Genomic DNA, 72,089 nt, shown 5'->3' with positions numbered 1-72,089 from the left:
TTTCTTCAAGGAGCCTCTAGAGCACACAGCTGGACAAATTCACAGCCAGTGTAAAAGACTAGGCTCTATTTGCCTTCTAAAATCTTTTTAAATTCCTGTTTTAGTAATTCAACTACCCACCTCTTGTCATACATAAAAGTGTTTCTTTTATGATCTTTCATGTCCTTGTGTTTGTGTTATAGATGGTAAGAACTGCAATTTTCTATTCATGGATTTTTCATTTGATGAATATCCAAATTTCTCCTGACTTTAAAACACAACCATCTAATTGATGATCAGGATATGACAACTCCAACCTATAATGAATGGCGTGTGCCCTCTTCAGTGGGTGCATTTGTTCACACACATGATGAAGTGTTTGCATTTGAAATGCTCACATATTGTGAACGTATAACATTTTTTTTTTCTTGAGGACTAGTTGAGAATTAAAAATAATGCACAACTTAGCCATGGAGCCCTGAGAACCTGATTTGAGATTTGATCATTTTTTCAGACTTTTATCCTTGCTGCTGGGATCCATGCCTATTTTTAAGGACACATTATATATGAGATAATGTTTTCACATTTTTCCACATTACCAGAAAGCTAGTAGTCTATTAGATAGTGACATAATCTGGGACATTATACACCTGAAGTTAAGTGACTGGGCCAAAACTGATCTTCTTGTCCCTTCAGCTACTACATCATTTTCATTCAGTAGTAAGTTTTTTCAGTTTCCATGAGTTTGTAAGCTTTCTGTAGTTTCTGTTGTTGTAGATATCCAGCATTAGCCCATGGTGGTCTTATAAGATGCAGCATTTTATTTCAGTTTTCTTGTATCTGTTGAAACTTGTTTTGTGCCTGAGTATGTGGTCAGTTTTGGAGAAAGTTCCATCCAGTTTTGAGAATTAGGTATACTCTTTTGTGTTTGGGTGATTTTTTCTGTAAATATCTGTTAGGATCATTGGTTGATAATGTCAGTTAGCTACAACATTTATCTTTATAGTGTTTGTCTGGATGACCTGTCTGTAACCCAGAGTTGGATACTGAAGTCTCCCACTATCAATGTGTTAGCGTCAACATGTAATAAACGGGTTCCCTTGTGTTTGGGGCATAGATTGTAAGAATTGCAATTCCCTGTCCACAGATTTTTCCTTTGATGAATATGTAATATTCCTCCCTATGTCTTCTGATTAGTTTTGTTTGAAGTTTTTTTTTTTCTTCAGCTTTTAAAATGCTTACACCAAGTCCCTTCTTAGATCCATTTACTTGGGATATGTTAAAAAATGTTTATCTTTGGTGGTAAAGTTTGTTTCTTAGATGCAATAGAAGGATAATTTCTATTTCTGCATCTATTCTGTTAATCTGTGTCTTTTTATTGGGAAATAGAGACTATTGATGTTGAGAGTTATCAATGACCAATTATTGATTCCTACTATTTTGTTGCTGTTGTTTCTCCCTATCTATCTATCTATCTATCTATCTATCTATCTATCTATCTATCTACATCTCTCTTTGTGTCTCTTTCTCTGTATCTCTGTCTCTGTCTCTTTCTCTGTCTCTCTGTCTGTCTGTCTGTCTCTGTGTGTGTGTGTGTGTGTGTGTGTGTGTGTGTGTGTGTGTCTGTGTGTCTGTGTATCTGTGAGTTTCCCTTCTTTTGACTTTTATACTCTGGGATTTTTATTCCTTGTGTTTTATTGATTATAGCTAATCACTTTAGGTTTGAGTTTTTCTTCTAGAGTCTTCTGTAGGGCTGGATTTGTAGATCATTATTGCTTAAACTTTTTTTTTATCACAGACTGTCTTATTATCTCTATAGATAGTGATTGACTGTTTTGCTGGATATAGTAATATGGGGTGACATTTGCAGTCTGTAGCACATCTGTCTAGGCCCTCTTGACTTTTAGAGTCTACAGTCAGAAATTGGGTGTATTTCTAATATGTCTGCTTTTATCTGTTACTTGATCATTTTCCCTTGTTGCTTTTAACATTCTATCTCACTTCTGTACATTTAGTGCTTTGAGTATTATATACCAAGGAGACTTTATATTTTGGTCCTGTCTAGTTGGTGTTCTGTATATTTCCTGTGCCTTCATAGGCATCATCTTCTTTAGGTTAGGAAAATTTTTGTCTACGATTTTGTGTGTAATACTTTCTATGCCTTTAACCTGGGTTTCTTCTCCTTCCTCTATTTTTATTATTCTCAGATTTTGTCTTTTCATGGTGTCACAGATTTCCCGGATTTAACCTTTTTTAAAAGCTCCACCCATTCCTTTTATTGTCTTCAATGCATGAGATTCTCTCTCCCATCTCTTGTACTCTGTTGGTGAAGTTTGACATTGTGGTTCCTGTTCTAGTTTCTAAATTTTTATTTCCAGATTTCTGTCAGTTTGGATTTTCTTTACTGATTCTATTTCCGCTTTCAGGTCTTGAATGGCTTTATTCATTTACCGCTACTGTTTGTATTTTCTTAAATTTCTTTAAGGGATTTATTTGTTTCCTCATTAAAGACCTCTATCACAAAGCTGCAATGTACACAACATTAACACTTTTCACTGGTTATTCCTTTAGATGTTTTTTGGCATCTCATAGCTCTTGGTCTCATGTTCATACTCTCCAGTTTAAATCCCTCAGTATTCAGGAGTTGCTTCTTATAAAAACCTACATCTTTTTGTTGTCATTTTTTTCTTTTTATTCTTCTGTCATACAATACATTTTAAATCATGAAGTCTTTATAGATGTGATCTGACTGTGTTAGGGTAAAATAGAGCTACCATTTGCTTTATTCAAAACATTTTTATTTTAGTCACTGGGTTGACTCTGATATATGCCAATAGCTGGACACTTTGTGCAACAGCTGAAGCATTGGATGAGGAAATAATACTAAATGCAAATTAGGTTACAGCAGAGACAGACACAGTACATTTGTCCACCACTTTATTCTAGAAGCAATAATCCTCAGGGCTATAGAAGCAGAGATGGTCCTGGGAACTGGTGCTGATAAGCTAAGCCTAGCCCTGAGCAATGTTCCCTTGTAGCTGAAATCATCTAAAACCCTTCTTTTCTGCTTTCCAAGTACCCACGTGTGTTTGTGAGAAAGAATATGAAGAGTGACAGAGGGAAAGCTCATGATCTTGAAGAATTTCAGCCTCACTGGTTGGGGTGATTAATTGTCAAGTGAGTAAAACATGTTCCATATGGACAACTTTGCATGGGGTCATAGAGTTTCTTTTGAAAATATTACATTTTAACTAATTTTTCAAAACATAGTGAAGATGTTTAGCATCAGGCTCTGTGTGAATCTGTAAACTTAAGAGCTGGGCTGGGGATAAGTAGAAATCGGGAGGGATTGGCCCAGAGTGACTAGGAGTAATGGTGATGATGACTTAAGACAGAAATCAGAGTTCTGTGTCTGGCATGTCTCAGTAAGAATCCTTCAGAGTGTTTCTTAGTTGTCAATTTATAAAGCTGACTAACATTCAGTGGATGCAATAATAAGAATGTATTACTAGTCATATGTATGTAAATTGGCTATAATTCAACAGACCAAAGTAAGATTGCTTCAGTATGACTTTAAATTTATGATATAACATGGCTTCTTAGTCTTTTTTCCATTGGTTCATGTTATATTTACTGCTTTCCACTTATACAACATCTACTGATAATTATTTTCAAAAAGCATGTCACGTGGATGAGCCCATACGTATTTGGCAGGCAATAGCAATTTTGAACAATGTTAACAAAAAATAATGAGTACTTGCCAAAAGGTAAGATAGCTTACTATACTATGCAGCTTCTTTTATGAAGGTAATTCTGTATTATTTCATGGAATACAGATATTTATATTGAAACTATCACTGGAAAAATTTCTCCCCTCCAGAGGATCCCAGGGGACATCTTTGCCACTTAATTCATACCTTGATGACATTCCAACTTCCTATAATAGTTCATGGGCTGGCTAGAATCTCATCCCACAGTAACTACTATAGATTTTAAGTTTTCATTTAACAGTAGCCCAATAGATTGCACCAATTATTTGATTAGTAATCTATTGCTGCTGAACAAATAGTTGTCAATACTGTAACTACGCACAAAAATATGCAATGACTTCTCTCTCACATACAGGTAAGTTGTTTAATGTTTGGTTGACTTAGGATGAGATATGAAAGCCAAGGTAGCATGCTCCTCATTAACAACCATATAACTGTCTGGCCATACAAATATATATTCCTGTCAGGATAGATACAAAGAGCACAAAGGCCCGAAGTCACCATGCAAACACATTTCTCCTCCCTGCTTCTTTCATATCTGACACTGTGACTAGACTCATGTCAGACATATCTGACACCTAACTAGACTCATGCTCTAGTCGTAATGTGACTCAGAAAGGTTTTCAAAGTTTGAGCACTTCTACAAGTCTGTTGACTTTCACATTCTTCTAACACAACACCATCATATTCAAGAAAAAGATATCTCACGGTGGCCATCCAGTCTTCCCAAGGCATCTGTACAGCCTTACTGATCTGTTTAGCCTTCTAATCAATGAGAGTAAAGTGATTTCTTAAAAGTCCTCACTGCCTTTCCTACTTCCATTGACACTCTGATGACAGTATTTAGGGACTGCTGTTGAAAGCAAACATCAATAGGCTCAGGTGATGGTAAAAGTAAGAATAGTTAACTAAACTGAAAGTAAGTAGAAATTTTTTATTATTCATAGACAGGATCTCCATATGTACTCCTGGATGGCCTGGAACTCAGAGAGACCCACTTGTCTGTCTCTGAGTGCTGGGGTAAAAGACATATACCACCATACTTGGTTTGAGTTCCTTTTTTTTTTTTTTTTTTTTTTTTTTATTCAGTTCTGGCCCATCTGCCTAGAGTAGCATTGCCCACAGCTGGCCACTCTCTCCATAATTAGCAATGGAGAAAATGCTGCAAAGACATGCCCATGGTCCAACATGAAGCAGGAAACTGCTCAATTGAGGTGTCATTTTCACAACCATTATTAACCATTACACTCACTGAAAACCTCAGCAAACACTTCTTATATCTGGATTAGAGAGGAGAAGATTGGGTCTTGACGGTTTGCCTCTCTACTCTGTTCCTAGTCATCTATCTGTGGTTCAGTGAGGGCGCTTATCCTTTTACCCTCCCTGTTTCCTAACTGCACACAGTGGGAATTGAATTATTTTCTTTTTATCCGGAACCGACTCTGGACATCTGTTCTCCCTGACTGAAGAAACAGTCCGCACTGTTCCCTTCTCAGTATGATGTACTCTTCCATCCTCCACAAAGTATATGTTTATTGAAGTGCTCCCACTTGCTCTCTGGAAGACATTAGGGTGTTATGATACAATGCTCTGGAAAAGGCAACTTCAGAAAGCAAGGATTTATTTGGCTCCCATCTCCAACTTACTGTTCATCATTGCAGTAAATTCAAGGTGGTAAGAATTTGAAGCAGAGAGTGACATTATAGCCAAGACAAGTGTGGGTTGCATGTTAGTATTTAGCTTGCCCTCTCATTTTGTAGTGGAAGATCCCCTCCTCAAGAAATTATTTTGCCTAAAATTAAGATGTGTTTTCCCAACTTATTTAACTAAAGACAAGCCCTCACTGACAGTCTAAGAGGAATTCTAAATCTAAACAGTCTCTCACAAATGTCCCCAGAGGCCTGCTTCATCTGTGTCAAGTTGACAATTACTACAAACCAATAACAGACTCTACTTGGTTTGTGTAGGTGAACAGACTCTTTAGCTTCACTTGGACTACATCTACCAGGCTAGCAGTGGACTCACAAGGGGTCATTCGAAGACAAAAGCTGATTTACACCAGCACTGAGCTGTTGTTAGAAACATTATATGGGCTTAACTGAGAACTGTTGGATGGGGCTGGGAAAGGATAGGCTGTAAAGCAACAGTCTCTGGGGTCTGAAACTTAGGTGTGTTAGAAAACATGGTTTTGTCCTGGATTGCAATTGATGAGTTACTAAGATCAGCTGTCTTGAGACCAAGTGGATCTAGCATAGGTTCCAGAGAAAGAGAACAGATTATTTTTTCCTGTGCATATCTGAGTCCCTCTAAAATGCATGATAAATTACCTCTCCCTTGCAGCTGCCTGCAACACTGTGTCTCTATTTCAAAATAATCGGTATGTTTCCTGTTTCATCATATCACTGACATGTTCTTTAGGCAGGATAAGCCACAGCACTCATTTTCTCTGCAGATCAGATCCGGGGATCTCACCAGCACAGACACTGCACTGAGCAAGCTCCTTCAGTCTCACCATGCTTGACCTGGACGCTTGGCCCCACATTCTGCAGAGTAATCTACTGCTGACCCTACTGCTGGGACTCACAGGTGAGTGTCCTAGGAGTAGGAACATCTCCCTGCCACTGGCTACAGCTGCCAATGAAATTCAAGGACTCCAGGTAACCACTAAACTGCCACAGGAGAGAAGTTCCCAATATTGTTTGTTTTCTATAGGCAGATTCAGAAGTGCTGCTCTGTGAGTCCAGACGTTGACAAAATTCCTTTCAGTGGAATCACACTTAAGTCACTGTAACTCTGGGGCACATCGGAGCCAATGAGTCAGTTCCAAAGCAGCTGATGGCCTGGCTCCAAGCTCAACACTCTGCTCCCTACCTGAGACAGAGGCTGACATGCAGGCCAGTGACAGGGCCATGAGGGAAGTGTCTCTGGTGAGGCTCACTCACCATTCCTTCTCACTTTGTGTAGTGGGTAGCCATTCCAGCTTTGTTCTGGAAGTTCCAACCCCCATTGAGACTTCGGCAACTGTCACGCCTACAAGGCGGGGCCAAGGGAGGCGCCTGGGGACCCGAGATCCGGATCGGCGAACGCTCTCTTGGTTCCAGGACGCTGGATGGTGGAGGTAGACAGAGGAGAGCTCCAGAGAACACCGCTGGACTGTGATACACCTTCCCCAGACCCCGCGAACTACCTATCCCTTAATTTGTAAGTTACGCCATTAAATAAATCTCCTTTTAACTACGTGGAGTGGCCTAAATAATTTCACCAATATCTGGTTAGTCCTTAGGTTATTTCAGTAGATAAGACTTATAGATTTATAGTCACCTATGCTTGTTATCTCTATAGTTACGTTAGTCAGGTTATACAGATTTACAGATACATAGGTCAGATGGACAGGTAATCTTCAAACACTTCATAGACCTAGAGAATATGGCATTTAAATAACTTAGAATTCTGTTGATGCGAGACACAATTGCTCCTGGCTGCACCAATTTGATCCCGAGAGAATGTTGGGCTTCTAGACATTTCCATTTGGAAGTTTGTCTTCTTGGCACAAAATGGCCTACTGGGCAAAGAACTGCCCTTGCCTCGACAGCTGACAGTACAAATGCAATGCTATCCTTTCTGGACAAGCGGGTCACAAGGAAAGCGACCACTGTACTCTGCCAAGACAGGGTAAGATGGTCTTTCAGAATTCCTGCTTCTGAAAATGGTCTGTCAGATACTTTAGGCCTGTAGCCAATTTGAATGCACCAACAATGCTGAGAAACATTAGGTGATTGTCCAGGCTGCCAGCTGTCTCGGTCTACTCTCGCAAGATTCCCGAAAGTTGCTTGCATCCATCTACCATTTCTCAGGTACCATTATATTCCTTCTCAGGTCTTTGATGGGATTGAAGACTAGCAGTTATAGTTACAACTTAGTAGATAGAACATATTAAGTATTAGATTCAGGTTCTTTAGGGTAGGACACCTTTTGGAATGATCTTTGTAACATGCCATTTATCTATGCTCTATACTTCTCTGGATTTTAATATGTGTTTCTTGCTTGATATTGTTTGCATTGGAAGTAGTTCCATCTTATCTAGGTCATTATCCCTCATTATTCCTGGACAATATTTGATAACCATTCCTTTGTATATAGTCTTGTATTAGGTTAGAACTTTCTTATTTAGACAAAAAGGGGGAGATGTAGTGGGTAGCCATTCCAGCTTTGTTCTGGAAGTTCCAACCCCCATTGAGACTTCGGCAACTGTCACGCCTACAAGGCGGGGCCAAGGGAGGCGCCTGGGGACCCGAGATCCGGATCGGCGAACGCTCTCTTGGTTCCAGGACGCTGGATGGTGGAGGTAGACAGAGGAGAGCTCCAGAGAACACCGCTGGACTGTGATACACCTTCCCCAGACCCCGCGAACTACCTATCCCTTAATTTGTAAGTTACGCCATTAAATAAATCTCCTTTTAACTACGTGGAGTGGCCTAAATAATTTCACCAATACTTTGTTTCCTCATTCTGTCCCCCAGTTCCTTCCTCATCTGACCTCAGTCTTCTCACTGAGTGCTGCTTCTCTGAGAGGCTGTGCTATCATTTTCTCTTACCAGTGGCTGTGTTCTGTTGCTAGGGGTGACATGGCAATTCTGGAGACTGGAATTGAGTGATCAAGACATCTACTGAGCTACTTTCTTCTGTGATGTCTCTCCTGCTGTAAATTGTACCTTCTTGATCTGTCGTCATACACATGATCTTACCTCATCCTGTCTGTGTGGATCTTCTCATTTTCTTTAAATGAATCCAGTCACACTGGATTAAGATCCATCTGAGTGATCTTAATTGAATTTACCTCTTTAAAGATCCTGTTCCACATTATGAGGTACTGAGTTATGGCTTTGATATGGAGAGTATAAACAATTCATCTATAATGTTGTAGCCACATTGTGAGACTCCCGAGAAAGACCATCACAGAGCCAATATCTAATGCAAAACACAAAGGGATTTATTGATAACAAGCACACCTGGGCTTGGTCCACATCCAACATCCTACACAGTGGATGGAGAAGGACAGCCCTGAGTTCTCAGGGTGAGAGGTTTTTAAAGGGAAAAATCACAAGCAGGGTGGTACAAGCCTTGGAGTCATATGATTGGGTGAGGGTATGTAACCTTTGAATTTACTGGTTGGGGGTTACAATTATCATTTGGGGGCAGGCCTGGACAAGTCCCATGCTCTGTCTTTGAGCTGCCATGGATGCTAGCTGACCTTGCACGTTCACATTGCCCCATGCACATAGCTCTAAGTTGGTGAGGGTTCCCAGACAATAAACAACTGGCTGAACCTTGAGCAATCAGAGTACGTGCAGAAAGGGAGCTACTGCAAGGACTATGTCATAGTCCTCCCAGAAACTGCTTGCTCAAGTCTCAGGAAACGGAAATTGAGGTCTGATCTCTGAGAGAAGACTGAGCAGACTGTTATGGAGTCTGCTTGGTCCTTTCAATTACATGTAGCCACACATTCCTGGTCTTCTTGATCTTCTCTAGGGAGCTTTGTTTTCATTATTCTCTTGGTAAGCAGGAATATTGACATTCTGATTTATCCATTCTTGTGATTCCCCAAAGGTTGTTTATCCTCAGTCCCTTCTTTGTCCATGAGGAACATTTGATGGCCTCAGGTCAGGGTTTATCAGCCCTCAGACTCCATACTTTAATTAGGTGTTATATAAGCTAATATCATAGAAGGTGAAGTTTTAAAATGTCCTCATTACACTCTCCTTACACCTGATATTAGCATTAAGTTATGAGTTCTGATGATTTTACCACTTCCTGAAACTTTTTGTTTTTTTCTTAAATTAATACATAATTAAATCAATTGCATCTCTTTTCTCTGCTCTCTTTCTTTTAATTCATTGACTCTGTTTCTTTAAATGTCTTCACACACACACACACACACACACACACACACACACACTCCTAAATATATAAATAACAAATTGATAAGTCCATATAATGTTATCCAAACAAGGACAACATTGATAAACATCAATAACACGGTAATATTGAAGGGCAATATATCATTGTCAGAGATTTGTGTGTCTTTTCTTTGTCTTTTTCTTAGTATTTTATCCATGCTTTGCTATATTGCTGTCTTCCTACAGGCTCCAGTGCAACAGAGCAGCCAGAAGATTGAAATTTCTAAACTGCGGTGTTTAGTGCAACTTCTGTTTTTATTGGTTGATTTATCTCAGGAGTTTACTTCAGTGTTTGGAAGATGTCTAGCACAAATTCATGTGTTAAAGTTGTCATTCCCAGATAAAGGCACTATTGTGAGAGATGACTGAATATTTAGACAGTAAGGTGGAGATGAGCAACTCTAACCCACTACACTAGAAATATTTCTTCTTTTGAACTGCTAATCCCAGGTGTTTTTCAAATCAGTAGGAAGATAATTTAGCAAGCTATAATTATATCCAGATGCCCATCCATATCCATATCCAGATCCAGCTCCACAACACCATGCATATCATCCAGTGTCAGGGAAGGCTCCATGGCTCAGCAAATCAACTGAAAAATTACACTTCAAAGTCAGGAATACTCACCATGTCTCAGATACTGTGCAAAGCACTCCACAGTTCTGCCTCATGTGGATGATCTGCTCTTAACACATTGTCACACACACAGAAAAAGAGGCAGAAGCACAAACAGTCATAATGGCGATGTCTAGAGCTGTTGCTTGGATGCTGCCTGACTGAAGTCACAGGATTCTATTTCTAATAAATTACCAGTTTAAAATGTGTTTCAGTGATGTGGGAAGATGTCACACTGAGCGAATCATAAGCAGGGAGGAGATTGTTGGATACTGACTATGAGCTACATGCTGTTGTAGGAACATGTGCTGTACTGGGGAATACAAGTGGCAGAATGGTCACCCATGTGGAGCTTAGATTCTACTGGGGAAAATGACAACAATTAAGAAAAAAACATGAAACTGATATTTTAAAAAAATGATATATGAAAATATGCCCAATTATCCAAAGAAATAAGGCTATTTGGGGAGTTAGAGATTGAAAGCAGGGGTTGTGGTTGGACATCACTGAAAAGAGGAAATTTGAGTAAAGATAAAAAGAAAACTTGAGTGTGTGGCACATAGCCCAGTATTTTAGAAGATGGACTTTACTCAAAGCGGCACATGGCAAAGACCCTAAGTAGAGCCTACTGTGTTCATGGACCAAGCTTTCACTCCAGGTGAGTGGAAGGCAGTAGAAGTTTGAAACAGAGAAGCACCATGGCCTGACATGTGTTTTAAACTGAGTTTCTATGTAATGGTTGAACACCGACTCTTCCAGGACAGATAGGTTGTTGCATGTCAGCAAATGAGAGAGGGTGGCTTGCACAGGACAGTGACAGGAGAGAAAATGGGGAAAGACCATATTTGGATACAGGCTGAAGAGGAGCCTATACAATTTCCTGAAGGATCAGACTTGATGTGGGGGTGCAGACCCTTCTAGGCGTGGGGCACCTGTAGCTTGAGTTTTCTTGCCTGGCCCACAGTCAGGGCAAATCTCTTTCACCTGCCAGTCCCACAGCCTCTCAGACCCGACCAAGTAAACACAGAGACTTATGTTGCTTTCAAACTGTATGGCCGTGGCAGGCTTCTTGCTAACTGTTCTTATAGCTTAAATTAATCCATTTCCTTTAATCTATACCTTGCCACATGGCTCGTGGCTTACCGGTATCTTCACAAGCTGTTTCTCATCATGGCGGCTGGCAGTGTCTCTCTGACTCAGCCTTCCACTTCCCAGCTTTATTCTCCTCCTTGCCCTGCCTATACTTCCTGCCTAGCCAACGGCCAATCAGTGTTTTATTGATTAATTAGCAACACATTTGCCATACATCCCACAGCACTTCCCCCTTTTTTTTTTTTCAAAAAGGAAGGTTTTAACCTTAACAAAGTAAAATTACATATAATTTGGGAATTTGGGCGTAGCTTCTCTTACTACTTCCTGCTGGAGGGGGGCGCTGTATCTTATGGGGAAACAAAGAAAATTTTAGAATTATGGAATAGTCCATGAGGCTGTATCGTCTGAGCCAGATGCCTTCAAACCATTCTGGATGTTGGATCATCTGGGCCATGGTGTCATCGGAGATCTTTCAGGGTGTCTTGTCTGGTCAAACCTGATGTATCTTAATCTTGAACAAATCCATAGCCTCTGGCTTTCTGTGGAAACAAAAGAGACTCTTTTCCAAAGCAACATATCCTTATATCCAAATTTTGAAGTCAAGGTATCTTTAAAGTATACATATTGGTTTAGCTCAGCTTCCTTTACAATCAAATATTTCTCTGCAGTTAAGAATTCCAAAGACAACACAATCCAGATTCTCTGTGTAATATTCATCTTCACGTGGCTTATTTTTTACTACCTTTACTGTCTCTTTAATGACTTTATTTTTTAAAACTATGTATTTGTTTCTATAACTCTATATATCACCTTTTTTGTCTCTTTCAAGCCTACGTATCTTTTACACACACTGTAAACTATTACATCTGAATCTGTCTTATTGTGAATCTCTTGCCTTAAACTGCAGCAGCTGTGGCTGCTGGCTCCGCCCACCTCAGCTTCCCAACATGGCTACCTTTACCGCCAGCTCTGGGAGCTATCGTGGGTCTATGCTTTTATCCAAGCAGCGTGTAGCCCAAAAACCTCTTTTTTTGTTTTGTACCTGCAAAGGCTAAATCCACCACGCAGCTTAATGTGCCACTTGCAGAGAGGCCTGATTCCCGCCATACTGCAGGTTGAGCACGCACGCTAGGAACCCACCAGTAGCTCAAACCAGCAGCTGCCGCTCATTTGAGAGAGACAATTAGGAAGCTGTTTTTAGCTCCATTTTAGAATCTTTTTTCTCAGTTTTTAGGTGGAAACTCTTGCCACCACGTTGGATGCCATTTGTAGCTTGAGTTTTCTTGCCTGGCCCACAGTCAGGGCAAATCTCTTTCACCTGCCAGTCCCACAGCCTCTCAGACCCGACCAAGTAAACACAGAGACTTATGTTGCTTTCAAACTGTATGACCGTGGCAGGCTTCTTGCTAACTGTTCTTATAGCTTAAATTAATCCATTTCCTTTAATCTATACCTTGCCACATGGCTCGTGGCTTACCGGTATCTTCACAAGCTGTTTCTCATCATGGCGGCTGGCAGTGTCTCTCTGACTCAGCCTTCCACTTCCCAGCTTTATTCTCCTCCTTGCCCTGCCTATACTTCCTGCCTAGCCAACGGCCAATCAGTGTTTTATTGATTAATTAGCAACACATTTGCCATACATCCCACAGCAGGCACCAGCATCTGGAAGAGGAAATGAGCTTCATGTAAAATCTATAGGCCATGTCAGGAGTTTGCTTTTGAACATGTTCACCCTGAGATGTTTACTTCACTCAGGAAGCCCTTCAAGTGCATCACTGGACAAACAACTTCAGAGTCACAGAGTGTGGGCATGAGCTCCACCTTCCTTCTAAGATTATTGATGTTGCTTTATTAACAAGTCAGCTTCCCTTCTCCCATCTTTCACACACTTTAAATGTCAAACCAGTTAAGTATCATGGTATAACAACCCAGCCCTGTAGTGATATGTGGTCCCTTTTGAAGGCCAATTTGAAATATGATTTATTTACACATCCGTTGTATGTTCTTGAATTATTGACACCTTATAACCTTTGCTTAGAATTCTTTGCCAGGAATTTAATCAACATAAAGCCCTTCAGGATCTGTTGCTAGAATTACATTGTTCTTTAGAAGGCATCATGCAGCCTTGTCTTCTTCAGGTTTCCTGTGTTCTCCATTGAGATACATGCATCTGGTGATCATTTTTCCTGCTACGCCGATGAAAAGGACTTTATAGTAAGGACTCTTCCTTCTGAAGATGTGTCTTGGATCGTCTGTTGTGCAATGCCAGCTTTGTGTCCAATCTGGACTTTTCAGCTGCAATTAATAACTTTGCCTGTAGCGACTAAGAGACCTGCTCCCAGTCCCTACCCAGGGTCCCAGAAGTGAAATGCTTCTCAGGAGCAAGGGAAAGAAAAGTCTCTATACTAATTTCACACACCATCTGTGGGTCATTTTCTTTTATTTATCTTTAATGCTAATTCTCCTCTCCTTATTGTCTCCAATTTCTTAGCTCTAATTCTCTGTTCTTTTTCTTCTGCTTCTCCTCATCTAGCCTCAAAATTCTTCCCTTACAGGAGGCTTGAAGCAATAGTAAAAATTACAAGAATTACCTCTCATTGGTCAAAAGCACATTCCTAAATTAGGAGCCGAGCCATTTACCATGGCAACCCAAGTTTTCAAGGTTTCAGGACCAGAGGGAGGGTGCAGTACCCAGTATGACACACTCTGAGACATAACTCTTTATCAACAGACTTGGCAAGTGAAGAATTGGTATCATATCTTAGGTTACTTTGTGTTAATAACCTTGGTTGGAATTGGCATAGTGTTTTAGGCTGCTTAGCATTAATAACCTTGGTTAGACATCTGTGACTCTGACCTTGTGTATCTCTGTAAAGTTTTAACTTATGATCCATTTACAGAAACATTCAATCTAGTTTGTAACTGCTCTGGGGTTTGAAATCAGCAAAATGTGTGCCGCTTGTCTTGGACTGGGGAGAAATATTGTTATTTTCTATTGTTAGTCTGAGCTAAAGGAACAAGGCAGGCTTTGAAGTGTCTGCCGTCTTTGTGTAACAACATTCTCCACAGCTTGTTACAGAGCTCAGTCAAAGAAAACCACACCCCATAAATAATTCCCTAGTGAGAACAACTGTGACGACACAGCAGAGGGGGTGGGAAGCCCAGTGTGCAGGAATTCCAACAGTGGGAGGGATGGTACAGTAGCTCCAGAGTTAATATCAGATGTGGGAAAGTGCCTTTGTCTTTGCTAGCCCTGGGAGAACTGGGTGCCTGGACCACCTGCCTGCCCATGGCACAGCCAAAGCCATGAGCCAATACTCAGTACAGGCAGAAGCAAAAGAAGAACCACAGTGAACCTTCTATATTGTTGATCAGAGCTTTAGCAGTGCAACATACTAAGATAGGTCCCAGGGCAGAGTGGTCAGGTACTGCATGTCCACAAATTCCCAGTCTTCCCATTAACATAAAACTCAGATTGAAGGTCACAGAAGCTTTGACAAAAGAGATCCAACATCCTTTACTTTTATTCTAGTGTAACATGCTCTATTCTCCTCTTTGTGGAAACACGTTTATCTTATATCTTTGAGGCACTTGACAGGCTTAAGGGTTGCTGTTATTGTTGTTCTGCTGAATAAGCTGAATATTGAGGTTGCAAGCCCTGTGCTAGTGTGCTGGGATTTCTGTGGGACTCACAGATGAAGATATGATGGACTGTCTGACCTTCCATAACCCAACCAGTATAAAGCCAGAAACACTTATGTTGCTTAGATCGTACATAGCTACTATAGCCCTCTTTCTGGGAGACAGAACAGAGAAAATGGTCAAAGTTTCTTCTAAGCAAAGCTGCTGCATAGATTCCAGATGGTCTCTCTAGATCACCCAAATCCTGTAAGAATTGGGTGCGTCTTCTATCTATGATCACGCATGTCCATGCACAGAGTTAGCTGAGATTCTCAAGTCCACTCTGTGAAGCAGATTCCACAGTGGCCAGAATACTTAGTTCAGTTTTCTGTGGTCTCTTCTCAGAATCACAAGGTGCTAGTGCCACCACCCTGTCCCTTGATGACTTCCTTCACTTGCCCATAGTACTTTGCCTCAGAGTCCAGCTGGCTACTGCTTTAGTTCTTTCTAGAAGATGAAGTGGGTCTTGGGCATGCACCAATGACCTTCAAATATCCCCACATTTTCCATTTTATCTTTATAGAATTAAATTTATCAAACTACTTTATAAATGTTAAAATATTATTTCATGTTAGTGTATTATTCATTATGCTAGATTTTGCAGAGGAATGGATGCAAAATGAACATATAAGTCATGTTTAGGCAAGCCTACTGGGAAAGCAAGCCATAAGTACTGTTTCCACACTTTGAATTTTGTTCTTGTCTCAATATTATTGGATCCAGTGCTTAATAAAATTAGAAATTAACATTCTGCTTTTTAAAAACTGAACTAAACCAGTTCACAAAATTTTGAGAGTTGCTTCATTTATTCAACTTCTGTACATATAATATCTTAGTACAAAAGCTAATTAGGTTTTTTAATTTTTTTGTTACAAAAATTTTAGTCTGTAATTTGATATGTATATTTAGAATTTCCAGTTGAGATAAATTATATAACTTTGAGTAAATTAGTTACATATTTTGTGTACAAACCAATGCCAAAATATAAATTACTTTGTAAGCTTACATAAACTAACTCATTCCCATTATATTCCTTGTTCATTTTTTAATCAGGAAGTATTCTAAGACTATCCACATGTTTTCTAGATATGATATTAGTTATTACACAAGGTTTTAACTTCTCCAAGGTTCCTTTTTGCTTTTGGATTAAGTTATCTAGGAAGCTGTCCTTCTCGGCAGCTCCTGATGTGTGCCCTTCCCTAAGTCTGTTAATGAGAACCACTGAAGTGGGAGATTAGAGCCACCATTTTCCAACAGCTAAGTGGAAGCTGGGAGCTCAGGATGCTTTATGAAATTTCAAAATTCACTATACTGCCAAACGTTGTTGCAGCTAGAATTTTCCTGCCTGGCCCACAGTCAGGACAAATCTCTCTCACCTGCCAGTCCCACAGCCGCTCAGACCCGACCAAGTAAACACAGAGACTTATATTGCTTACAAACTGTATGGCCATGGCAGGCTTCTTGCTAATTGTTCTTATAGCTTAAATTAAAATATAAATCTATACCTTGCCACGTGGCTCATGGCTTACCGGCATCTTCACATGCTGCTTGTCATGGCAGCGGCTGGCAGTGTCTCTCCTCTCCTTCCTGTTCTCTCAATTCTCCTCTCTGTTAGTCCTGCCTATACTTCCTGCCTGGCTACTGGCCAATCAGTGTTTTATTTATTGACCAATCAGAGCACATACAGACCATCCCACAGCACTTTGTGTTGTCTTTTGCACCTGAGCCTTATCTTTGTCATTTTTTATTTCAACCCAAGGGAAGCCATTAGTATTTCTTGCATGGTAGGTATCATTATAATGAACTCAAGCTTTTGATTAGGAATAGCATGTCTTCAATGGAGTACTACTCAGCAGAGAAAAAACAATGACATCATGAGGTTTGCAGGCAAACGGATGGAACTAGAAAAAATTATCCTGAGTGAGGTAACCCAGACTCAGCAAGACAAACATGGTATGTACTCACTCATAAGTAGATACTAGATGTAAAGCAAAGGTTAACCAGACTACAACTCACAACTCCAGGGAGGCTACTTAGTAAAGAGGACCCTAAGAAAGACATCAGGATCGCCCAAAGACAGAGAAATGGATGAGATCTACATGAGCAAACTTGGGTGTGTGTGGCGGGGGAGGGGTAACGGAGGGCAAGTGTAGAGGGAAAGAGAGCTTAGGGGAGCGGGAGGTCCCAGCTGGATTAGGAGTAGAGTGGGAGAACAGGGATAGAGATACCATGATGAATGAAGACCCTAGGGGACTAGGAAGAAGCAGAGTGCTAGAGAGGTCCCCAGAAATCCACAAAGATACCTCCACTGTAGACTACTGGCAATGGTCGAGAGAGTGCCTGAGCTGACCTGCTCTGGTAATCGGATGGCCGAACACCCTAGCTGTCATGATAGAACTCTCATCCAGTGTCTGATGGAAGCAGATGTAGAAATCCACGGCAGGGCCCCAGGTGGAGTTCCAGGAGTCCAATCAGTGAGAGAGAGGAGGGATTGTATGAGGGAAAGATATTGAGACCATGATTGGAAAAAGCACAGTGACAAATAGCCAAACTAATGGAAACACATGAACTGTGAACCAATGGCTGAGGAGCCCCCAAGAAATTGGACCAGGCCCTCTAGATAAGTGAGACAGTTGATTAGCTTGAACTCTTTGGGAGACCCACAGGCAGTGGAGCCAGGACCTGTCCTTGGTGCCTGGGCTGGCTTTTTTGGAGCCTGGGGCCTATGCTGGTACACTTTGCTCAGCCTTGGTGTAGAGAGGAGGGGACTTGACCTGCCTCAGCTGAGTCTAAGAGGCTGGGCTGACTCCCCAGGGGAGACCTTGGCTTGGAGGAGGTGGGAATGGGGGGGGGGCTATTTGAGAGGGAAGGCTGGGTGGGTGAGAGGAGGGAGGATGGGAGAATCCGTGGCTGATATGTGAAATTAAGTTAATTATAAAATAAAAATATTTAAAGAAAAATAGAATAGCATGTCTTCTCTCCTATATTGTTCCCAAAGTGTTGTCATGTGAGGAATCCTTGGTTTTATTTAAATTCTGGGTGTATTTTTTTCTTTAAGAACTGTGAACACACACACTATCTCATTGCCCTTGGAAGTTTCCGTTTCTGATAAGAACAGTGTTCATATCATTTTGATGTTGAAGAAGATGAGTCATGCTCTAGGCTGCTCTCAGCATTCTCTGTTACTCCTCTTTTGTCTGTTGGATTCTAGTGTGTGCTGGTGTGGGTCTCTCTGAGTTTACCTCACATTGAATTAGTTCAGTGTGTTGGAATTATAGTTCTTATATTTTATCAAAACAAGAAGGTGTGAGACATTTTTTCCAATAATCTTGTCTCTATACTCCAAATTCTTCAATTTCTCTCTTTATTCTCTCCTTGCCCCTGCATTGCTGAGTAATGTTACTCTATCCATTTCCATTATTTAGATTTTTATTTTGTAACCTCCTAAATTCTCTGTGGACCCTGTCTATTGAACTAATAACTTATGTGGTTCTCTACTTCCCAATTCCATTAGATTCCTTCTTACAGTCTCTCTCCATTTATCTTCACATTTTGCTATTCAGACTCTTGACTTTCTTTAGTGAATTTCCATTTGTTCGTTGCATATCTCAAATGAACATTGTACAGTCTTGGTCCAGTAGTGTAGTACAGTGCAGTACAGTGCAGTCCTCCCAGATTACCAAAGCCCAGGCAAAAATGGGTCAGAAGTGTCAGAGTTGTGGGACTTGGAGTTACTGAGCAAACAGGGTGCTGTGATGGGCAGACAGGTGACAAGGGACAGAACCCTCAGATGACCACACCATATACAACAAACAAAATTGGTCCTCCTGGAGAGTGGGGTCCTGGGACACCATGTTAACTGCCTGGCCCACCAAGTTAAAATGAAACTTCTGACCTCCGAAGCATGAAATAAATGGTTTTGTTGTGTCAAACCGCTAACTTTATAGCAATCTGTTACATCCTTAAAGTCAGTATAACGCTGGGGCTGGAGAGACAGTTCAGGGATTAAGAGCACTTCCTACTCTTCCATAGGACACAGGTTCAATCCAATAACCACATGGTGGCTCACAACCATCTTCAGTAACTTCAGTTCCAGGGGATCTGACACTCTCTTCTGGGTTCCTTGGGCACCAGGCATGCCCAGAAGCAAAATACTCACACACATATAATTAATTAGTTAATTAAATAATGTAATTTTTATATTTTAAAAACTGGTAATTTAAGCCAAGGTTTTGTTTCTCTAATTAAGGTGCATGTTATTGCATATTGGGACCTATCTATGGCATTATCACTCTACCTGATGAAGCAACCATATCGAGAACTGGGGGACTGACCCAGAGAAACGTGTAATAAAATGTACATCTCATTAATTATACAAAGCACTAAGTTCACATCTCACTGTTCTAAAAGAGTCAGGTCATCACATTCAATACAATTATTTAAGAAGTGCCATATGCCATGTGCTCAGAAGATGAAAACCAAACAGATACTGCATGAAACATGAGAATTCCAAAAAGAATTAGGGCTTCAATCAAAATACTGCCAAGTTCTCAGTGTCTCTGTGACTCAGTTTCCTTGTCTGTTACATTCTTTTGTTAAGAGGTCCAAGTGAGAAGACCATGATCACATCATGCTGAACTCTAGTAAGAAACAGTGTTTGATCACAACCTTGAAAAGCTTGTGGGTTCCCATCATGATGAGCACTAACTGATGTTTCCTGCAGGAGCAGCTACACAGAAGGAGCTGAGGGTGATTCAACCTGAGAAATCAGTTTCTGTTGCTGCTGGAGACTCAGCCATTCTGAACTGCACTGTGACCTCCCTGCTCCCTGTGGGACCCATTCAGTGGTTCAGGGGTACAGGGCAGAGTCGGCACCTAATATATAGTTTCACAGGAGAGAAGTTCCCCAGAGTCACAAATGTTACAGATGCTACAAAGAGAAACAACCTGGACTTTTCCATCCGCATCAGTAATGTCACACCTGCTGACGCTGGTACCTACTACTGTGTGAAGTCCCACAGATTAGACTCTGACAAGGAGCTTCGGTCTGGGGGAGGCACAGTGCTGTATGTGCTTGGTAAGTACTGCTTTGTCCTCCTCATCCCTGATATCTCCAACAGGTCAAAATGTGCCCCAGATTCTGTGAGCAACAAGAAAGAAGTCTGCAAGTGACCCCCCATGTTCATAGGGTGACTTTACCCCAACTGTGGACCAAGGAAACAGAGGAGGGGAGAGGACATGCTGTTTGCTAGAGGTCCCCCTTCTGGTAAATGGGGGTAAATCCATACCCTGGTCTGCCTGCCCAGCAGTCCTTACCTTTCTCTATCTGTCTCAGGCTAGAGCCTCCATAAAACCGAGAGCTGACTTCCTTGTTCAGTGACAGAGTCAGACTTGGCCGACTGCCTCCAGAGTGTACTTCCCCTACTGATTAAGTCTTCTCTTTCTCCCCAATCTACCTGGGGCTGAGTGTATGCCAGCTTCCACTCTAGCTGTCAACAGAGATGGCAGTAAGCAGGCCAGCAGGGGCTCTTTACCCAAAATGTCTGGCTCCTCCTCCCAAGAGGAAAAACAAACCACAGCAGAAAGTAACAGGGCCAGGGCATGGTGGCTTGTTTTTCTCATTTCCTCTTCATCCACAGCACACTGGGAGCATTCACAACGTGCCCACATTCCCTGTGAAATCTCTCACCTAATGGTTTAGATGCTGGCACCAAGCTAGGCCTTTGCCTTAGATCTGTCTGAAAAACTTTTGTGTCAGGTACCAACTCTCTCAGACACTGAAGGTTCTGAGTAATGTAGGCTTATGTCTATGTGAGTCTCCAACTGGATGACCTCCAATCCCCAGCTGAGGCAACAGGACACTTACTTTGAATTTCCTGACAGAGGCCTGAAGTCTTCTTTCTAGGTCTAGATTCTGAGAATTTTACAGCATGAAGGACAGTCAGACTACCAAGTCCAGTCTTCTTTGAGATGTGAGCTCTGTGTTCCAGTGCCCTGACTGTGATCATGTAGTCAGTTGTTGCTGAGATCTGGCCTGGAACCCACATCTGATTCTATCTCCATTGAGAAGCCTGACACATAAGAAATGCTGAGTCAGAATTGCTCAAACTCAGCCAGAATTTCCATTCGTCATCAGCTCCCCAAGGTGGCAAAATGTTCCTAACAGTTAGATGCTAATAGTAGTAATGGGAAAGCTACCCCAATGTCAGCCACACCCTAACTCCATGTCAGAACTAAGAACTGTTCCCCTGTATAAACAAAGCATCATATTTTAGCAGCTACAGACACACTAATTCAGATCCCAGATCAGGAATATTTCATGTGTTTCAATTTGTCACTACTCAAGTGGTGCCACAGTGGATGATCTCATAAAACCACAGTCCTGACCGTAAGGCACACACCCTCTGGTCAGGGCCTGCTGAGTCTCAGGGTGAACTAGTTTATAAAGATATCACCCTTTGCTCACCCATGTACAGCTGTAGCAAGTCTTCTCAGAACCCCTCAATGGAGAGTGACAGGGAGAATGGCTTCATCCTAACTCGATAGATGTCACAAATAAGGACACTGAAGTAATGTAATGCCTAGGCAACCAGAACCAGCAAGTGGCTCAGATAAGATGCAATCTATAGTCTTGCAGTGATATTTCATCTGCTGTGTCATTTGCCCTAAGGATGCCCTGGATGAGAAAGTACATGTAAGGAATGGAACAAAATACAATGTGCTGTGTGCCACATCTCCATTATATCATTTTCTCCCTAACCATGTGCTATTGGAGAGAGGTCACTTCTTCCCTTTAGAGATGAGCCTGAGGTTCATAAAAGACACTTGACTTGTGAGCAGGTGAGGAAGAATCAAGAATTGACCAAAGCATCCTGACTCATAGACTAACACTGCATACATGGTATATATCCCACATACCTTATTCCCTAAGCAGCAGCCACAGAATGGAGCTGACTTCTATGCCCAGTCTTGAAAATATGGTCTGTCCATGGAAGAAGAAAAAAGGAAGGGGCCCCTGGAACAAGAACCTCTTTTCTGGAACAGGAATGTTGACTAGAATTCCTCAAGTTAGAGTCTTAGAGAAGAGGCAGAGTCAGTGGCAGGGTTACAGATGTGGGGACAGTTGCTTTGTTGTGGTAAATGAAAGTGAGGGCACAGGAAATGGCCTCTGAGACACAGCAGGGAAGTGGGGACAGAGTCTCTGTTTCAGCCTCAGTGTCCTTATCTATGGTGATGACCACAGACCCTTTAGAGATAAAGGCTGCCCCTGTGTATATCATGTGGCACAGCAGCTCCCCCCAAACCAGGTGGCATTATGGTTGTAAAATCTTGGATAACTTACTCTAAATTTGAAGCACAGTCTCCCTTCCTGTACAACGTATATACCTGTACCCTCTTTGTGAGGGTGCTATGACTATCCACAGAGTTGCTGAGAGACTGGCAGCAAGAAGCCATGGGAAAGAAAACCTTCCTCTCTGTGTAGTCCGCAGTTTCTCTTTCTGTGAAGATGACAGCCATATTCCAGGGTCAATGTTATGAATGAATATAGATGGTGATGTCAGGGTCATTACAGGGCTTCAGTAGTGCAGTGGTCTGCAGGAGAGAGGACTGAGACTAAGTGTCTGCATATAGTCCGGCCTACCACAGCAATACCCCCATCCCTGGTACCAATTTCTTTCTAAATTATGGTTACAATAGCTGTGAATAAACACCATGGGCACAGAAACTCTTACAAAGGAAAACATTTCATTGGGGTAGCTTACAGTTTCAGAGGTTTGACTCATTATCATCATGGAGCAGACATGGCAGCACTCAGGCAGTCATGGTGCTGGAGTATAAGTTGAGAATCTCACATACTGATCCACAGGCAACAGGAAGTGAAATGTGTGTCATACTGAACATATCTTGAACATATTTTAAACTAAGGAGCCCATTCCCACAATTACTTCCTCAAACAAGGCCATACCCACTCCAACAAAGCCATATCTCCTAATAATACCCCTCCCTATGAGTTTATGGGGGCAAATTACGTTCAAACTACCACTTACCTCAAACCTATAGAGACATCAGGTTTGCTGGAGTTTAGATAGGTTGACTTCAAATAACGCTTGTTTACAATCTTGATTTGATGGACATTAGAGAAGGGATCACATATGTAGAAATAAAAATGTGTAATGATATTTTCAAATGCAGCCTGTTACACATGATAACTTCAGCACAAGACATCTACACAGCACACTGCCTTCCTCACACTACTCCACCCACGCGTGTGCTTCCAACCAGGGAGTGTTACTGTTTGCTCAACAGGCTCACACCTGTGTCTCTTATGATTAACAGGAAATGAAATACCTTTAGCTTCTTCTGCAGAAGGTAAGCACTGTTTTCAAACTAAGCTAAGTCCACCTGAAACCCATTTGGAGATGCAGACTAGTGAGCTCTCAATGTTAAATTCAGACTTGGCACAGATGAGACCTACTAGCATGTAGTTAAGGAAAGAAAGCAAACAACTGGGGAAGTGTAGCTGGAGAACTTTTCTCCAGCTCCCGCCACCAAGTCCCGCCAGTCCCAGAGCCCATTTATAAAATAAACACACAAACTCTTATATTATTTAAACTGCTTGGCCATTAGTTCAGGCCTGTCATTGTCTAGCTCTTACTCTTATATTTAGCCCATTTCTATTAATCTTTACTTTGCCACATGGCTCGTGGCTTACCGGGACCTTCCCACGCGGCTTGTCATGGTGGTGGCTGGCAGTGTCTCCCCGACTCAGCCTTCCACTTCCCAGAATTCTTCTCCTTGTCCCGCCTATACTTCCTGCCTAGCCAATGGCCAATCAGTGATTTATTTACTGACCAATCAGCAACATACTTGACATACAGACCATCCCACAGCACTTCCCCTTTTCTTTTCTTAAAAAGGAAGGTTTTAACCTTTATACATCTCCAAAGTCAGCTTGGTATATTTGGGAATTTGGGCGTAGCTTCTCTTACTACTTCCTGCTGGAGGGGGGCGCTGTATCTTATGGGGATACAAAGAAAATTTTTAGGATTATGGAATAGTCCATGAGAGTGTATCGTCTGAGCCAGTTGCCTTCAAACCATTCTGGATGTTGAATCATCTGGGTCATGGTGTCATCGGAGACCTTTCAGGTGGTCTTGGCTGGTCAAACCTGATGTATCTTAATCTGGAACAAATCCATAGCCTCTGGCTTTCTGTGGAAACAAAATCAGAGCCTCCTTTCCAAAGCAACATATCCTTACATCCAAATTTTGAAGTCAAGGTACCTTTAAAATATACATTTTGGCATAACTCAACAGCTTTTACAATCAAATGTTTTTCTGCAGTTACGAATATCAAAGAGAACATAATCCAGATTCTCTGTGTGGTAGCCATCTTTACGTGGCTTATTTTTTTATATTATCTTGAGCCTATTGCTTTAAACCGCAGCCTTCTAAGCCTGAAATGGCGCTGGCGCTATGGCTGTTGGCTCCGCCCACTTTAGCTTCCCAACATGGCGGTAGTCCGCTTACGGCCAGCTCTGGGAGCCGTAACTCTCAGAAATAGTGGGTCTATGCTTCTATCAAAGCAGTGTGTAGCCCAGAAACCTCTTTTTTTGTTTTGTTTTGTTTTGTACTAGCAAAGGCTAAATCCACCACACAGCTTAATGTACCACTTGCAGAGGCCTCATTCCCGCCATACTGCAGGTCCAGTATGCACGCCAGGAACCTGCCATAGTAGCTCAAACCCGCAGGCTGCCGCTAGCTTGAAAGAGACAACTAGGAGCTGTTTTTAGCTCCGTTTTAGAATCTTTTTACTCAGGTTTTAGGTGGAAACTCTTGCCAACACGTTGGGCGCCATTTGTTGCTGGAGAATTTTTCTCCAGCTCCCGCCACCAAGTCCCGCCAGTCCCAGAGCCCACTTATAAAATAAACACATAAACTCTTATATTATTTAAACTGCTTGGCCATTAGTTCAGGCCTGTCATTGTCTAGCTCTTACTCTTATATTTAGCCCATTTCTATTAATCTTTACTTTGCCACATGGCTCGTGGCTTACCGGGACCTTCCCACGCGGCTTGTCATGGTGGTGGCTGGCAGTGTCTCCCCGACTCAGCCTTCCACTTCCCAGAATTCTTCTCCTTGTCCCGCCTATACTTCCTGCCTAGCCAATGGCCAATCAGTGATTTATTTACTGACCAATCAGCAACATACTTGACATACAGACCATCCCACAGCAGGGAAGCAGGAAGGGCTCCAGCTTTGTGGTACCTCTGTGATGTCATTTATTTCCTGGGTTACTATGGATGTGAATCTATAAATATTTCCCCTAGATTTGCAAGGTTTATGGAGCAAGCCAGCAGGAGAAGATGATAGAAAATTTAAAATACACTGGTAATTGCCTTCCTTTTCCCAGGCTAAGAATTCTACCTGGCTTTGCCCTTCCTCATTTCCTAGTGTGGATCTTTGTTAAATTGTGGAGACAAAAGAGCAAGGGATACCACAGAAAGACTAGGACAAACCCTGCACCAAAAAACCAAAAAACAAAAACAAAAAAAACCCCAAAACAAAAGGAGAAGGATAAACAGTTAAGCTCTGTGTTTAAGACACGGCTGTCTTGGACTAGAGCAGGTCCATAGTGTGGCTGAAGCTCTGGTATTGATCCCAAGCACCACAGTAAACAATGACAATGAGGATAAGGTTTTAACATTTAAGAAAGTTCCTCACAATGTGATGTCATCAGTGGTAGCAATTACAATCACATCTTGTCTACATGCTGCTTTGACTTTGTCTACTTTTGTAGCATGTAGATGAGAGGTGGTACCCCATACAGTGGCATGGACAAGACAAAGAGGCTGAAGGAAAGAGTGTAAGTAAACTGCAAAAGCTCTGGGTTTGGTGTCCCAGGTTTCAGCACCAAATGTAAGTAAACTGCAAAAACTCTGGGTTTGGTGTTCTGGGTTTTGGCACCAAAATGTTAGTAAGCTGCAAAAACTCTGGGTTTGGTGTCCTGGGTTTTGGTACCAAAATGTTAGTAAATTGATGGCTGAAACTATGAGGAGACAGTTCAACCCTAGAGGGCGAGGTATCCTGGACACCTCAGAGCTACTTAGGACGAGAGCTCTGCCCTGAAGGTGTCCCAGACTCCTGAAGCTGTTTAGCACAGCTGTGATGGCTGAACTGGAGACAGCTCAGCCCTAGAGGGCAAGGTAACCCAGATACCTCAGAGCTACTTAGGACAAGAGCTCTGCCCTGAAGGTGTCCCGGACACCTGGAGCTGTTTAGCACAGCTCTGATGGCTAAGACTGCAAAGAAACAGCCCAACCTTGGAAAGGAAGGTTTTCTGACTTCTTGGGAGAATCAGGCCTGGAAGTGCTTCAGCAAGGAAGGGTATCCTGACTCTTTGGGAAAGTCAGGATATACCAGGTATGATGGTATGATGGGGGATAGTCTCCCCGCAGGACACAGCAATCCTGCTCTTCTCCTAGAGAGCCACAATCTCTGGCTCAGTCTTACCAGCTCTTTCTCGTTCAGTCCACTATGGGACGTCCCAGCAAGGTTCTTCTGTTCAGCTCCCCCTTGCTCAGTCCACTATTGGACGTCCCAGCAAGGCTCTTCTGTTCAGCTGTCAATGAAGGTCTTCACCCAATACTCTTTTGAGAAAGAGTTTATTTGGGAAGGAGTCCAGGAGAGTAGCTGCCTCTACCAGGGTGGAGAGAACAGCTCACAACTGACCAGGCAGGGCAGTTTATATAGGATGTCTAGGGGGTGGAGTCAACTGTGATTGGTTAGTTTATTTTCTGCCCAGTGATTGGCCAGTTTTGTGAGCAAGGGGCAGAGATGGCCCTGATTTCAGGGCCAAACTGTGTTTCTTTCACTGGCCTTTCTTGGCTTTTTACTACCTCTAAGGCCAGGGCACATTTCTTTCACTGACTCTGATTCTAGGGGCCAAGATTGTTCTTTTGGTACTAGTCTCAGAGTCAGGGCATATTTCCTGGGTTCTGGGTTTGGGGAATAAGTGTTCACTTCTCTGGCTCAGGTCCCAAACACAGGCTGTCTTTCTTTCCCTGGTCCTGGGCCCTAGGGCCAAGATTCTACTGTCCTGCTCTGTGATTGGTTGATTTCACAAGTCAATTGGACAGGGGCAGAGATGGCTTTGATCTGTGTTAAACTGTGTTTCTCTCACTGGTCTTATCTGAGCCATCCATCCCTAATTCTGGGCTCCAGGGTCATGGTGGGTTTCTCTAGCCAGCTCCTTTTCCCTACAAAGAGAGGTTTGGGGATTTTTGAAGAAAAAAAAGAGGAGGGATGCAGGAGTATCCTGGGAGCTGCTGTTAGGGTAAAAAGGCAAAAATTTATGTCAATTTTGAGTGGACATACTTTTCTAGTAAGGGAATAGGACATGAGAGAATGAGGAGAAAAAACCTCGAAAGGAACAAATTAAGGGGGGAGTCTGGGGGGTGTCTGGAGGACTGGGTGTATATTCTGACTATGGGTGAGGGAGAGGGGTTAGCATGGAAAGAAAGAAATCAAACCAAATTTTCATATAGCTTAATTTTTTCTCAGACCCACAAATCACTTTCTCAAACCTCAGGACTTAAACTCTCATATCTTCAGACCTTAACACATACACTGTCATAACTTAAACTTATCTTAGACCTACATACCTTGTAACAGCCATTTTGCTTGTCCTACATAACTTACTTTTCTGTTTCTCACAGCCTTTAGAAACTCCAAATCTTTCCTAGTGTGAAACCTGTTAGCAAGGTAAAATGTATATATGAAATGGACTGGTGTTTGTGTTGTTCAAGCTACAGTTAGCCATCAATGTCATCAGAGACCTGTGAAGGAGAAATTTGTGTAGGAAGTACAATTTAAATGGCTTTTGTATCATTTGAAATGACAAACTGACTGGCTACCTGCTCAGTTACTCTAGGTTCCCCTATGACTGTTGGGGTCAGAGGTCACAGGGCAGCATCAGTCTTTGGCTACTAGGCCCAGAAGATCCAAGAGACTTTCCTGTAGAGTAGGAACTTGGGGGTGGCTAGCAACTAGTCTAGGCAAAGTGGGGCAATCAACTCCTTAGTGTCTTGCTTGTCCACAGTTTGGACAAGCTCATAGCAGCAGTCAATGTAAAGGGCAGTTTTTCATCCAGTAGTCAGCTTTGTTTCATTTAAAGCGAGCTCCAGGTGTGGGTTCTTGAGTGCCCCATCATCTTTTTTGAAGGAGATTAGAGGTGCTTCCAGAAACTGGCATGTCTCTTTATCATGCTTGTTTTATATGTCTGAGTTTAAGCTGCAGGCAGTATCAGGACAGGAAAGGGTTATTAAGTTGGGAAGTAGCCAGGGCCTTGGCTGAGGGAGGTGTCAGATAAGAAGGATCATGAAGTAATTAATAGTGGAGAACTTAGATTTAGGAAGAGAGGAGAGAGGAGGCAGTGGCTGTGGAGGTTCAACAGCAGAGGCTGAGCTGACAGGGGACACAGGAGAGCAAGTGTGGCAGGAGCCACTGGCTGATACAGGGAATTTAGTTTCAGGACAGGAATGGAGCATCATGGGGCTGAGATGGTTTTCGGAGCTATGGCAGTGATGGGGAGGCTGGACTGTGGGAGATATTTTAAAGAGAAGAGGGTAGAAAAAAGACATTTTGTAGAAGGGAAGTTTTGGGAGTGTAGAACAGAGTTAATGTACAAGAGATTTGGAACTCTATTTGTGTAAGCTGCAGGAGGAGTTTCAGGACAGAAAAGGGTTAAACTGAGAAAGTGGCAGAGGGAAGTATGGCTGGCCTTGACAGAGGAGGCTGGCTGGCATGAGAGTCAGTGACCAGGAGCTGGGGATGGGATGGGCAGGGATGAGATGGGCAGGCATGGCATCGGGGGCTGCAGCAGCCATGGGGGAGGCTGGTGTGTTTGTTCCAGTTACTGGTTATAAGGAAAGCTGGAGAGACTGACCAGCTGCTGGGCCCAGCAGAGTGGAGCGGGCAGGGCAGGAAAAGACCCTGTGGCAACTCAGGGAGGAAGGCAGGCTAGGAGAGGGAATCTGAAAAGGACAGCAATCTGTTTCAGAGCAGAAGGAAGAACAGGTTGTTAACAGTTTCAAGTGGCGGTGAAGTTTTTTGTTAATAGGATGAAGGCCATAGCCATGGTGCTGGGTGGAGGACTGGTTATGGTCTGTGGTGGCAGCTGCTGGAGCCTGAGCGGTGTGACCCGTGGCTCTGGTGCCTTGGGGAGAGCAGGAAGAGTAGGGCACACATGGCAGAAATGGCTGGCTTGGTCTGCTGAGATTGCAGTCCATGGTTCCCTGATGGCATGGCTTTCGCTTGGTCACAACATGGCATGAGCTAGCTCGCAGAACTCTGCTGCTGTTACTGTGACCAAGCTGCAGGATGCGGGGATACGGAGTGCAAAGGCAGACAGACTGTCAGTAGCAGTGTTCCTGCGGCAGATGTTTGGAGGACCACAAAGTAGAACGAGAAAGTTTGCAACTGTGAATAGAAGAAAGCAGAGACAGTCAGGTCTGAGAAGTAGGCAGGGACGGAGGAGGTATAGGAGTTCTCAGAGAGAGGAGGCAGAAGACAGGGACAAGTGGAGACCTGAGAGGTCTCCAAGAGGGCAAGGGGGGGGGGGCTATATCTCCTTGTTTTGGTCCTTATGCCCACAGACTTGTAAAGGTTTTGATTTGTTTGGTCTTTAGGGAGCATAAGGGCTGTTTTTTGAGGGTTAGGATGTATCAGTAATTTTGAGTGTGCTGGAATTTTCAGTCAGGATGGAAAAAATGGATTCCCTTTGCTAATGGTGACCTTGGGCCAGGGTCGAAGGCCTAGAGCTTCCCCTGGTCTGGAACAGCCCTACAGAGACCTCTGAGAGAGAGGCATGACACTCAAACTCCATCACAAAGAGGGAGACAATCCAGGAACTGTCAGACAGGACTTTGGGAGGGTTAGGAGAGGACACTGGATTCCAGTGACATGGCCACCAAACATGACAGGAAAACTTCCAGTCAAGCCAAAGTGAACAGAATGTGCCTATCAGCTGCCCAAGGGAGTCTACCATAACCAACGAAGTCTGTGCTGGGGTGCAGTCTCCCCAATCTCACAGGACAGAGCAAGGACTCTGGACACTCCACAGCTGTCACCTGATAACCTGGGGATTATTTAGGACAGAAAGGGAGCAGGAATTTACCAATCTGCTCCTGTTGGATTAGATCAGGCATCAGGAGGTCCAAATGTTTGAGAACTGTGTTGGTGCTGCTAAGGGATCCTGTAGACAGAATCCTGGGTTTTGGCACCAATGAAAGGAAAAGTATCAGCTTAGGACCCCCAAGACCAAGTTCTCAGCACTTTATTTGCCAAGATGACAGGGGAGATTTATTTGTCCCAGAGGGGCAGAGGGCAGGGATAAGGGGAAAAGGACAGGAGACAGGAAGAGGGAGAAGGGGAAGGGAACCAGGGAAAGGGGGCAGGGATATTTGTCCCAGAGAGACAAAGGACTGCCTCTGGATAGAAGGAGGACAGATGTAGCACATGGGAAAACTGCATTCTATAAAGGTAAAATGGGAAACTCCCTGTTAGGATGAGGCTTAATTTTAATTGAACATGTGAATTAGGTGAGTCAAAGAGGGCTTCAGATTGCTGGATTTCAATACTTTGATAGCAAGACCTTGGAAGTCAGCCTCAGGAAGAGGAAGTGGCTAAATGAAAAATAGACCTTCAGGGGCTAGCTCCAGGAATGTAATCTGATGGTTTTTATCAAGGCAGAGGGAACAGGGGAGAAGGTCAAGGTCTGCCAGGGCCTCATGCTCCAGTGGGCTAGTGTCCCTTCACTGTGAATAGAACTAAAGGACTCCAGGTGAACACCAGGAGTGACAAAGGAGAGAAGTTCAGAACAATGTTCAGTGTCCTGAGTACTGCTCTGTGAGTCCATCTGTTGCAACAGGTGACCAAAATATCCTGTCTGAAAATTATTAAAAAAACAATAATTAATTTTTCTAATATTAAGGCTGACAGAATTACTTTCAGCAGAATTCCACTTAAATCAACATAACTCTGAGCCCCATCAGAGAATACAAGTCAGTCCCAAAACAGCTGATGCCCTGGCTCCAGGCTTATCACTGCTCACTTCCTGGCACATTGAGGCTGACATGCAGGCCAGTGACACGGCCAGAGGGAAGTGTCTCTGCAATCTCAGCCACCATTCCTTCTCACTTAGGTTCCTCATTCTGTCCTCTCCTCCAGTTCCATCCTCATCTGACCACAGACTCTTCTCAACAAGCACTGCTGCGTTGAGGAGCTGGACTATCATTTTGTCTTACCAGTGCCTGTGTTCTGTTTCTAGGGTTGCCATGGCAATGTACCCCAGACTGGAGACCCACACAATAGACATTCATTTCCTCAGAGCTGTGGAGGCTGGAAACCCAGGGTCAGGATGTCCACTGAGCTACTTCTTCCACAATGCCTCTCCTGTTGTAAATTGTACCTTCTCCTTCTCTCCACATGGGATCTTACTTCAACCTGTCTCTGTGGAACTTCTCCATTTATTGAAATTTAACCAGTCACAGTGGGTTAAGGTTCACACCAATGACTCAATTGACCTTTATCTCTTTAAAGACCCTGTTCCAAATACAGTCACATTATGAGGTACTGTGGTCATAGCTCTGAAATATGGAGCATAAGCAGCTTGTATATAACAGGTCCTCACACATCCCTGGTCTTTTTGATCTTCTCCAGGGAGCTTTGTTTTCCTTCTCGTGGACACTTCTTATTGACACTCTGAGTGGCCCTAGCTCACGATTCCCAAAGGCTGTTTGTCTTCAGTTCCTTCTTAGTCCATGAGAAAAACCTGATAACTTCAGATCAGGGCTTAGCAGCTCTCAGGCCCCTCCCCGCTGTGGTTAGGGGCTCTATTGTGTCATCTAATAATAGAAGTTGAACTTTAAAATGTGCTCACTACATTTTCACTGAACCTGATTCTAGCAGTAATTGATGAATCCTTCTGATGATTTTAGCACTTCCTGAAGCTTTTTATTTTTGATTTTATCAAAATAATACATAGTTACATTAATTATATCATTCCCTGCTTTCTGTTTTTTTCTCCCTTCTGTGTTTCTTTAACTGTTCTCTCTCTTCCTCCCTCTCTTTCTCTCTATATGTATATATCTCCATGATATCTCTGTTTATCTCTCTCTCTTTCAAACACACACACACACACACACACACACACACACACACACACACACACACACTTTCCTAAATATATAATTATAATTTGATCAGTCCATATACTGTTACCTGAACAAAAACAACACCAATACACATGATAAAATTAAAGGTGAATATGTCACTGACAGACATTGTGTGTCTTTGCTCTGTCTTTTTAGTCATGTTCCAGCCCTGATTTGCCTTATTATTGTCTTTCTACCATGATCGTCTGTCTTCCTACAGGCTCCAATGCAACAGGATGGCCAGCAGATTAAAATTTCTAAACTGTGATATTTAGTGCAACTTCTGCTTTTATTGGTTGATTTATCTTAATAATTTACTTCAATATTGGGAAGTTGTCTAGCACAAATGTTGTACTTTGAGTCTGAAATATACTAAAAAATTCATATACTAATTTAGCCTTTGTTCCCAGCTAATGGTACTATGAGAAATGATTGGTTGTTTAGAAGGTAAGGTGGACATGAGCCACATTGTTCCATTACACACTTTCTTCATAAGGAGGTTCTGCCTCCCCTGAGACCACAGCAATGGAGCCAGTCCAGCCAGGATCCCTGAACTCTCTCAATCAATGAAACAGAGGACATATTTACTTCTTTGAACTGCTGATCCTAGGTATTTTTCAAATCTATAGGAAGCTAATTTAGCAAGTTACAATTATCTCCAGATACACATATGTATCAAGAGCTAAATTCAGCTCCATAATCTGTGCCCAGCTCCATGACACTGTGCAGATCATCCAGTGTCAGTAAATGATCCATGACTTAGCAAATTAACCAAGAAATTGCTTTTCAAAATCATGAGCAGCCACCATGTCCCAGATACTGTAGAAAGTACTCCAAGGTTCTAGCTCATATGGGCCTACATGTCAGGTTAATACACATGTCACATTGCCACAGACAGAGAAAAAGAATCAGAAGAACCAACAACTCTAATGGCAGTGTGGAAAGCTGTGGCTTGAACCCAGGCTGTCTGACTGAGGTCCTGGGATTAGCATTCAGTGCCCCTAGAGAGTTTAATCTCCTCTTGAACTTTAGCCTGATGTAGTGAGGACAGGGTCTGTGGTTTTCTTCTGGGTTCTTCAGCTTACTCTTTACATACAAACAGCTTTTCTTTGGGATGCTCATTCACGTAGGAAACTAGTTTTCTATTTCTACATAAATTACCAATTTAAAATGGGGTTCAGTGACAAGGGAAGATGTCACACTGAGCAAATCACACATAGGGAAGAGTTTGTTGAATATTTACTATGAACTAGAGGCTATTGACAAAAGAGATCCAACATCCTTCACTTTTACTCTTATGTACCATGCTCTGTTCTCCTCTTTGCTGAAACACTTTTCTCCTGCATCATTGTGACACATGACAGGCTTGAGTGTTGCTGTCATTATGGTTCTGCTGGGTAAGTTGAATGGTGAGGCTGGAACCTCTGTGCTAGTGCTCTGGGATTTTTGTGGACTCACAGATGAGAACTGACAATCTTCCACAACCCTACCTTTGTGAAGCCAGAAACACTTCCCTTACTTAGTACATGGCTACTGCAACCTGGGCTCTGGGAATGGGACAGAGAAGGATGGAGAATCTCCTAAGCAAAGTTGCTGTGCAGACTCCAGCTGGTCTCTCTAAATCAGCTAAAGCCTGTAATGACTGGATGCTTCCATTAGCTATGATCACCCACATCCATGCACACAGAGTTAGCTGAGATTCTCATGTCCACTCTGCAAAGCAGATTCCACAGGTGTCAGGATACTAGGTTTAGTTTTCTGTGCTTTTGTCTCAGAAAGGCAGGTTCTAGTCCCTCCTGATGATTTCCTTCCCTCTCCCATAGTTGATTACCTCAAAGTGCAGCTGGCTACTGCTTTAGTTCTTTGTGAGGGATGAGGTGGGTCCTGGGGACATGACATTGACTTTCACATCTCCCCATATTTACCATTTTACCTTTAGAGAATTAAATTTATCAAAGTACTTTATAAATGTCAAAAACATTAGTTGGTTTTAGTTTCTGTTCATTATGTAATATGTAATAAGAAATATTGAGGCCGGGCAGTGGTGGCGCACGCCTTTAATCCCAGCACTCGGGAGGCAGAGGCAGGCGGATCTCTGTGAGTTCGAGGCCAGCCTGGTCTACAAAGTGAGTTCCAGGAAAGGCGCAAAACTACAGAGAAACCCTGTCTCGAAAAACCAAAAAAAAAAAAAAAAAAAAAAAATTGCAGAGGAACAGCTCCTACAAATGTGTCCCGTTTAAGCAAGCCTGCTAGAGGAGCAAGCCATTCATACTGTTTCTATACTTTCTGTTTTATCAAATTTTAAGTTACAATTTTGTTTTTAAATACTGTACTAAATCAGTCTACAAAATTTTGAGAGTTGCTACATTTTTCAAATTCTGGAGATACCTTAGTAAAAGCTAAATAGGTCTTTTTAATCTTTATGATGTTTTCTAACCAAAATATTAGTCTATAAATTTATTATATAAATTCAGGATTTCCAGTTGGAACAAATTATAAACTTTGACAAAATTATTTATATAATTGGTATATATAACTATACCAAAATATAAATTATTATATAAGATAACGCATTCCCATTATTTTTCCCATATTTTATTTTTTTTAAAGATTTATTTATTTATTATGTATACAGCATGTATGACCAGAAGAGGGCACCAGATCTCATTACAGATGGTTGTGAGCCACCATGTGGTTGCTGGGACTTCTGAGATGGCTCAGAAGCCATCTCTCCAGCCCCATATTTTATTTTTTTAATCAGTCAGTATTCTAAGACTATCCATGTGTTTGCTAGATTCGGCATTATCTCATTACACAAGGTTTTAATTTCACAGACTTGCTTTTTGCTTTTGGTTTCAGTTACTAGGAGGAAACAGATTTGCCATAACAGATATTCTTCTTTGAGACCTAACAGTGACTATGAAGCCTGAGCCCATCCCCCATCTTTCCTAGCAGATCCAGGTGTATGAACTTCCCTAAGGCTATTAATGAGAACTACAAGGTAGAATATTAGAGTCACCATTACCAAACAGCTAAGTGGAAACTGGGAGCTCAGGATGCTTTATGAAATTTTAAAATTCACGATACAGACAGAAGTAGTATTGTCTTTTAAACTAGGCCTTATTCTCTGGGATCCTTTATTTCAACACAAAGGAAGTCCATTAATATTTCATGCAGGGCAGGTATCATTGTAATAAACTCAGAGTTTTAACTAGAAAGAACATGTTTACTCCCTAGTGTTGGACCCATAGTTTGCCATGGAATCCTTGGTTTGACTCCAATTCTGGATGTATTTTTTTCTTTTAGAACTGTGACTACATACACTATCTCATTGCCTCCTGGATTGACATTTCTGATAAGAAATGATAAATGATAAAATGATAAAAAAAATCATTTAGCAGGATGAGATGAGTCATGCTCCAGGCTGCTCTCAGCATTCTCTGTTACTCTTCTTTTGTTTATTAGATTCTAGTGGGCACTGGTGTGGGCCTCTCTGAGTTTATCTTATACTGAATTGGTTCAGTGTGATGGATTTATAGTTCTTACATTATAATAAACCAGGAAGGTGTTAGACAACAGTTTTTTCCCCCAATAATCTTGGCAGTACACTCCAAGTTCTTCAATTTCTTCTCTTAACTGTACCCCTGCAGTGCTGACTGAGTAATGTTACGGGATCCTTTTCCATGATTTGAGATATTTTTTGTAACCTGCTAAATCAATCCTCTATGGACCCTGCCCATTGGACTAAGTTATACACATCTCAACTCCTCAATGCCTTTTGGTTCCTTCTCACAGTTTCTCTCCATTTGGTGTTATATTTTGCTATTCAGACTCTTCACTTTCTTTAGTGCTTTTAATTTCCTTTTTGCTCTTTTCATATCTCAAATGAATGTTGTACAGTCTTGGTCCATTAGTGTAGTATAGTGAGTGCAATACAGTGCACCTACCAGATCATCAACGTCCAGGTAAGAAGGCATCATAAGTGTCAGGGTTATGGGAAGACAGGTGACAAGGGACAGTGCCCTCCAGTGACCACACCATGTGCAAGGAAACAACAGGGCAGCCTGGAGGGTGGGGTGCTGTGACCCCGTGACAGTTGCCTTATCACAGTAAACTAGACCTTCTGACCTCCAAAGTGTGAAGTAAAACATTGCTCTTGTGTCAAACCACTAACTTTTTAGGAACCTGTTATATCATCATGGGGTTGGAGACATGGTTCAGGGGTTAAGACCACTTACTACTCATCCATGGGACCCAGGTTCAATTCTGAGCACGCACATGGTGACATAACTATATATAACTTCAGTTCTAAGGGTTGTGACACCCTATTCTAGCTTCCTTGACCACTAGGCACGCATTTGGTGTACAGACATATATGGAAGCAAAATACCCATACACATAAAATTAATTAGCTATCTACTGTGATTATAACACATATCTTTAAGAACTGGTAACTTAAACAGGGGTTTTTTTTCTCTAATCAGGCTACATGTTATTGCATATTGGGAGCTATCTATGGCATTATCACTTCACCTGGTAAAGCAACCCCATCGTGAACTGCAGGCCTGACCTAGAGAATCTTGAAATCAAACGTACATCTCATTAGTTATATCTAGATCTTACACTCATATCTAACTAGCTTTAAAGAGTCCCATGAATCACACCCAATACTATTACACAAGAAGGGCTCATGCCATGTGCACAGAAGGTAAAAACCAGCAGATACTGGATGAAGCATGAGAATTGCAAAGAGAATTGGGGCTTCAGTCAGAATCCTGCCCAGTTCTCAGTGTCAGGGATTCAGTTTCCTCGTGTGTGTTAATCCTTGTGTTCAGAGGCCCAGGTGAGGAGAACTGTGATCACATCATGCTGAGCTCTAATAAAGTAGCAGTATGTGATTATGAACTAGAGGAGCCTCTGGGTTCCCATCAGGATGAGTACTAACTGATGTTTCCTGCAGGAGGAGATATCAGGGAGAACCTGAAGGTGATTCAGCCTGAGAAATCAGTTTCTGTCTCTGCTGGAGCATCAGCCACTCTGAACTGCACTGTGACCTCCCTGCTCCCTGTGGGGCCCGTGAAGTGGTTCAGGGGTACAGGGCAGAGTCGATACCTAATATATAGTTTCACAGGAGAGAAGTTCCCCAGAGTCACATATGTTAAAGATCCCACAAAGAGAAACAACCTGGACTTTTCCATCCGCATCAGTAATGTCACACCTGCTGACGCTGGCACCTACTACTGTGTGAAGATCGACAAAGCAGACTCTGACAAGGAGCTTCGGTCTGGGGGAGGCACCGAGTTGAATGTACTTGGTAAGTACTACATAGTTCTCATCCCTGATATCTCCAACAGGTTATAATGTGCCCAAGATTTTGTGAGCACCAAGGAACAAGCAAGCCTTTAAGTGACTTGCATGTTCATAGGCGGAATTAACCCCAGCTGTGGACCAAGGAAGCAGAGGAGAGGATATGCTATTTGCTAGAGGTGCCACTTTGTAGATAGTTTTTCTCTCCAGGCCCTGCCAAGCCCCAGCAGTCCCACAGCCCACTTATAAACACACAGACTCTTATATCATTTAAACTATTTGGCCTAATGGCTCAGGCTTCTAGCTATCTAGTTCTTACATCTTAAATTAACCCATTTCTATAAATCTATACCGTGCCACATGGCTCATGGCTTACCAGTATCTTACATGTTAGTACTCATAGTGGCTGCTGGCAGCGTCTCCTCCCCAGCCTTCCTGTTCCCAGAATTCTCTTCTCTGCTTGTCCCACCTATACTTCCTGCCTAGCTACTGGCCAATCAGCATTTTATTTATACAGAGCGATATCCACAGCACTTCCCCTTTTCTTTTTTTTTCAAAAAGGAAGGTTTTAAATTTCACATAGTAAAATTACATATAACAAAACAATTATCAAGCAAGAATTACAGTTATAATATCTAGTCTATTTGGCAAAATTAAAGAAGATATCCTATCTATCCTATATTAGTGAGTCTAAGGTTTCATATCTAAGTTATCTTTTATCATAACTAAGGAAAATCATAACTATCTAGTTTTCAACTACATCAAAGACCTCAGAAGGATATAATATTACCTGAGAAATGGGAGAAGGATGCAAGCAACTTTCGGGAGTCTTGCAGAGTAGACAGAGACAGCTGGCAGCCTGGACAGTCACCTAATGTTCCTTTGTAAAGTTGGCACATCTGTCTTCAGCCCACAGGCCTAGAGTCTCTCAGTCACTTCTATCTGTGTCCTGTAGAATGTCTGGCAATTTCTTTTGTGAATCAGAAACATGAAGGACCATTTTGCCAAACAAAGTTCAGTGGTCACCTTCCTATGGGTCCTGCATGTCCAGTTGATATATTTTTTTTTTCAAGCAGTCCAGGCAAGAACAGTTTCTTGCCCAAATGGCTATTTTTGCCAATGTGAAGATAAACTCCATATAGTGTGTCTTCGATGTCCATCATCCTCTCTGAAGTAAATCAGTGCTGCCAGGAGCAGACACGTCTCATTGTCCAGAAAGTCTAAATTTTTTGAAACATTTTAAATGCCATAATCTGTAGGTCTTTGAAGGGTTTGAAGATTGCGTATCTATCTGAAATATATCTATATATACATAGAAAACTTAACTAATATGGCTACAAGTTTGACTATCACAGAAGACTATTAATCTGTATTTTTTAATTATCCATTAAAATTTAAGTGAGTTACATAAACATAATACCTCCAATGAGAGTAGAAATATATATACAGTATAACAAAATTAAGTTTAAACTTGTATCAATAAACTAAAATCCATAGCAATGTAAAAAATTTCTAAACAAGTTGTTACTCTTTAAAAGTAGGTTTATTAATCTACCCTTTCATCCTATTATATCTATATTATATCCCCTTTTTGTAGATGAATGGTCTTGTTAAATAAGAAACACAGAGCTAATGCAGAGATGAAAGCCCAAGAGGTCAGAGTTCAGAGCTAAAAACCTTATCTTTCACTGCTGCTGTTGTCCTCTTCAGCCAAGAGAGCTACTTCCTGTCTGTTTGTCTTTTTTATAGACTTTCTATTCTGCCTTCTCATTGGTTGTAAACCCAACCACATGACCTCCTCGTCACTGCTTGTCTGTACAGACCTCCAGGTCTTCTATGGTTGGTATTGAGATTAAAGGCGTGTGTCTCCGTGCTGGCTGTATCCTTGAACACACAGAGATCTGCCTAGCTCTGCCTCCCAAGAGCTGGGATTAAAGGCGTGCACAACCACCACCCAGCTTCTGCTACGGCTTGCTATTAGCTCTGACCCTCAGGCAACTTTATTTATTAATATACAAATAAAATCACATTTCAGTACAATTAAGATATCACCATACCTTTTCTTCTTTAGAAAGAGATCACATTTATAATCAACCTGTTTTAAATAAAAATATTGGTTTTTCTCTGTCCCACACCAGAAGGCTCTTCTGATATGGGACACAAGAATCTCTCAACCTTTTATTTTAGGAATATGCTTGGGTTTAGAGAAGGAGTGAACCAATTCCATCTCTAAAGCCAGCTTGGTATTTTTGGGAATTTGGGCATAGCTTCTCTTGCTACTTCCTGCTGGAGGGGTTTGCTGTATCTTATGGAGACACAAAGAAAATTTTAGGCTTATAGAGTAGTCCATGAGGGTGTATTGTCTGAGGCAGTTGCCTTGAAACCGTTCTGGATGTTGGATCATCTGGGCCATGGTATCATCGGAGACCTTTCAGGGTGTCTTGGCTGGTCAAACCTGATATGTCTTAATCTGGAATAAATCCCTAGCCTCTTGCTTTCTGTGGAAACAAAAGCAGAGCCTCCTTTCTAAAGCAACATATCCTTAGATCCAAATTTTGAAGTCAAGGTATCTTTAAAATACACATATTGGCTTAACTCAACAGCTCTTACAATCAAATGTTTTTCTGCAGTTAAGAATCCCAAAGACGCTGGGAGGTGGTGGTGCACACCTTTAATCCCAGCACTCAGAAGGTAGAGCCAGGCGGATCTCTGTGAGTTTGAGGCCAGCCTGGACTACCAGGTGAGTTCCAGGAAAGGCACAAAGCTACACAGTCAAACCCTGTCTCAAAAAACCAAAAAAAAAAAAAAAAAAAAAAAGAATTCCAAAGACAACACAATCCAGATTCTCTATGTAATATCCATCTTTATGTGCCTTATTTTTATACTTTTTATATTTTTATATTTTTACTGCCTCTTTAATGACTTTATTTTTAAAAACTATGTATTTTTTTATTTATTAATTTATTATGTATATAGTGTTCTGTCTGCATGTATGCCTGCAGGCCAGAAGAGGGCACCAGATCTCATTACAGATGGTTGTGAGCCACCATGTGGGTGCTGGGAATTGAACTCAGGTCCTCTGGAAGAACAGCCAGTGCTCTTAACAACTGAGTCATCTCTCTAGCCCAAAACTATGTATTTTTTATATAACTGTATATATTCCTTTTTCTCTCTCTTCCAAGGCTAATACATTTTTACACACATTGTAAACTATTGTATCTGAATCTTTCTTATTGTGAATCTATTGTTTTAAACTGCAGCATTACTAGGGCTAAAATAGCAGCTTTGGCTGGTGGCTCCGCCTACCTCAGCTTCCCAACATGATGGTGGTATGTTTACCACCAGTTCTGGGAGTCATCAACTCTCAGAAACAGTGGGTCTATGGTTCTATCAAAGCAGCTTGTAGCCCAGAAATCTCTGTCTCTCTGTCTCTGTCTCTCTCTGTCTCTGTCTCTCTGTCTCTCTGTCTCTCTCTCTCTTGTACTAGCAAAAGCTAAATCAACCATGCAGTGTAATGTGCCACTTGCAGACACCTCATTCTCTCCATACTGTAAGTCAAGTACACATGCCAGGAACCCACCACAGTAGCTCAAACCAGCAGGCTGCCGCTAACTTGAGAGAGACAACTAGAAAGCTGTTTTTAGCTCCATTAGGATCTTTTTTCTCAGGTTTTAGGTGGAAACTCTTGCCAACCCATTGGGCGCCATTTGTAGCTAGATTTTTTTTCTCTCTAGGTCCCGCCAAGCCCCAGCAGTCCCACAGCCCACTTATAAAATAAACACACAGACTCTTATATCATTTAAACTATTTGGCCTAATGGCTCAGGCTTCTAGTTATCTAGTTCTTACATCTTAAATTAACCCATTTCTATAAATCTATACCGTGTCACATGGCTCATGGCTTACCAGTGTCTTACATGTTTGTACTCATGGTGGTGGCTGGCAGCGTCTCCTCCCCAGCCTTCCTGTTCCCAGAATTCTCTTCTCTGCTTGTTGTACCTATACTTCCTGCCTGGCTACTGGCCAATCAGCATTTTATTTATAGAGCAATATCCACAGCATCACTTCTGGTACATGGGGGTACATCCATACCCTTGTCTGCCTCACAATACTTACCTTTCTTAATCTGTCCCAATCTAGTGGCTACATAAAGATAGCTGATGCCATGTTCAGTGACAGGGACAAACCTGGCCTATACCTCCAGAGTGTATTACCTCACCCGATTAAGTCTTCTCTTTCTGCCTGAACAACCTGGGCACAGTGTACACCAGGTTCCACTCTAGATGTCAAATGAGATGGCAAGAAGTGGCCTAGCAGGAGCTCTTTACCCAAGGTGTGTGTCTTCTCCTCCCAAGAGAAAAAGCACATCAAGGCAGAGAGTGGCAAGGCCAGAGCACAGTGTGCTTTTCTCATTTTTCCTTCATCCACAGCACACTGAGATCCTTTGGTACATGCCCACATTCACTGTGGAATCTCTCACCCTTGGTTTAGATGCTGGCACCAAGCAAGACGTTCATCTTGGGTCTGTCTGGAAACATTTTATTTCTTACTTGCATAGGCACTGAAGGTTCTGGGCAATGTTGGATTATGTCCTGGAGGGTGTCTTCATCCAATCATCAGCATGATCTCCAATCACCAGCAGAGGCATCAGGACATTCACTTTGAAACTTCCTCACAGACACCTGAAGTCTTATTTCTTGGTCTTGATTCTGGTATTTTTACAGCATAGACAGCTAGACTATCCAGCCCGACCCTATTTGAGATGTGAGCCCAGTTTGCCGGTACTCTGTCCACGATCACATAGCCAGCTGGTGCTGGGATCTGGGCTTGAACCCACATCTGACTTCAGGCCAGCTTCTTGCTGCCCCAACAAGAGACACCATCTCCACATAGGAGCCTGGTGCACAAGAGATGCTGAGTCAGAATTTCTCGAACTCAGCCAGCATTTCCATTCATCACCAGATCCCCAAGGTTTTCAGATGTTCTTCATAGTCAGATGCTAAGAGTAGTGATGGCAAAGCTACCTCAATGTCAGCCATGTTAGAACTAAGAACTGTTCCCTTGTGTAAACAAAGCATCATAGTGCAGCAGCTAGAGATACACTAATTCAGATCCCAGATCATGAATGTTTCATTTGTTTCAATTTGTGCCACTAAAGCAGTGCTACAGTGGAAGAACTTGTAGAGCCACAGTCCTGGCAATAAACACATGCCTGTAGTTGGTTTTTACTATTTGGGGTCCTGCCACCTAGCTCCCAAATACACACACAGAGACTTATTTTTACTTACAAATGCCTGGCCTTAGCTTGGATTGTTTCTAGCCGGTTTTTCTAACTTAAATTATCCCATTTCTTTTTAACTACACTTTGCCTCTGTAATTTTTATCTTTTCTCTATATATTTTTCTTTCCTTCTTACTCTAGGGCTGGCTGTGTCACTGTGCAGTTGGCCCCTGGTATCTTCCTCTCCTCCTTTTCTCACTTTTCCTTTCTCTTTAGCCTGGATTTTCCCTTCTATTTATTTTCTCTTCATGTTAGTCCCGCCTATTTCTCTCTTCTGCCTAGCTATTGACCATTCAGTTCTTTATTAGATCGATCAGATGTTGAAGACAGGCAAAGGAACACAGCTTTACAGAGTTAAACAAATGAAACATAAAAGAATGAAACACACATTTGCATCATTAAGCAAATATTCCACAGCATAAATGAATATAATACATCTTAAACAAATATTCCACAACACATGCCCTCTGGAGAAGGCCTTCTGCATTTGGGGGTGAAATAGTTATAAGGATGTTACCATCTTCCTACCTTGATGTGGTATAATCCCAACCCCTCAACAAAGGGAGACAAGAGGAGTGACTTCATCCTGACACCACACAGGGGTCTCACATGATACCTTCTCCCTGCTAGCACAGTATGTAGACTTGCTAAAATGAAGGAATGAAGTCATATAACATGCTTAGATAAACTACTGACATGGAGGAAATATTTCATCTTGTGAGCTTTGTTTCTCAGAAACCACAAGACCTTGGATTTTCACTTTCCCTCTCCAAGTCTTAGTTTTCAGTTAAGTGGAGGTGTGGGTTGGTGGCTGTCAACATGGCTGCTCTTTTCTCTTTTGAGAGAAACCCTGGATACATGTTCCTTTATTGGTCTAATATGGGTTTTAACATCTGAACTATAGAATGACTCTAGAATGTTCTAATGAACAGCTTTAGTTTAAAATCTTCACAGATACATTTTCTGAAACAAGAGGAGATATTTGTGATTATTCTCTTCATAGAGCTCTTAGGCCACCAAGCTCAGGCATGACAACCTCTTCTGCTTAAAAAGTAACAGGGCCCATTTATACATTTTTGTATAAATGATTTATACATTATCGTAAAGTCCCAGTCATGTGCCAGAGACATTTCTCAGAGAGGTGACCCCAGGGTCCCTAAGATCCAACCAAGGCAGAACCATGTTCAACTCCACTCTCAGGTATACAACTGCTCTATATATTGCACAGAACTGCATGAGAATAATTTCTGAGGCCACACATTTCTTTTTCACTCAGAATTGTACCTTAATGACACAGTGTGTCCCTGAGCTCTGTCCTTCAACATTCTTATGATCATCTACTCTCTATAATTAGCCCCTCTGGAGGAGATGCATGTAGTCCTGATTGTACTGTAAAAGCCACTGGCCAACTTCATGAGAAGATCACTAAAAAAGAGGAGGATGTCAGGGTATAAAGGTGTGTCTCAACATGTGGGCTGTGACCCATCTCTTCTTTGAACACTTTCACAGAAGTCTCATATTCAATATTTATATTATGGATTATAACAGTAGTGAAACTACACTAATGAAGCAGTTACAAAAATATTTTTATGGTTGAATGTCACTACCACGTAAGGAACTGTATTAAAGGGTCACATCATTAGGAAGGTTAAGAACAACTGATATAGAGGCTCTGCTCTTCCATAGGTTTTTCAGAGTAAAACAAGAACAATCTAGAAACATGCCATTCTGTGCCTTTATTGATTTTGCTGCAGCTAATAGTGGCAAAGAATAAATATATGATCTAACATCTAGTAACAACTGCAGTGATAGGTAGGATTTGTAAGCATGGAATGCTAACTTCATTTCAGTCTTTATATGGTGATATTTTTATTCAGTTTTTACGGAAGGACCACTGATGCTCATTAGATAAAGATCAGGATTCATATTAATCCCCTCAGGGTTGAGATGAGCTTTGTCATTTGGTCTATGTAACTTGTCCACCTGTATGCACTCTGATATTAATCCCACCAAAGGTTTATTCACTAGATTCTGGGCAGTGTCAAGATGACCAAAAACTCCTAATAAATAGTGACTGTTGCCTCAAACCTGTAGGGACATCAGGTGTGTTCATGTTTAGATACCTTGACTCCAAATAACACTTGTTTACACTCCTGGTTTGGTGAAGAGTTGGGAAAGAGTCACATATGTAAAAATACAAATGTGTATGATATTTGCAAATATAACTTGTTACACATGACAACTTCAGCACGAGGCATCTACATAGCACACTGCCTTCCTCACACTAGTCCACCCATATGTGTGCTTTCAACCAGGGAGTGTTACTGTCGGCTCAACAGGCTCACACCTATGTGGCTTATTATAAACAATTAGGAAATGAACCACCTGTAGCTTCTTCTGCAGAGAGTAATCACTATTTTCAACCTCAAGCTAAGACCAACTGAAGCCCATTTAGTCATCAGTTTTACAGACATGGAATCTAGGGATGGTAAAGCAATAGGGATGTTGAGTTCTTGTCCTGAGACCATGTGATGTGGTCTAATGTAATGAAGGAAAATTTAAGGTTCCTGGGAGGAAGGTCATCGAGAGTGCATAAGGTCAGTTTTTGTAGTTAAGTATTTCCCCTTGACTTGTTACTATCCTAGGACTTAGGCAGAGTTAGATAGAGATGCCTTTACATGAATATGTCTTATTTTGCCATCATAAAAAACCAGGAGTGGCCATCAACTCTCACGACTTTTTAAAAACATAGGTTTCTGATCGTGAAGCCTTTGTTGTGAGCTTTATCTGCTGGATGAACAATGGGTCACCCAAATAATCTTTATATCACCATTAAACAGCAAAGTTTAGAAAGTACCAGCTCCCTTAGAGTATGAACCCTGATGGTTCTGTCATGTGTGCTCAACACTTCCAAATGCAGTCCACAGTGGGTGCTCAAGTGAATAAAAATAGTTTCATTCAAATCCAATACCATCAACAAATTCAATGAAATTAACTATAATTCCCAACAATGACTTCAAATGGCTGCATTTTCAAAATTACTTTATAAATTTTCTTATGTGACACAAAATTAGTTTCTTCAAAAAGTATCACCTTTCACAGTCTCATCAATAACAAATAATTTACAACTCCTTGTCCATTTTATATAAGTTTTCAAACTTCTGCTATATAATTTATTAGATGATCATATTGTCCATTTTAAGTCTAAGTGTATATGCAATTATAAAGTGATGTTCTTCTCTAGGTATTGATATGGAAAACTTGTCATAGTTCTTTCATTTCATCAGTCTTTCTGGAAGATTTCCAATATTTTCCTTTTCCAAAAGGAACTTCTTTAAGTGGTCATATCTATTTTTCAGTTTCTATTTCATTAATTTTCCACTGTTCTCTGTTCAGTATTGTTATAAAAATTTGTGAAAATAACTTATGGGTCATCAAATGATACATAGGAAATTGGAGTCTTGTCTTGGGACTCTTAGTGCCATTCACTTAAGAATGGACTGAAAGCATAGGAAACTCAATGAGGATTTAATTAAAGTATGGAAGTGAAAGATCCCTTAGGCAGGCAGGCTCTAAATCTCATCAGATTCCCGGAGGTTGATAATGTAGCAAAGAAAGGGAAAGCAAAAACAGAAACAAATAAACAAAAAACTCCCATGCTGTTCTAGTCCAGACACATGGTGAACAACAGGTTGGGAGGGAGCAGTAGGAAATACTAGTGCAGCACATACATGGTACCAGGTAAAGCAAGCTTGGGTTCTGGCAAGCCCTGAAAGATATGGATAAAGAAAAAAAGTTGTCTGTTCTTAATCAAGTCCAGAAAGGTGAACTTCACTGTGGCTCAGCTGGGAAGAACTGTACTGGGAGAAGAAAGGGCAAAAGGGGCAGTATCTTATTAAAGGAACAATTATTCCACCCCTTTATCATGACTTATGTTTAATTTGGCCTCCTAGGGCACAAGTTAAGATTCTATTCTCTTGATGTGAAGTTTACTTAGGCTTCTGTTGCTACTCTCAGGATAGTATTTCCTTCATTCTCTTTGCTCCTGGTTTACTTTGGCCTGTTGGATTGCTTAAAGTGGAAGGCAATTCACTTCAATGCTTGATGCAAAACAATTACCTTTCTATGGATAACTATTGTCTGCTACTTTGATTTAAACAATTACGCACCTACCACAAGCCCTGGGAACAATGACCATTAGTCCTGGGATCTTCAATGCCAGATAATTCAGTAATCAAATTCCAAGTTTTTTTACTTGAGTGTGTTAACCAGACGACCTTTCCCTATCAGAATCCCATGGAAGTATTCTATAGTGAATGTAGGAAGGCAGACCTCTCCAGAACACTGTGATGTTAACACAGATGTGAAAGAGCCTGTGTAACCCAGGGAGCCATGGGATCACAGGGCAGGGACAACAAAAGACACAGCAACTCCTCAGAGAGCTGGAGCACGGGATGGCCGAAGAGGAGGGAAGAGACAATAGAATTCCTATCTCAACTCCACTGCATGAAGTTGGGTGTTTGCTTCTTCCTAAGGCTCCATCAAGACCATTTTGATTCTTGTTGTTTCATCTTTGTTGTTGTTTGTTTGTGTTTTCAGGCAGTGTTATACTTTCATTTCAAACTAAGGCAAAGAAATGTATTGTTTAAATCACCATTCCAGGATACACAAGTGAAGTCAATTCAAGAACTCAAACATCACACCCACAGTCAAAAGCAGAGAGAAACAAATGCAACCTTACTATACGCTGTGTGATGCTCACCTAGCTTTTTTTCATCTTCTTACACAGTGTGGAGCCCTTTGTCTAATGAAATGGTGCCACCCACACTTAGAGTGGTGTTTACCATCTCAATCAACAGCCAAGACAATGCTCCACATACTCACCAACAGCTCAACCATATCTACACAATTCCTTAGCTGAGATGCTCTTCCTAGAATTCTAGGTTGTGGGAAGTGGGTATTTAAAACTAACTGTTACAGACACTGTCTCAGGAAACCTGAGCTAGTAAGAACTCACACTTTGGATCCTCTTGTTTCTACCTCCCTAGTGTTAGTATTCTAGGCTGTTGTAGATATCGCTGTGTATAAATAAACACTGATTGGCCAGTAGCCAGAGAGGAAGTATAGGCAGGACTAACAGAGAAGAGAATTGAGGGAACAGGAAGGCAGAGGGACACACTGCCTACAACTGCCGCCAGGACAAGGAAGATGTAAGGTACCAATAAGCCACGAGCCACGTGGCAAAGTATAGATTAATAAAAATGGACTAAATATAAGAGTAAGAGCTAGATAATAATAGGCCTGAGCCAATGGCCAAACAGTTTAAATAATGTAAGAGTCAGGATGTTTATTTTATAAGTGGGCTCTGGGACTGGCAGGACTTGGTGGGAGCTGAAAAGAAATTCTCCAGCTACAATAGGCATTGGCTAAAAAACTGGTTGTTTGTTGTTGTTGTGCTGGGGACTGAACCTAGGAACCCAACCTAACCTTACATCTTAGGTAAACACTACAACCAATGCACAACATAACCAGCCTGTTTCTGTTTCTAAAACCAAATTTTAATCTTTGATTAATTTCAAAATTAATACTACTTCCTGAACAACAGAAAATTTTAGAAGGCATCTACACTGGGGTGGAATTGGGCTGTATGATGGCTGAGGCACCAAACCATGACATCTATTCTGATAGACTCATTTATAGAATTTTTGTCCTTCATCTGCATGTTTTCAGCAAATGGCTTGATCAGACTGTTGGCCACTTCAGTAGGCTCCCTTACCCTAAGAATCTGGATTTTTTCAGGATTCTTTTATTTAAACAGGCACTCTGTTAAACTTTTCCTCTCAATGTATCATCTTCTTATGCATGTTTTCTGCACAGCTATTCCTAGGTAATTGGAGACTGAACTTATCTTTTCCAAGGACAATGTTCCAAGGATCATCCTAAATACCATCAGTGAGGAGCTTCTCTGAATCCCACTAACTTTGTGACCATACCTACAGATCAGATTCCACATTGAAGAGGAAATAATAATCCTTAAACCCCAATAATTCATTCTCGATCAAAATATGGGTGGCCATCGCCCAGGAACACAGATATAGGTCACCTCAAAGGCCACCGTGGAAGAACTTCTATGGAATTTTTGTAGAAATAGAACAAAGAAAGTCATAAGTCAAGACATTTTTGCAATACATTGGTAGAAACATGGAGGAGATGGGTTATAACACAGAGGGGAACCCTGGTCAAGGCTTCAGATGCTATCTGATGACATGCTTAGCATCAGGGTTGGTGGAAGCTAGTGGTCTGCTAAGTTAATATATTCTAAAGCAAAACTAATCTTCTGCTTGTACATTCTGAATTATTAACCTAATGGTCACAAAGCTGTTATGTTAAGTACAGAAGAAGGCAATGTATGGATATTAAGAGAGCTAAATATGGCCCAAGATAATCTGGCTCTGGACCTTCAACTTGTCAAACTCTTCAATTCATTGAATTTCAAAAAGCTAATAATCATCACAAAGGGTTCAGTTTGAAGGTTCAGATTCTTTGTAAGAATTTTTGTTTATAAAAAAAAGGTGCTATGTGGCATTGAGTATAAAATATCCAATCTCTCTAGAAGGGAAAATTCTTGACCTATTAGGCCAGTGCATAACTTGAAATCTCTTTGCTGTATCTTCTGCTTTGAAGTGTTGAAGCTGAGATAGGGCACAAATTCTCACTCCTCAGAGCTTTGATGTACTTGGGAATCCATAAATGGGCCAGGTAAAGATCCCTGATGATAAACTCCTTGTGTGCTCTCTAATGGTTCCTGTTACCACTTGATTTCCAGAACTGAAGACGTCAGATACTGCTGAAATCCTTGTAGCTGTGTTCCTTGGACCCAAACTGTTACTGGTAATTGGTGCCTTTGCCATCTACATGCACAAGAAGCAGAAGGCCTGACTGTAAGTTGGGAGGGATGGAGGCTGTATTAGTTACTATTCTGTTGATGTGACAACACAACATAATGAAAACAATTTATAGAAGAAAGGGTTTATTTGGCCATACTGTTCCAGAGTCATATGAGTCTATCAAACCTGAGAGGCATGAAGAAGATCAGGGAGCTAAGAGCTCACATCCTTGTGGAGAGCATGAAACAGAGAGAATAAACTGGAAGTGTCACAAGCTTTTTTAATATGAAAGCTCACCTCCTGTGACACACTTTCTCTGGCAAGGCTGCAGTGTCTAAACCTTTCCAAAGAGTACCACCAACTGGGAACCATGCATTCAAATATCCTAGAATGTAGAGAATATTTCTTATTCAAACCACCAGGGGGTTATCAGTCTTTGGACTCACAAAGAAGGGGCAGGGGCAGTAGAAGGGCCAAGGCATTTGTGAAACATTATTACCATCTGTGGTGATGACATCTTGCTGAGGATCCTCAGGAATCTCTTGGAACCTTTTGAGACATCCCAAGCTCCCAGGAAGTGTGTGTGTCCTTCAGGAAGCTTTCAGTCAAGGATCAACAAAGGCATCCAAAGAGGCCTAAAGAAAGTGAAGGATATGGGCCCTGGGGAGGATGTAGGGTATTGGTCACTGGCCCTGTTAAAGGTCACCACAGAAAGTGAAAAGCAAGCATTCATGGGAAATAGCAATCTACATTATAGACCAATTTTTAGAAGTTCCAGAGACCTGTATTAAGGAATGTTCCTGCTTTGGTCTCTCTGTGATCATGAAGAATAGACTCAGAAGACTATGACTCAGGGACTAGGCTTAGTCCTGGACAGGAGGAGAGCAGTACCAGGGACATTGTAGCACTAAGGTACAATGTGTACATGATGAAAGGAGTATTGAATGAGAGGTGATTCTCCTCAGCTCTTCACTTCATTCTGCCATATCAGACCCTGAGTATCTGACATCACCTTTTTTATAGGGTCTCAGACTACAAAAAGTTGGTGAGAAGCTGTGGAAGACTGCTCCGAATGCCTCCCTTACAAGGACAACTCCAACTCAGAATTCCCTATTGTTCCACTATAAGCATTGATAGCTCACAGTTCCAATGCTGTAGTTATTGGATTCTGTTCTTGGGGTTCTTAATCTCAGTAATAAAAGAATTTAAGGAAGAACTCAAGTAAAAGTTCAAATATAACCTGTCAAGTTTTGAGGGAAAATTCCAAGTTCAGGCAAGTATACACCTCACAGAAGAGGAGAACGGAGAAGTAAAGGGAAAACATACTCACACTGTTTAAGAAGATGTGGAAGTCAGACACATGGTGAACAAACTTCTACAGGGTGAAAAGGTGGCATTTATAGAAAAAGTAAGGAAGCCTAAATTATCAGAAAAGGTATACTTAGATTCAGCCAGCATCCAAAATCCAAAAGAAAGTGACAGACAGAAAGAAAAAGCAAGTGTTGTTTAGTCTGATCTGGCCACACTGAGTTAGACAGACCCACTTGAACCTCAACATACCATGTAGGCACTGCACTGGGTAGTGTTGATGGCTTTGTAGCTGGGATCCCACTGTCTCTGATCCCAGGGGCGGGGATGAGCAGATGCAGAATCAACAGCACAGACTTTGGGAAATATATAGGCAGTCTCGTTTATTAAACAAAGGGCTGAGGTATTTATGTGGGTGCTGTTTGGTGGGCTTTCTCTCTATGGTTACTGTGGCCTTTCTTGATTTGGCCTTGGGTCTTACATCAGCAGTTGTCATCTTTGGGGTCCAGTTTCAGGCTCCTCTGTGTCAGGACACTACTGTGCATGTCACAGCTCTTTGTTTGCTTAAGGTGTGGTGGGGCGCTTTCAGCCTTACCCACCTCAGAATAGAGAGAATTCTGGGAAGGAAATGTTTAGCATATGAATGAATGGGAAATTTTGTATTGTTTTGTTTTTTGACACAGGGTCTACTTTATAGCATTGACAGTCTGTATATTGCTAAGTAGACAAAGTTGACCTTAAACTCATCAAGATCTGCTTGCCTCTGCCTCCTGAGTCCTGGGATTGAATGTGTGCTACACCCTCATACCTCTGTAGGAAAATTTATTCTTCCTATCTCTTTAGTGTGGTTTAAAAGGGTCCGTTGTCGTTGTGATTGAACCTGACCACCTGGAATGTTAGGTCTTCCCCCAGTCTATAGATTCTGTTCTCTTAACCATGAGTTTTCTTTAATGGCCCATTATACCTATTCTAATATCTCCTGAAAAGGTAACCCTGAAACCATTTAGGGGTGAGATCAGGATCTGAGCCTCCAAACTTTTGTTATCTCTGGCCCAAGGTCATTTTGGGCTTCTAGACAAAGAAGAAGTTAGTTGTTTCTTTGAAGTCTGTTTCCCTAAACATCTTGTTCAGATTCAAACTCTTCTTGTTCTTCTTGTTCTTATTCTTGTTCTTGTTCTTGTTCTTGTTCTTGTTCTTGTTCTTGTTCTTGTTCTTGTTCTTGTTCTTGTTCTTCTTCTTCTTGTTCTTCTTCTTCTTCTTCTTCTTCTTCTTCTTCTTCTTCTTCTTCTTCTTCTTTTAACATAACTCTTGTTTGATTCTATGGGAATTTCATCACATCATATGCTCCATTCCCGCTCACTTCCCAGTCTCTCCATATCTGTCCCTTTCCCCTGCAGCATCCCCACCAAAAAGAAAACTCTGTAAAATATTAATTAAGCACAGGCCCCCAGATCAGTATGGTCTCAGCAGCAGCATTACCCTCAGACATCCACATGGCCTCATCCCATGGTTTTAGGTGGTGGTAGGGCCACAGATATCAACTCAGACCCTGGCTGCTCTAGAGCCACAGACCCAGACATGGCTCTTGGCAGCAGCCTGGGCCTGGGCAACCATGGCCCTGTGTGTCAGCACAGGCCGCTCAGATAGGCATGGCCACCATGACAGCAGAGGACCCAGAGACCAACATGGCCATAGGTTGTGGCCTAGAGCCAGAAATGAATGTGGCCTTTGGTGACAACATGGGCCACACATACCAACAGAGACCCTGGCTGTGGTAATACCATGGACCCAGACATGGTCCTTGGCAGCTGCCTGGGCCTGGATGTCACCAAGGCCCCAGATGGAATGGCCTTCAGTAGATTCAGGGGCCAAAGACACCAACACATACCCTACCTGAAATAGGGCCACAGACACAGACATGGCCCCACATCACAGCCTGGGTCTGGATGTCACCATGGTGCTAGGAAGCAGCACAAGTCACTCAGATCAGCATGACCTCAGTAAAGCATGGTCCTTGGGCACCAAAATGAACAGTCTCCAGACATCTTGTGGCCTTTGGTGGCAATATGGGTCATGGATGTCAACACAGATACTGGCTGCAGTAGGACCACAGGACCCAGACATGGTCCTCAGCAGCAGCCTGGGCCCTGAGTCACCCTGGTCCCATGTACCAAGTGGGCCACCCACACCAGCCAGTTCCTCATTGCCTTTGATTCTTCAATCTGCCTCTTTTCACAGCACATTGACTGTCCTGCATCTCTTTCTCTCCCATATCTCCACCAAATATATTCTCATCAAAGTGGTACCTCATTTGGCACAGGTGAGGGTGCCTTCAGGCAGCCCAGACTGTGAGAAGACAGCCTGGACTGTGAGTGGCTTTTACCCACATGAGTTTCATGGCATCAAATGGACCTGTAGATGCCTCAGCCAGCCCAGACTGTCAGCCACTTATTCTTATCACATGGTTTTCATCTTGGGTCTAGAAATTGTTCTGATCTCCTCTTGACAATGTGAAGAGTCCCTTTCTGAGTACACCAAAGGATCTGGAATCATTGACACAGGCTGGCCCTCAATGTAAACTTTTTATCTCCTGGATTCTACTATAACCAAATTTCTAACCTCACTGATATTCCTTAATTTGCTACATCCTAATTTTATGAATAAAAATTGCTCTTTTAATTATTTGACCAAGCATTCTCAGATAGCCTCCATCAAAAAAAATTAAAATTATGCTTTCTGAAGTCAATATAATCTCTGTCATCTTTTTTCTTATCCCTGCTGTTCATGATAGAAATGCTGTGAAATTTCAGAGTTTGAGTCATTTTGCTTTATCTTGCTTCACTTAGTCACACAAAATGATAAGTTTAAAATGAGCATGACTACTCTTAAGATGAGAATGTTTGAAATCTGTGTCTGAAAAGAGGAGAAAGTGCTGATTTGTAGTGCTTGTAACATTCAATACTGTAAATAGTCTTATCAAGGTAAGCCTCAAGTAACCAACAATTTAAACTCCAGATACACAGCCATGAATCTTTCTCACAGACTGGGCCAAACTATACCTACTCACTACTACAGTGTGTCTACACTGTGAACATGGCTTACCTCCTCTGTTCCTCACCCTTAACCATAGGATCAAGGGCAGAATCTACAGCATCTACCAGTTTCCATTTTAGCTAACAGAATGTGTTGTCAAATCAATTAAATTTAATGACACTTCTGCTTCTTCCAATATATCTTAATAGTTCACTTTCTCTCTTTTTTTCTATCTTTGCTCAATGTCACTTTGTCACCAACTTTTCTCACAACACACTCTATAAATTTGCGCAACAAAGAAGCAACACATCTGTGAATATCTTAGTTCCATTCACTGATGATGTTGTCAAATACATCAGCAAAACAGTTTTAAGGATAAAATGAGGTCTCCCAGTGATAATCAACTGATGGCCAGGTTTGCTGCTGGATCTCTGGATGAAAGTTGGATAAATGAGGATACTTATAGTGAGAGATTGGAAGAAATCTGTACACATAGATTTTCCTCTGTGAGATATAGTTTTCATAAAAGGTAGATTGCCATTCTAAATGAAACAATTCTACTTGTTGTCAAGCTTTTTAAAAGATTTAGTGGTCATCTATTTTACCTTTGAATGTGGACAAAAAGAAACTAATTAATGAAGACCCTCAGATGCTTTGTGTGCATTATAAGTGAGATGAGAGGTTTTCATTGTAAATGTGACATGATCTTGAATCACATGAAAGAGTCACATGGAGAGATTTTCAGGATCAGATTGTCCTGTGGTCATGTCTGTGAGAAGACTGTCTTGATGACATTAGTTGATATAGGAAGATCCATGCCACTATGGGGGTTACCATCCCATACTTGGGTCCTAGAAGGTATGAGAAGATTGTAGAAAGTAGGCTGAGGTGTGCATACATGCATCCATTCTCTCTTTCTGCATTTGACTGTGATATGACAAGCTGTTTCAAATGCCTGCCACCTTGACTTGCCTGCAGTTACATACTGTAAGTTCGAATAGAGAGAGAAAATGAACCCTTTCTCTGCTAAGTTGTTTTTCTCGGGGTATTTTATCACAGCAACAGAATTGAAACTGGGACATTTGGCAAAGCGGGTGATTTTATCAACTCAGGTGCACTAGAATTGACAAGTGAATTTTAACAGACTGAGGTGGAGACGTAAATGAATTGTCATTACATGAACAGAAATGAGCAAAAGCAACTTGTGAAGGAGAGGGTATGTTTGACTTACAGCTCTATATTACAGTTCATCCTCCATGGAAGCCATGGCAAATATTCAGTGCGAATGCCTAGACCTACAGGAACTGAAGTAAACAAAGGTCAAGGAGAAATGCTGCTTACTGGCTTGCTACCCATCATTTGCTCAGCTTGCTTTCTTATACCAACCAGGAGTGTCACTGCCCACAGAGAGCTGGGCCCTATCACATCAATTATCAATCAGGAAAATGCAATACAGTCTTGTCTACAAGCAAATATTGTAGAGACTTTTTCATTTGAGATTCCTTCTTCCCAGATAACACTAGCTTGTGTCAAGTTGATATAAAAGTTATCCAACATATGTTGTAAAAATATAGAATTAGCCATCTGAGATCATTTATTATAGAAGCTTAGAGTGCTGCTGCCATGGCTTCTGACAGTTGCTATTGTTATTTGCTTGTTTATTGATTAGATAACCTTCTAAGTTGCTTACTGAATGCTATCCTTTCTAAACACACCAGCAATTACTTTCTTTTCCTTTTTTTTTTTTTTGGATTTTTTGAGACAGGGTTTTTCTGTGTAGCTTTGCACCTTTCCTGGACCTCACTTTGTAGAACAGGCTGGCCTCGAACTCACGGAGATCTGCCTGCCTCTGCCTCCTGAGTGCTGGGATTAAAGGCCTGTGCCACCGCCGCTGCCACCACTACCACCTGGCAGCACTTTCTTTCTTGTCCTGTAATATTTGTTAGGAAGCTACAAATCTTTGTGGGACAATAGAGACTTATATCAATTAGGTTGACACAGAACCAGTGCATTTTTATTTTACTAGTTTGTATATACTTGAAGTTGAAGCAGACATAGTCACAGTAAAGTCTGGGTTATGTTACTTTTCTATTTACTCTCAAGCATGAAGCCTACCAACTACTCTACTGTGAGCACCTGCTCAGAGTGGACTTGTTCATTACTGTCATGGGGGTGGAGACTACATTCTGGACAGGTGTTTCTCATGCAGAACAGAGTTTGCATGCCATTGTGATTATGTCTCCTCCCAAGCCCAGGAAACTCTCAACTATCTTTTCCTCCCACTTTAACTCTATTCCTTCTAGTGTCAAATATAATTTCCTGTAGCAGTAACGCCCGTGTTACTACCCCTTCACCACATCCGAGCAAAGGCCTGAGGATTAAAAACAGACACAAGACAGCAGGTCATTCGTCTTAGCAGAATGTCGAATGCCGTTTATTGAAGGAGGGAGGAGGCCTTAAATACAGGCTTAGAGCACAGTGCAAGAACCCCGGAGGGCAGAAGTTGCTACAGATGTTTTACATTCTTGCATCCTAGCTGTTTACACCAAATGCAGGATACACAAACAAGGAACCTCCAGTAACCTGAACAGATACAAAAAATTTGAAATAACCTTCTGTATTCTATCAGACCACCATGCCTTAAAGTTAGAATTAAACAACTACATAAACTACAGAAAGCCTACAATCTCATAGAAACTGAATAATGCTTAAATGAATCACCAATGGATCAAGGAAGAAATAAAAAAAGAAATTAAAGACTTTCTAGAGATCAATGAAAATGAATGTATAACATTCCCAAACTTATGGGACACCATGAAGCAGTGCTAAGAAGAAAATTCATAGCAATAAATGCCCACCTAAAGAAGTTGGAGAAATCTCACACTAGTGACTTAACAGCACACCTGAAAGCTCTGGAACAAAAAGAAGAAAACTCACCCAGGAGGAATAGATGCCAGGAAATTATCAAATTGAGAGCTGAAATCAATAAAATAGAAACAAAGAGAACAATACAAAGAATCAATTAAATAGAGTCGGTTCTTTGAGAAAATTAACAAGATAGACAAACCCTACCCTAACTAACCAAAAGGCAGAGAGAATATCCAAATTAACAAAATCAGAAATGAAAAGGGAAATATAACAACAGACAACAAGGAAATCCAGAGAATCGTCGGGTCATACTTAAAAAACCTGTACTCTACAAAATTGGAAAATCTAAAAGAAATGGACAATTTTCTGGATAGGTAACACATTGCAAAGTTAAATCAAGAACAGATAAGCAATTTAAATAGACCTATAACCCCTAAGGAAATAGAAATAGTCATTAAAAGTCTCAAACCAAAAAAAAAAAAAAAAAATGGCCAAACGGTTTCAGTGCACAATTCTAACAGAGTATCCAAGAGAGCTAATACTAATACTCTTCAAATTGTTCTGCACAATAGAAACTGAAGGAACTTTGCCAAATTCCTTCTATTGGGCTACAGTTGCCCTACAACCCAAACCACACAAAATGCAACAAGAAAAAGAATTATAGACTAATCCTTCATGAACATTGATGCAAAAATACACAATAAAATACTGGCAAAATGAATCCAAGAACACATCAAAAAAATCATCCACCATGAACAAGTAGGCTTCATCCCAGAAATGCATGGATGGCTCAACATATAAAAATCTATCAATGAAATACACCATATTGAAAGAAAAAAACCCCACATAATCATTTCATCAGATGCTGAAAAAGCCTTTGACAAAAATCCAACACCCCTTCATGATAACGAACTTGGAGAGATCAGGAATACAAGGAACATATTTAAACATAACAAAGGCAATTTACAGCAAGCTGACCACCAACATCAAATTAAATGGAGAGAAACATAAAGCAATTCCACTAAAATAATAAATAAGACAAGGCTTCCCACTCTCCCCATATCTATTCAATATATTACTTGAAGTTCTAGCTAGAGCAATAAGACAACATAAGAAGATCAAGGGGATACAAATTAGGAAGGATGAAGTCAAACTTTTGCACTTTGAAGATGATATGATAGTATACATACATAGACCCAAAAATCCTAATAAGGAACTCCTACAGCTGATAAACACCTTCAGTAATGTGGCAGGATACAAGATTAACTCAAAAAAAAAAATCAGTTCTCCTATGTACAAACGATAATGGGCTGAGAAAGAAATCAGAGAAACACCACTTTTTACAATAGCCATAAATAATATAAAATGCTTTGGGGTAACTCTAACTAAACAAGCCAAATCCTGGATAACAAGAACTTTAAGTCTTTGAAGAAAGAAATTGAAGAAGATATCAGAAAATGGAAAGATCTCTCATGCTAATGGATAGGTAGAATCAACATAATAAAAATGGCAGTCTTACCAAAAGCAATATACAGATCAGTGCAATCCCCATCAAAATCCCAACACAATTCTTCACAGACCAGTAAAGAACAATACTCAGTTTCATATGGAAAAACATAAAGTCCAGGTTATCTAAAACAATCCTGTACAATAAAGCAACCTCTGGAGGCATTAAGATTCCTGACTTCAAGCTTGACTATAGAGCTATATTAATGAAAACAACTTGGTATAGCCATAAAAACTGACATGTGGACCAATGGAATTGAATTGAAAACCTTGATATTAATTCATACACCTATGAATACCTGATTTTTGATAAAGAAGCCAAAACTCTACCATGGAAAAAAGAAAGCATCTTCAACAAATGGTGCTGGCATAACTAGATGTCAACATGTAGAAGATTACAAATAGATCCATATCTGTCACCGTGCACAAAACTTAAGTCCAAGTGGATCAAAGACCTCAACATAAATCCAGCAGTAGGAAGTATCCTTGAATGCATTGGCACAAGAGACCACTTCTTAAATATAATACCAGTAGCACAGACACTGAAAGTAACATTAATAAATGGGATCTTATGAAACTGAGAAGCTTCTGTAAAGCAAAGGACATGGTCAATAAGACAAAATGACAGCTTACATAATGGGAAAAGATCTTTACCAACCCCACATCTGACAGAGGGCTGATCTCTGAAATTTAAAAGAACACATTAAACTACCCATGAAAATACCAAACAATCCAATTTGAAAATGGACTACAGAGCTAAACAGAGAATTCTCAACAGAAGAATCTCAAATAGCAGAAAGACATTTATGGAATTGCTCAACATCCTCAGTCATCAGGGAAATGCAAATCGAAATGACTTTAAGACACCATCTTACTCCTGTCTGTAGATGTAACCAACCATCTTATTAAATAAGAAACACAGAACCAATGCAAAGAAGAAAGCCAAGAGATCAGAGCTAAGAGCCTTACCCGCCTGCTGCAGCTAGCCTCTTAAGCCAAGAGATCTCTCTGAAAGAGAGCTACTTCCTGTCTGTTTGTCTTTATATAGACTTTCTGTTCTGCCTTCTCTTTGGTTGTAAAACCAACCACATGACTGCCTCGTCACTGTCTGTTGTATAGCCATCCAGGTCTTCTGTGGTATTGAGATTAAAGGCCTGTGTCTCCAATGCCGGCTGTATCCTTGAACACACAGAGGTCTACCTAGCTCTGCCTACCAAGTGCTGGGATTAAAGGCGTGCGCCATCACCGCCCATCTTTTGCTATGGCTCTAATAGCTCTGACCCCCGGGCAACTTTATTAACATACAATTAAAATCACATTTCAGTACAAATAAAATACCACCATACCTGTCTGAATAGCTAAGATCAAAAATACTGATGTCAGCTTATATTAGAGAGGATGTGGAGCAAGGGGAACACTCGTACACTGTTTGTGGGAATGAAAACATGTACAGCTACTTTGAAAAATTAGTATGGCAGTTTCTCAGAAAATTGGGAATCAATCTACCTCAAGACTCAATGATACCACTCATGAGCATAAACTCAAGGAATGCTCAATCATACCACAAGGACACATGCTCAACTATGTTCATAGCAGCACTATTCATAATAGCCAGAACCTGTAAACAACCTAGATGTCCCTCAACTGAAGAATGGTTAAAGAAAATCGTGTACATATATACAATGAAATATTACTCAGCTATAAAAACAAACAAACAAACAACAAAAAAATGACCTCATGAAATTTTCAGACAAATGGATAGAACTAGAAAATATTATCCTGAGTGAGGTAACCCAGACTCAGAAGGACACATATGGTATGTACTCACTCATAAGTGAATACTAAATGTAAAGCAAAGGATAACAACTACAACCCACTACTCCAGAGATGCTAGCTAACAAGGAGAACCCTGAGATAGACACATGGATCACTCTGAGAAGGGTAAATGGATGGAATCTCCTGAGTAAACTGGGGGTGAGTGGGGGCAATAAGGGGTAGGGAATAGGGGATGGGAACATGAGAGAATGGAATGGTTGAACTGCAACAAGAATAGAGTGGGAGAGCAATGAGAGAAATCTTGATAAAAGGAGATATCATGGGGATAGGGAGGAATCCCGGTTCTAGGAAAGTTCCCAGGAATCCACAAGAATGACCCCAGCTTAGACTACTAGCAATGGTGGAGAGGGTGCCTGAGCTGGACTACTCTGGCAATCAGATTGGTAAATATCCTAACTGTCATCATAGAACCTTTTTCCAGTAACTGATGGAAGCAGATGCAGAGATCCACAGACAAGCATCAGGCCAAACTCCAGGAGTCCAGTTTAAGAGAGAGAAGAGGGATTCTATGAGCAAGGTGCACTGAGATCATGATGGGGAAACCTATAGAGACAACAGAATCAAGCTAGTGGGAACTCGTGAACTTTAGGCCAATAGCTGTGGAGCCTGCATGCGACTGGACTAGGTCCTCTGCATAAGTGAGACGGTTGTGTAGCTTAGTCTGTTTAAGGGGCCCCTGGCAGTAGGTCAGGATCTTTCTGTGGTGCATGAACTGGCTTTTTGGAGCCCATTACCAATGGTGGGACACCTTGCACAGCCTTGATGCCTGAAGAGGGTCATGGAACTGCCTCAAGTGAATGTATCAGGCTTTTCTACTCCCCATGGGAGGCGTTACCTTTTAGAAGGAGGAGATGGGGGATGGGATGGATGGGGAGGCTGGGGGGAGCAGGAAGGGAGGACAGATGAGAGGGGATCTGTGTCTGGTATGTAAAATGAACAAAAAAATTCTTAATAAAGAAAAAAATGTGTGGACAATGTAGCTTCCAAAAACAATCTAAAGAATACAGCTAATGTCTCCCTTCTACCCCTCTTTTCCCTTCCCTGCCCTTGGATGCAAAAGTGACTAGGAACTGTGTGCTTATCACAGTGTGGCAAAAAAAGAAATGCTACATGTGTGGTATTAAATAAAATCTGTTCTTTCTGTTTGAGGGTAGTCCAATTGTCGTATTTTTTCTTCCTACAAAATTCTTACTCATTTTTACATGATACAGATGCAAAATCTACAGATTTAATGTGCTTTTGTATCCTTAGATGGTGTCTTAGGGTTTCTATCACTATGAAGAGGCACAGAGACCATGGCAACTCTTATAAGGAAAACATTTATTGGGGTGGCTCACTCACAGTTTCAGAAGTTCAGTCCATTATCATCATTGAGCAGAGCATGGTCATATGCAGGCAGACATGGTGCTGGATACATCATGATCTAAAGGTAACAGGAAGTGGACTGTTCATCACAATGAGGGAAACTTGAGCAAAAGAAACCCACAATTACATACTTCCTCCAATAAGCTCACACCTACTTCATCAAGGCCACACCTCCTAATAGTGCCCCTCTCTTTGGGGGACATTCTCTTTTAAATCAACACAGATGGGAAAAGTTACAGCCCTGGGGAATGCACCATGGTGGTGTCTTCTCTAATGGCTCCTTGTAGTCCTTGATTTCCAGTACTGGAGACATCATCTCCTGCCACAGTCTTTCTAGCTCTTCTCCTTGGTCTCAGGATGCTGCTGGTGGTTGTTATCTCTGCCATTTTCATCTACAGGGAGCAGAAGTTCTGACTACAAGTTAGAAGAGGTAGAGGCAGGGCAGTACAAGGATAGACAGAAAAGAGGAAGGGTCAGCAAGAGGCTAAGTCACCTGTCTCACAGTACTGGGATATCTGGTCTCTAAAGGGTATGACAGGTTTTCAGAGATCCCCAGGAGTCAAAATGAACCTACTGAGAGGTTCTCCAAATCCAGGGAGATGAGTGTGATATCAAGCATCAGGAGAATTACCAGACCTGGAGAAGCAAGAGGACATGGGACAAGGGGTGGTATGAGTGATATTGGCATTGTTACTCGCCGTTGAAGCCAACTTCACCTTAGTAAATGTTAAGGGAACAATCTTTAGAAGTTTCAGGTGGGCTTCTCTAAGGACTCTTTCCATTTAAGAAACTGCTGTGAGCATAAAGAAAGCACAAGGATAGGAATCCTGACACTTAAGGAGGCTGTGTCACAATGGTATGACGTAGTCATCTCCACTCAGAACATGAATACTCAGAGAAGTCAGCACCAGAAACGAAACTTCTGGAAGACCATTTGAAACTGATGAGAGGAGTGTTGCATAGGACTGGATTCCACAGTTATATATCAGTCTCCTCCACTGCCAGTGGACACTCTCAGCTTCTATATAAAACTGTGTCACTTGGAGGGTTTCAGCCTGGAAGAGGCAGCTGATGAGAAGATTTTGTAGACTCTGTTTTTAACTGCTCCTCCTCCTCCAGAATAGTGGCTGGCCTAGCATTCCTTGTTTCCCCTCTTCATGGGCCATAATGCCTCAGAGTTGGGTCTGCATCAGCTGTATGAGGCAGGAACTCTAGGAAGCAGCTCTGAACCCCAACTTGACTCTATACAAGTACCTTAGACTCCTCCATTAAAATCTACCCAAGCTCCAATGTGATGAGCACATGAGTTATGTGGTTACCTAAAGTGTTGCCAGTTTTGTTGATCATGGTGAAAATATTGGGAGAGTTCAGAGAATTTGAATCATTTTCATTTCTCTTTCAGCCCTCTCCCACATACAGTGATGATTTTAAAATATTTGTGTCCACCCTTGACGTGGTAACTTCAAATTTTGCATCTAATAGAGAATCAGTGTTGATTTGTAATGCTTACATTGCTCTGTCATGTAAATACTCTTCATTGTGGACAATTTCAGGCTATCAACAGTTTAAACTGAACAACACAGACCTAACAATCTATCCCAGGCCAACTCAACCCACACACACCACAGTATTACATCCATAGCTCTTCCGAGGCTCATGTCTTCTGAGCCTTCACTCCAGACATATCCACTTACAGTGTTGCCACAGCCTCAACAAGCTTGCATTTCAGAGAGCAGGATACTTAGAGAAACTGAATGAAGCAGAGTTACTTCTCTGCTTTTTCCCATTGTGTCTGCAAAGCTCACTCTCTCCTTTCCCTCATGTCTTTATAAAATTTCACTCTATCAAATGTTCATTGCTTACCCCAGTGTTAAATATATGCAAAGAAGAAAACATGGTTGGTTCAGGAAAGAAAGCAGACATATAATTACCTATCATGAGTAAGGTTCATTAGGAGAAAGAACCATGAAGTTGTGCTATTACCTTAAGGTAGAAGGGAGGACACTAATACTGAAGTATAGGTAGATGATAAATTAGATGATAGACACACACACACACACACACACACACACACACACACACACACACACCACACATAGTGGGTAGCCATTCCAGCTTTGGTCTGGAAGTTCCAACCCCCATTGAGGCTTCAGTAACTATCACGCCTACAAGGTGGGGCCAAGGGAGGGCCCTGAAGACCCAAGATCAAGACGCGTCGCGCTCTCCTGTTTCCTGGACCGGTATGCTAGAGGTAGACCAAGGAGAGTTCTCCAGAGAACACTGCCAGACTGTGCTGCATCTATTCTAGAACCTGCCACCTACCTGTCCCTTTATTTGTAATTACCCACTAAATAAATCTCCCTTTTAACTACGTGGAGTGGCCTTAATAATTTCACCAATATCTGGCGCCCAACATGGAATGGCTACCCACTACACACACATACACACACACACACACACACACACACACACATACACACACACACACACACACACACATACACACACATACACACACACACACACACACACACATACACATACACACACACACACAGAGGGAGAGGAGGGATAGAGATATAAATGATAAATCTACAAAACAGCACAATTGTCTTAAAAACAAAGATGAGGCTTTCTTTTTGCACCTGGAAGAGAGCTTTGTTCTGAGCAAGAGAACTAGGGGGAAGAAGATAACCTCCATGGGAAGGATGGCAGCAGGGAGCACATACCAGAAGAGCCTCCTCTGAGAAATCCCCCAAACAAAGAGCTACCTGACTTTTATGTTGTCGGATGTTGGCAGGAAGCTTTATGCCATGTGGCTTGGTTCAGGATAGCTTACATGACAAGAAGCATGGAGCAACCAAGGAACCAGTGATATTTCTTATGTAGACGGTCCTGGATTGAACAGATGTTTCCCTCAGTCATGTTCACAATTCTCTTTCTTTGTTTCTGGTGGCAGTTGTTTTTGAAGAATTTGATTCTGTGAGAAATAAAAGCAAAAAATTTGTATATAATAATAAAAGTAATAAGTTTATTAAGAAAAGAGTGTCCAAAAGCAAACAAAAGAATCGTGGAGAGAATAGGTTGCCAAAGAATGAATGAAGAATTCCTTTGAGTTCAGGAGCCAAATACCAAGAGTTTCAGTCAAATCTGTTCCCTTGAGGACATTTTTGATACAGTGTTGAATCTTTTCAAGTTTGTGGACATAAAAGTATTCGACAAATTGTCATAATAATGTTAGGTCACACACAGAGCTGACTAATGAATCCTGATTTGTGGAGCCAGTGATGACCCAAACCAAAGTTTGTTCTCAACCAGTTACAGTAAAGCTATGAGGATGAGCCTGTCTTTGCAAGAAATGCAGTCCACAAAGGTGTTAAGAAAGAAATATGTGGATCATATCAAATCTACAAGACATCATGATGTGGGTCTACTTTTTCTCTCTCTCTTTCTTTTGCTTATCCCTCTGTCCTTGACAAAGCATTTATATGTGACACAAAACAGGAATAGTATATCCAAAGTTAGAATAATCAAAAATACAGAATGTTGTAAACAGTAGAGTGCAGATGAAAGAAGCGAGAAATATAAATAATAAAAATAATGTTTGTATGTGTCATCATCGTTCCTGAATCAGCCTGAATACATGCTTTTCCTTTTTCTCCAGTCTTTTTAGATATGCAGACTTGGTCCAACTAATGTTGCAGGTTTAGTAGGCAAATAGGCATATAAACAGAATGTTGGGTCAAGCAAAATGGCTCAGCAGCTTGAACCACTTACCACAAACACTAATAACTTGGGTTTGTTTTTCAGGATTCACATGGTAAAAGGAGAGAACCATCTACAACAGCTGTGCTCTGACCTCCACAGATGCACCATAGAACAAGTGCTTCCTTTCTCTTTCTCTTACAGGTGCATGTACACTGACATGTCCTGCTTTCAGTTTAGGTGATGTGGTTAAGAATACAAAACTTGCTTTTCAATGAAATCATGTTGTGGATTGAGCCTTTTCTCCAGAACTTAACATTATAAACACAGCTTTTTCAAATTGTAACATTTCTGCCATATGTGACTGTTTCTTATGTACTCTATCTTTCCCACCCCCTCTTTCTTTAGAATGTCTTTTGTCTTATGATATGCTGTATAACAATTGTAAAGTTGTAACTGGTCCTTTAGGCTTGTTACTTACTTGTAATAATATGAAAAAATGCCCAAAGTATTCTACGATACTATAACCAGGGCTTAGTCTTTGGGTGATCCTGGAACCCTGTAAAGATCACTGGTGGCTCTAATTTTTCTTCCCAATGAGGAGGTTGGAGGAAGCTGACCGTAAGTGTTGGGTTTTCCTTTGAAGGAAGAGCAGATGGAGGCATAGTGAGCTCCGTGGTATAGGCTGGTTACCTTCTTGTAGGTAAATTGGGATCTGGAAGAATCCTGAAGATAAAAATCTGTGAAAATAGTTTCTTCCTCAAGATTGGCAACTAAAAATCTTGGATTTGAGGGGTAGAGAGATGGCTTGGCAGATGATATTTTCCAGAGGACCAAGGTTCAATTATTGGCACCCAAATGGCAGCTCAAATCTGTCTGTAACTCTAACTTCATGAGAGTCACAGTCATCTTTTGGCCTCTTTGAGAACTGTATGCATATGGTACACAGTTAAGACACTCATGCACATAAAATAAAAATGAATAAAATCTCAAACAAAAATTTAAATCTGGGGTTCTGTAAGAAAAGAAATATCCCACTTATAACTGAATAGTTTCAAGCACATCAATATGGATGGGGAATTTCAAGCACACCATAACTGGGTTTTAGATTCCAACGTGGTTTATTCCCAGACAGAAGTAAGGCCTCTTTCCATCCTCACTCTGCTACAAAAGCCTAGACATGCACAGACAACCATACTTGGAAAATCATGTCCTCCTACGGTCTCTGTACTTTATCCCAAGTGCATGCATCACTCTCAAGTGATGCTACCAAGTGTAAACTATGCGACAATCAAGGGCCTTATGTGATTGACTGCCACTTCACATGATCAGTGAGGAGTAGAGGACTTAGAATCCCAGTGGAGGCAATTGATCTCAGAAGTAAGATGCAGTCCAGGGATGGCACATAAGCTTGAACACAGGAGGTTCAGAGAGTGAGAGAAGGCCCCTTGTAAGCAACTAGTCCCATGAGGTAAGGTCCCTTCAAAAACAGTATTTGTTTTTCCTGTCTTCCCCTGGCACCAGGAGTATCAATAATGACCTAAAAGTTTTCAGGCATTTTATACCCATTGTCTCATTTAAGTCTCACTGAAGTGCAACAAGAAACATCTGACCCCTAACTAAGAAAGGGAAATAAATTCTGAGGGGGTGGCTGACCTTGTGCTAAGCCTTGGCTCACACTCTTTGTAGGTCAGAATATTCATTTATCCTTCCCCTCTCTCTCCAGTTCCTCTTGTACACAAGGGAGATGAATAGGTGCTTTCAGTGTTGAACAGAGGTGGGCATCAATGTGATGGTGTCTTCCATGCCCCAAGAACGTGTCTACCTTATTCTCCCCTTCAGCATAAACAACAAACTACAAACCTCCACAGTTAAGTAGATGTTTATTGAAGTTCACTGAACCTCTCTCCTAGAGAAATCAGGAAATTATGTTTTGTTTGGTACAGACATATTTACTACTAAGTGTTCCATAAAAAAGCATTCATACGGTTTACTACTGTATTAGTAGAAGATTGAAATAGGAATCATTTCAAGATCAGAGAGTATTCCATACCAGCATTAGGTTGACCTCATGAGCACTGCTCTGGAATCAGTTGAGTATTTCTGCTTAAGACAGAGATGGAAGAAGTCAGAAATCTACTACATCTTAGATTTCAGAGTTGAATGTTTGAGGTACATCTTACTAAGCTTAGATCCTAGTTGGTGAGTGACCAAGACCTCAAGATGTAATAAAGAACCATGCAGGACTAAGGCAGGCTCCAGAGAGAAAGCCTTGTTCTTGCCACACTCATCTTAGTCCCTCTGAAATTGCACCATGAGGAATGCCTCCCCTCTGGGTGACTTCACTGCCTAGTTTTTGTTTCAAAACCACATATCCTGTGTTGATTTCCTCTAACAAAGCCACTCCACGAAGAGGGAGCCAAATCATCTTTTCTTTCCACAGAGCAGATTATGGAGTCCAACCTATTGTAGTATTTTTCCATCTGTAACAACAGCCCAAAATGATAACATGGAGGCTTATTAACTATGAAATCTTTGCCTCAGCTTAGTCCCAACTAGCACTTACAACTTAAACTATAAACCCAACTACCTCTTATAACTTATATTAACCTGTTTCTATTAACTACATTCTGCCATGAGGCTTTTACCTTTTCTCAGTTTGTCATATTCAACTTACTCTGAGTCTCCTGGAGAGATCCCCACACATAGATTCTCCTTCTCCGATCTCTCTCCCCTCAGAAATCCTGCCTAACCTCTTCCTGCCTTGCTATTGACCATTCAGCTCTTTATTAAATCAATCAGAAAGTGGCTTGGCAAAGACACATCTTCACAGTATACAAATATTCTGCAACACTCATCAGCATAGACACTAGACAGCAGACACCCTAAATCTCCATGATGCCACACCCTGCCTCCCAGACCCAGACTCCTCACAGTACCTTGTTGCTGACCCTCCTGTCTGGCCTCACAGGTGTGAATGTGCAGGGAGTAGAATTCTCTCTCCCTATTTCCAGACCAGACTTCCTCACAGAATTCATGGGCTCCAGGTAAACACAGGAGCTTAGGCAGGAAGGAAGATTGATGTCTTGTCTGAGAGCCTAGAGCCAGAGTTCGCTGTGAGTCCTTCACCTGCAGGAAGGCACCTGAAACAACTGCCAGATGCTTCAAACAACAATAATTTCCTTATGTTTGTTTAACATCGCAAGTTAAAAAACAAAACTATCTTCAGAGAATTGTATTTAAATTTCTGTAACAATGAGGCCTGTTACATCACCTAGAGGGCCAGGGTCTCACTTTTAACATTATTCCAATTACTTACACGGCACCCAATTCCAGCAGTACAAAATGAGCCCTCCTACATACACATACACACAAGGCTCTTAGCACTTCCTGCTTTTAACTTGGTGAATTTTCTCCACAGCTGTGTGATAGATGTTTTTATTGATCTGATCCACAAGGAGAAACTGAAGCAGAAGTAAGAATTTCTTGTCATCACTCACATTAGTACAAATGCAAGATTTAAACCTAAGCCAGCCATCTTGAGACTTGTGCTTTCCTACCTGTTTTTACCTCCTTCCTTCCTTCCTTCATATCTCACCTCCTTTCTGGAGCTGGGGATTGAATTCACTGCCTCATAGGTACTAAATATATACTCACCATTGAGTTAGACCACCAGTGCAACTACAAGACCTAATTTCTTCTTTTTTAATCTTTTCAAAACTACATTTGGCCACCTGACTTCTAACTATAAGTTAATCTCAGAAAGATGTAGAAAATGCAATGAGGGCAGACCTCTCAGTCTTCTCAATCTATGAGGAACAACCAAAATAACTTGTTCAAGGAAGAAAATCAAATGTTGCCTCCCATATGCTACCCAGAATGTCAATAATCTCTGGAACAGACCTCAGAGAACTTGGCTTCTATAATCTCCAAGGTGAATATTCAGCCCCATCAAGAGGACAACTGAGATCAACCATCACATATCCACAGACAAAATTCAGAATTCTTGCCCATGGTGTATCTGATACTCTCATTCTGCCAAGTATTTTTCTGAGATATTTTTATCTGAAAATGGCAATAAATCCTTCAAATAACATTCTCTATTACCAAGACAGAGCCTACTTCTACATATCTTGATTGTACATACATATCTGTTTTTGTTTATGTATGAATAGTGGTGCTTACACAGAGATACATTTTTAAATGTCTTTCTCTGTTGTTATATAAAATAACCCTTTAAACTACATAACATTCTCATAGGACAGCAACTTCATTTTCCTTATAACCCAGTGTCGTCTCCCTGCTTCGTTACTTGCAAACTCATACAGGAAGCAAACTTCCATTTGGCTAACATAAAATTTGTCTCAAACCCTTTCTGTCCACTTATGCCTTGGATTTCCCCCTTGTGTCCAGGGGATGAAAGAAGGAAATAAGGACTAAGAACAGCAATGCTGTAATTGCTCTCTGGTGTCATCAACGGCCATGTGCTGGTGGCTTGGTCTTTAGGGTGGAATGTTGTCAGATTTTGAAGGGGGAAGGTACTGGTCTTAGTTGCCTGGAGGCACACACACTCTCAAAGGGGATTGTGAGTCCCTGCTCTCTCCTTTTCTCTTGCTTATGACCCAGCCATGCTTTGCTTTACCACTGTCTCTATCTGATGAGCATCTTCTCAGAGACCCCCAAAGCTACAGGACTGCCAAGGGATTGAAGCCTCTAAAGTGGGGAACTGTAATAAAACTTCTCTCTTTGCTAGTTGATTCATCTCAGGGATTTGCTTCTGTACTGAGGAGTTGCTCAACACAAAAATTATAATTTGAGTCTAGTGTACCCCAAAACTTATGTGTTAAGATTTGGTCCTGAGGCAGTGGCATGGTTTTAACAAGTGATCCAAAGTTTAGGGGATAGGGCCTTAGTAGAAAAAGGGTGCATCTGCATCTTTGGATGTGCCTATGAAGGTTCTGCATGTTTCTCTTCCATACCTTCATTTTTTCTGCCATTATAGAAAGAACAACATAGATCCAACACATATTCTTACTGCAAGATGCTCTGCTTTGGCACTAGTCCACAGCAGAGAAGCCAAGTAACTGTAGAAAAAACCCTCTGAAACCAGGAACCTAAAGTGTCAGTTCATTTTCAAATGTTTTCTCCCAAGTATTTGCAACAGCAACAGAAATCCTGCATGATAACCAATCACTGTACTGACATCTGTATCCTATCCTTGTCCATCTAAGGTTTCACACCTACATCTTAATTTGGTTCCACACCCTGAACCTAGCTCCTTGTTTCTACTGGTTATCCAGTGTTCAAGGAAGCCACCATGTTTCAGGAAATCTGTTGAGCAACAAATTTTCAATTTCATAAACTTTCTGCATGTCAAAGAGTGTTGGAAATACTCTTGGCTCTACCGATTGTGAGCATATATCCCAGTTACTCCTGTCACAGCCTTTGACAGATAAAGAATGTGGGGGGTGAGCAGAAGGAGGGGAGGGAGGGGGAACTGTGGTTGGTATGTAAAATGAAAAGAAAAACATTTAAATGCAAAAAAAGATGAGAGAGAGAGAGAGAGAAAGAGAGAGAGAGAGAGAGAGAGAGAGAGAGAGAGAGAGAGAGAGAGAGAGAGAGAGAGAGAAACAGAAGAAGCACAAAGAACTCCAAGATCCCTCAATAGGAACTGATAGTTGTGTAAGGGATTAGCCATCACCCAGAGAGTTTGATCTTTCCCATGGGATTTCTGCAGTGACAGCCAATGTTTGTGGAAAAGTGTGGAACAGGAATAAGGGGTTTTGAGTTTCCTCTCCTGGCTGTTCCACTTCCTCTTTATATGCAAATAGCTTCCCTTTCACAATGTCTTTTACTTGGGAAACTCAGTTTCTGTAGAATTCTACATAAATCTTCATTTTAAAATAGACGTCAGTAATGCAGGAGAGTAGCACACAGAGCATGATGCAGATAATATTGGAGCTGAATTGAAACCTGTTACATTGGTGATGAAAGAGGCAGAGTCAGCCTGGCAGTGGTGGCACATGCCTTTAATCCCCACACTTGGGAGGCAGAGGCAGGTAGACAGCTGTGAGTTCGAGGCCAGCCTTGTCTACAGAGTGAGTTCCAGGACAAGCTCCAAAGCTACACAAAGAAACCTGAACTTGAAAAAAAGACAAAAACAAAAAAGAAACAAACAACAACAAAAATAAAGAGTCAGAGTCATTGCCTAGGTGGGGCTTTGCTTTTACTAGAGGAAATAACAGTAGTTTATGAATAAGTAAACAAAATATAATCTAAAAGATAATGTACATTACAGAAAAATGTCTAATTGTCTGATAAAAGAAGAATCTGTGGGACAAGAGATTGAAAATAGGGTAGTGTAGGTAAGCAACTGAGAAGAGGAAATTTGAGCCAAAACTAACAGAAGGTGCTAGACTATGCCAGGTGGCCATACAAGAGATGAATTTGTTGAAAGGCAGCAGAAGCATGGGCAAAGACATAAAATCAGAGCTCACTGTTACAGTCAAGGACCTGAACCTTCACTTTGAGTGAATGAGAGACACTCTGAGTAACAAAAAGTGTCATGACCTGACATGAGTTTTAAATTCATTTTTTTGGTAACCAATTGAACATAAGCTACCAAGAAAAGATAGAAGATTCTCACATATGTCAAGACAAGACAAAGAAGCTTGCACAAGACAGTC

General features: G+C 41.4%; 1 protein-coding gene across 1 annotated transcript; it reads left to right on the top strand.

The window, feature by feature from the left end:
- Positions 1-37,230: 37,230 nt before the first annotated feature.
- LOC131903373 (tyrosine-protein phosphatase non-receptor type substrate 1-like) lies at positions 37,231-51,345 on the top strand. Its single transcript, XM_059253912.1, has 3 exons — positions 37,231-37,623; positions 49,722-49,836; positions 50,806-51,345. The coding sequence occupies exons 1-2, from the start codon at positions 37,257-37,259 to the stop codon at positions 49,832-49,834; spliced, it is 480 nt and encodes a 159-aa protein (XP_059109895.1). The 5' UTR covers positions 37,231-37,256; the 3' UTR covers positions 49,835-49,836; positions 50,806-51,345.
- The last annotated feature ends 20,744 nt before the right edge of the window (positions 51,346-72,089 follow it).

This window comes from Peromyscus eremicus, chromosome 2, assembly GCF_949786415.1.
Source record: "Peromyscus eremicus chromosome 2, PerEre_H2_v1, whole genome shotgun sequence".
Classification (NCBI taxonomy): Eukaryota; Metazoa; Chordata; class Mammalia; order Rodentia; family Cricetidae; genus Peromyscus; species Peromyscus eremicus.
Note: the sequence above shows the minus strand (reverse complement) of the source record. Positions and strands in the feature narration are given on the sequence as shown.

Bases quoted from the DNA above. Each gene is read 5' to 3' on its own strand.
- LOC131903373 (XM_059253912.1), top strand. From the start codon at position 37,257: ATGTTTCCTGCAGGAGGAGATATCAGGGAGAACCTGAAGGTGATTCAG. The intron at 37,624-49,721 runs GTAAGTACTACA...CTTGATTTCCAG, and splicing joins CACCGAGTTGAATGTACTTG to AACTGAAGACGTCAGATACT.